Source organism: Pan troglodytes, chromosome 2 (genome assembly GCF_028858775.2).
Source record: "Pan troglodytes isolate AG18354 chromosome 2, NHGRI_mPanTro3-v2.0_pri, whole genome shotgun sequence".
Classification (NCBI taxonomy): Eukaryota; Metazoa; Chordata; class Mammalia; order Primates; family Hominidae; genus Pan; species Pan troglodytes.
In genome coordinates, this window is record NC_086015.1 from 130,545,799 (window position 1) to 130,617,887 (window position 72,089).

The window sequence follows — 72,089 nt, forward strand, 5'->3', positions numbered from 1 at the left end:
GTGGTTAATAAATTAGAGGGGTCCACGTTTATTGTATTGATCACTTGTCTGTAAAGGAAAAAAAAACATTTTTTTCTCCTACTATATTCTCACTCAACACCCTCAATATTTCACTTCTGACATCAAGCATGTGTAGGTTTTTCCCACACACCAAGCAATCCTCTAGCAGACACCAGCTGGGTGTCTCACAATTTAACTCAATTCCGACACCACCTACCTGGAGATTGTGTCAGATATCACAGGTTGAGGGCTCAGCACCACAAGTCTGCTCCCACTGTTGATACCAATCACCAGCCCCAGGTCATTTTTCCTGTGCTTCTGACCGACCTGCTGTGAATCAGGGTTCCCATGAGCGCCCTCCTCATGTTTAATAATTTGCCAGGACAAATAAAAGAACTCAAAGAAACATTTTACTTACTATTGCCAATTTATTACACAAAGAAATAAATATTTATTACAAAAAGGAAGACAAAGCGAGGATAAAAACAATGGGATGAAAAATATACCATGAAAATACTAACTGAAAACTGCAGACAAACACAGGCATCACAAAAGATAAAAGGAAATATTATTTGTGGAAAAGGGGACTTTTTTGCACAATGATAAAAGAGTCAATTCTGCAAGACGACATTAATAATCCTGAACATACATGCACCTAGCAACACAGTGTTAAAACACATGGAGCAGAAACCGATAGGACTGATAGAAGAAACAGACAAATCCATTAATACATCTAGAGACTAAATAAGTGGACCTTGGATTTATTCATCAGTTCTTCTAATTTTCTTGTTTTCAAAATTCTGATTGTAATACTATCATTTCCTTTCTCTTGCTTTCTTTAGCTCTGCTTTTTGTAAAAAAAATTGAATTCTTAGTTTATTTTCAGGTTTTCTTACGTACTATTGAAAGTACTTGGCCGGGTGAGGTGGTTCACGTCGGTAATCTCAGCACTTTGGGAGGCCAAGATGGGCAGATCATGAGGTCAAGAGATCAAGACCATCCTGTCCAACATGGTGAAATCTCATCTCCACTAAAAATACAAAAATTATCTGGGCGTGGTGGCACGCACCTGTAGTCCCAGCTACTCAGGAGGCTGAGGCAGGAGAATCACTTGAACCCAGGAGCCAGAGGTTGCAGTGAGCTGAGATTGCACCACTGCACTCCAGCCTGGTGACAGAGCGAGACTCCATCTCAAAAAAAAAAGTACTTAAGGCTTTGAATAATCCTCTGAATATAGTTTTAAGTGACCCCATTTGTTTAAATATGTAGGGTTTTCACTATTGTTGCTTTTTAAACAAATTTTAATTGAAGTCTTATTTTTCTTCAGCCAAGAACTCCCCCCGCCCCCCAGAAGACTGCAGGTATTAGTCAAAGGAAAAAAAATTAAGATAATAATAGACATTAAAGAAGTCTATTAGATCCATGTCCCTGAATGGAAAGTCTAAATAGTTCCAATATGCTATTTCTTCTTAAATAATTGTGATATCTAGTTCAAATTGGCAGGGTAGTTCTGAAGATTACGTGGAAGAATACGCTTAAGAAATGATGAGCATGATCTACATTACTAGATAATAATATTATTAAAAGGCATAATACCATGGTGTGATCCTGGCACTAGAATAGCTGAGTAGATAAATGGAAACTGACTTTGTATGTATGACAAACTTATGCGTGATAGAGGTGACACAGAATACAGGAGCAAGGAAAATAGGAAGAAAGGCTAAGACATCAGAAGAAAAGGCTGGGCTGTGCAGTAAAGGCTACTGGGATATTGACTAAATACTCTAAAAAAATACAGATCATCACCTTGCACCAAAGTTAATTACAGATGGATTAAAGATTTCAAAGTAAAAAGTGAACCAATAAAATAAGTAGAAGAAAATAAACATGATAATTTACCTTATGCCAATATGGAAAAGGACTTCTAAGATAAATTTTATTGTTTTTATCAAAGTAATACATATTCTATGTAAAAATCATAGCACGGCTATCACTAAAATAAAAATTACCTACAATTCCATAACCCAAAGAGTTCTCTACTAACATTTAATATAAAGCTTTCCAGAGATTACATATGAATATGTATGTAATGCTGTAATAGACCCTGTTTTAGTCCATTTGCATTGCTATAAAGAAATACCTGAGGCTGGCTAATTTATAAAGAAGAGAGGTTTATTTGGCTTATTTGGCTCATGGTTCTGCAGACTGTACAGGAGGCGTGGCTCCAGCACCTACTCTTGGTGAGACCTCAGGAAGCTTCCACTCATGGTGGAAGAGGAGGGGAGCTGGCAAGTCACATGGCAAGAGCAGAGCAAGAAAGAGAGAGAGGGGAGGGAGGTGCCAGGCTCTTTTGAACAATCAGTTCTCGTGGAGCTCATAGAGCAAGATGAGGGACTCCCCCCGTGACCCAAACACCTCCCACCAGGACCTCCTTTGCCTCATTCCATGCCCAGGTGTGGAATCCCGAGGAAGTCCAGGCCCCAGAGGAGCCCTGGACCACTCGTGGCCTTCCAGAGCCCTGCAGGGCAGCAGGCACTAGAGTTTCTCCTATACAGATTCCCAAACCCATCTGGGATTCTATCCATCCCACCTCAGAGGCCTCTGCCTGGGGACTTCTCCAACCCCACCCAGCCTGCAAATGCCATGCCAGCCATTGCAGGACAAGGAGATGTAACTTCATTCTGAGTTTTCTTTCTCCATTCCTTGTTCTTCCCTGCTGGGCAGGCCCCATAACTTCTCTGGTCCTGTAGATGGCGGGGGCAGTGATAGTTATAGTCATCGTGTTGCCAATACAGCATCCCAGGGCCACATTAAATCACCAGCCTCTGTTTCAATTCAGTGATCCGACGTCCTCATGCAGGAAGCAATCAGACAGGATTTAGAGCCATGTCTCCTTCCCCTGCTCTGGGGCCTGCTGCAGACCAGGAAGAACCGCGTGCTCAGCTCCTTCCACTCCTCCACCATGCCAAGCTACATTACCCCCGCTGGGGAGCAGGGGACAGGAAGAATTTTCCTTGATTGGGAACTTGGTTGTTCTCTGGTTTCTGGAATGTGTCAGGTGTTTCAAGGTGGCACTTCCTCTTACAGGGCCTTCCAGGGGCTGCTCATTCTAGAGGATGCCTCATATTGACAGCCCCCTTGCTGTGATCACTCCCAATTCCTTCTACAGCCCTGGATCTGTGTGTCCCTTCAAGCCCCGGGCAGCCAGGAGGCTCTCTCAGGCATGTGTCCACCTCCAGTCCAGGTGACACGCTCACTCACTCCTTAGCCCAGCAAATCTTGGAAGCAGTGACTTTCCAAACCAGAGTCCTTTAGCTTAGCCTCTGCAGGTCACTCAGCCAGCCCTCACCCTCTCTACTTTGTCGTTGTTGTTGTTGTTGTTGTTGTTGTTGTTGTTGTTGTTGTTGTTGTTTGAGACAGAGGCTCACTCTGTCACCCAAGCTGGAGCACAGTGGTGCAATCTCAGCTCACTGCAACCTCCGCCTCCAGGGTTCAAGTGATTCTTCTGCCTCAGCCTCCCGAGTAGCTGGGACTACAGGTGCGTGCCACCATGCCTAAGTAATTATTTTTTGTATTTTTAGTAGAGACAGGGTTTCACCATATTGGCCAGGCTGGTCTTGAACTCCTGACCTTGTGATCTGCCCTCCTTGCCCTCCCAAAGTGCTTGGATTGCAGGCATGAGCCACAGCACCAGGCCTGTACTTTCATATGTGATTCAGACAGTGTGCTATGGTATTCCCCAAACTGCAAGAGCAGACAGCAAGCTCTCAGCAGTTTCTTTGGTACGATGACAAGATCACATCCCCACCACACCCCTTGGGCAAGGTGGGAATAACAGCAGAGCTCTCTCCAAAATAATCCTATTCCATATATTTCTCAAAAGCCAATTATTGGTCCTCTTATACCATCAATACGGATGAGAAGTTAAGAGCTGTATAAATGGTTTTTACGACTTTTATTATTTTTCATATAAATTCTTCACACTTTAATGTGCATTTAAGCCACCTGGAGACCTTGCTAAGGTGCAGATTCTAAGGGGGCAGGTCTGAGGTGGGACCGAGATTCTGCATTTTAATGGAATGGTATCCATTGATTGGACCACACGTGCACAGCAAAAGGCAAGTAGCACTGGCTGTTACACACTGGAATCGTCTGGAGAGATATAAAAAGCACTGAAGCCAGGAGCCAGCCATGGAATCTGATGTCCTTCATCTGGAGCACGGCCCGGTTTCAGGAATTTGGAAAGCTCCCAGGGGATGGTGCCATGCAGCCGGAGAGAAGTACAGACCCAGGCAGGTTCCAGGGACCTGCACTCTGCTGTCTTTGGGATTCAGGCCTCCACTCCTTTTGACTTGCTGTTGCATGGCTTTATTCTACCTGGGCTGGTGGGAAAGCTGACTGTTGTTGGTGGTGTTGACTTTGTGTCTTGAGGCTTTTAGGGTTTTGCTTTTGAAAAACAGAAAAGAATGAATCTTAGATGCCAACCTAGGAGAAGAGGAAAAAGGAGACAAACAGAAATGATCTGATTTTAAATCTCAGGTGACTGACTTCACCTGGAAGTGACTAGATCAAAATTGCTGCCATCTGAAGAAAGCGTGTGAGGTGGAATTGAGTACAGACTTAGACAAATGCAACATGCTACAAATGTTTGTTATCTGAGGACAAGACTCAAAAATATCACATCTACCAGAATTACATTGCTGCAGTTATGTAAGCATATTGCACCCATAAGATAAAATGCTTTGTAGGCATAAAAAGGTGCTTTCAAAGAATATGTAATGAGATGAGAAAATGTTAAGTAAAAACATACATTAAGAACTTTGTATGTAATATAATTTCAACTTTGTTTATAATGTGTGTATGTTTATTTGGAGAAACAACGCTTGAAGGAAATACTCCAAAATACTGACAACAGTGATAAACTTATTAATAATTTAAATTTCGTTCTTTCCATTTTTCTGCATGTTTAGGGATTTTTTTGTCTTTTTAAAACAATGAACATATGTTGATGTTGTAATCAGACAATAGTATAAATGAAAAACGAAATAAGCCAAAGAGGTGAAGGAAGCACCAAGACTGCTGGGGCTTCCTCCAAAGCTGAGGTCGGAGCCTCATGACGCACAGATGAGAGGTTCTCATAAAGAAGGTGAGAAGGATACAATTAAAAAAAAAAAGAAGCTGAGAAGGAGAAAGAGATGCACAGGGGGTCAACAAGAAATGACCACCAGGACCATCGTATTGGTAGCAACACTTGCCAGGAGAGGCAGCCGTGAGCAGCTTGCTCCACCCCTGCTCAATCTCATGAGGTTGTGCCTGGAGCCATTCCTTCCCTGGAGATAAGGAGCTCAGGAAACACAACCTGCGCTGAACTCACCACCGTGCTTGAGGACACCTTTCTCTGTTGTTTCCTCGTGTGTACTTCTTTGGTCTGCTTCAGCGTATCCATCATATCGTACCTGGCCAACCTCACTGCCATATCTGTTGCCGACAAGAAGGAAATGAGGTCCTTCACCTACAGCCTGAGAGGGGCACGTGCAGACCACTTCCCTGCATTGGCTTCAGGACAAGACCCACTGGCCACGGGGAAACAACAGTCACTAGTGAAGTTTCTCCGTGTAAGTAAAGTATTGTTCCATCCAGGGCCTGTGTGAGTTGTGTCTTTCTTGGCAACCCTGACACCTGTAAACTGTGCAGTGGGTTGACATCCTGCTCCAGGTGGTAGGCAGCAGGTGTCACCTGCTTCACAGTTCTAATGGCTATGTGAACACTTCCTTGGTGCCAGATGCAGTGCTTGGTGTCTAAGCATCTCTGTGTCCTGATGAGACTACACTCTTGTTTATCCTTCCCTATTTCACAGTTGAGAAAATTGAGGCAGTAAGCATTGAGTAACCTGGCCAAGGCCACACAGCTCATACTGCAATGCTGAGACTCAACCTCAAATTTGTCTAGCTTTAGATCCTCAAACTGGAGCATCTCAGTCTTGCTGCCTCTTCCTCCCTCAAGAGCAAGTGGAAGTATCCAGGGTCAATTGAACAAACTCCTTCTTCACATTGTCCAAGTTTTGGCTGAGTTGCACACTGAGCAGCCTTCAGGGCCAGGTGAGGCTGTGATAAACAGCCTTCAGGGTCAGCCTGTGATAAACAGCCTTCAGGGCCAGGTGAGGCTGATAAAGCTTTTGCTTTAATCAGCTCCCAATAGATTGCCCCCCTCCTGCTCCTTCAGTGCTGGTGATTTGTCTCTTGAATTTAAATTGTTTGCTCTCCTAGGAAGCCTCATTCATTCATTCATTCATTCATTCATCTCTTTGTTAATCAATCCATCAAACTACAAGTAAGTCTTATTTTGTGCTGAGCATTGTGAAAGTTCACAGTCTACATTGTTACCCAACTAGTTAACCAGCCAGGAGTGAAAAATGGAACTTGTAGGTCAAATGACAGAGGAGGCACGTGTAAAATCCACCCCCAACATGCACCCCAAAAGTGTGGAGGTACCTGCTATGTCTGAAGGCTTGTGTCTCCCCGCCATAATTCATATGTTGAACCCTAATCTCTAGTGCAGTAGTGTTGAGAGGTGGGGCATCTGGGAGGCAATTAGGTCATAAGGGCAGAGCCCTTGTGAATGGGATTAGTGCCTTTATAAAAGAGGCCAGGGAGAACTTGTTTGTTCCTTCTGCCACGTGAAGACACAAAGAAGGCATCATCTATGAGGAATGGGCCGTCACCAGACACTGAACCTGCTGCTGTCTTGATCTTGGACTTCCCAGACTCCAGCACTGGGAGAAATACATTTCTATTGTTTGTAAACTGGGTGTTTTGTTACAGCAACCCAAATGGACTGAGACAGCATCCAGCTACATACTTAAGTTTTAAGAACTTAGCTGAGCTCTAAAGCAGTAAGTGAAATTTCCAGGTGGCAGACACAAACTCAGTACAAGTGAATAAAATTAAAAACACATGACACACAGTCCAGGCATGGTGGCTCATGCCTGTAATCCCAGAACTTTGAAAGGCCAAGGTGGGTGGATCACTTGAGGTCAGGAGTTCCAGACCAGCCTGGCCAACACGGTGAAACCCAGTCTCTACTAAAAATACAAAACTTAGCAGGGCATGGTGGCAGGTGTGCGCCTGTAATCCCAGCTACTCAGGGAGGCTGAAGTACGAGAATTGCTTGAACCCAGGAAGCATAGGTTGCATTGAGCCAATATCACACCACTGCACTCCAGCACTCCAGCCTGGGTGACAGAGCGAGACTGCATCTCAACAACAACTACAACAACAACAACAACACATGATGCACAGGAGCAAGGTCTCCAAGGAAGTGGGGGCTTAGTGCCCCAGCAAAGTCATAGAGAGAGACAGCAGAATGGGGCAGGTTCAGATGTGTGATTCCTTGGAGCCTGGAGCCAGATACACCTGACCCTCTGTGAACAAAGATTATGCTTTGGGTTTTAAAGTTGGTATGTTACAGTATTTTGTTGTGCTTGCAGATACATTTTACATGGAAATGTGCATCTTACTATATTTCTAATATTAAGGAACTCAACACTTATACAGCTTGGTTTGGGTTCATTATCAAGGTGAATAAGCAGCTTTGCATAAACACTTTCCTACTACAAACATTTTAACAAATGCTTTTTTTAATAAACATTTTTAATCTTCAATGTTACAAGTCAACACTTTTTGAAACTATTATGACAAAAATTTCAATATTACAGGAAAATGAATCTTCTTAGCAAACAGATGTACACAGAAACTCAACTTTCTGAAGGCAAGTCATAAAATAAGTATAGACTGAACTCAAATTTTATGGTAATTGGTATGCAAATATTCCCCAGTGTTCTCCTAATCCATCTAACAAGATGTAATGGCTAGCTTATTGCTTGTCTTCTCAAAGCATCTGTGTCAACAGACTCCCTTTTTTTTTTTCAAGGTTCTTCATTAGCTGCTAGGCAAAGCCCATGTCTTCTGCTTCAGTTATATTTCCTAGCCAAGGCTGAATGAAAGAACATGGGCTTACTTATTTCTGCTTCTACAACTGGGATCTGAATATTTATGCCCACTGGGTGTGGGAGGCACCAGAACCTACGGGAGCTCTCCGTGGTGCTGGCCATGACATCAGCTGTGGGCCAAGCTGCCCTTCCTCTAGCCTTGATCTCACCTTGAATGCCCTTCATGACTCTAAGGCCAGCAATGATAGTGACTCAGATGCTGGCTTAATTGTCATGGTCTTGACCCCAGTCCTGGCCTTTGCCCTGTCCTGAACACTTCCTGTCCTTCCTTACTCTGAAGAACACTGATTGCCACTGTGCTCCTCCTAGACCCATTTACCCAGTCCATCCTATTCTGCCCACTTTTGCAGCCCCTCCCTGAAGGTTTACCAGAAGTTTCAGGGCTCCTCTATGACAGGTCCCCTCCAAGGGCCATTCTCTTTCCTTCTTTTTCAGACCGTTCCATCTTTTCATGTCCCATCAGCAAGTCGCTCCATTATTCCATGTCCTGGACCAGAGCCAAAGTCTGAGCTAATATTGTGTTGTGTCAATTCTGAGTCCCATGTCTGAGTCTCACCTCCCCAAATAAACTGGGTTCTTGAGACAGGGAACCCCTCTTCCTTGCATCCTCTTGCTGTGGTTGGCACAGAGCTGGGCACACTGGGGGCTCTGGCTGCACAGACTGATTGGATGATTGATGAGTAATTGCTAACGGCTAATTCTAACCAGGTATGAGGAGCTGAACAGGGGCTGCCGTCTTCTCCGCCTTCCTCCACCTGCAGGAGTCTCTGTCTGTCTTGGGCATGGATCCTATGCTGCCCGAGTGTGTAAATTAAGGAATAATAGAGCTGCAGAAGCATAAGCCCTCAGTGATGGGGAATGTGTTTGTCTGCTAAGAAGCAATTTCAGTGAAAATTAACTCCATTTCAACAGAAAGAGTGAGGCTTGGCATAAGCTGGCCAATCCCAGAGGACAATAAAATTACTTTGTCAAAGCTCTGCTTGCTTAAATTAACCAAGCGAGCACTCCAGGATCCTGGCTAGATACAGCAAGTAACTAGGTTTTAATGAACAAAAATAGCTTCTTGGATAAATGAGAAAAATAAACCACAGCCTACCTCTAGCACAAGTACACATGGTGGCTGTCTCAAGGACACTTCCCTCAAGGTTATGCATGGCCATGAGTATCCTGTACAGTTTAGAACCATCTACATGTTGGCATTGGCTGTGCATCCTTGGGACTTGTTCTTGGTCATTGATGTCCTATCTGCTCTGTCTACACTGGCTTTGCCCTTGAGAACTATGTTCTTGGCCATAGTGTTGTGGACAGTGAATCCTTTTTGGTTTTAGACTCATGACTATGGACTGGCCACTCAGATCCTGGGAAACACTGGCCATTTCCCCCATGACTGTCTTCTTGGACAGCCACGTCCAGGACAATTGCCTGTCTTCATCTTGTCTTCTACATTGTGGCTTTAATCCATCCTGCCTGGTCAGCTGTGTTCTGGACAGCTGCTATACTGATTGTGCCATCCAGATCTATGACACTGGCTGGCTGTGCTTTGGCCTTAGATAGTTAAGTCCACCTGATTAGACTACTGATGACTGTGTCCTGACTGACCACATTTTGGAAAGTTGTCTATACAGATTGGTAAAACATCTGGTCAAGCCCCCTCTCCACGTTAAATTTTTTCTGGTTACTCATCTATATCAGTCAAGGTTACACCAGAGAAGTAGAACTAGTAAGACGTGTGTGTGTGTGTGTGTGTGTGTGTGTGAGAGAGAGAGAGAGAGAGAGAGAGATGGAGAGAGGGAGATTGATTTATTAATACTAGGATATATTATTTATATGTATATTATTAAAGGATCATTAACACTAGGAGATTTATTACAAGCAATTGGCTTATCTGGCTATGAGGACTGGCTGGCAAATCTGGAATCCACAGGGAAGGCCGTCAGGAAGGGCAGGCTGGAAACTGCAGCAGGAACTGAAGCTGCTGTCTACAGGTAGAATTTCCCCTTCCTCAGAGAAACTTCGGCTCTGTTCTCAAGGCTTTCCACTGATTCGATGAGGCCTATGCAGCTCATTCGGGATCATCTCCTGTACATAAAGTCAACAGATTGCAGACGTTAACCACATCTACAAAACACCTCCCAGCAGCACCTGGGCCCATGTGTGACTGAATCACTGGGCACTCCATGTGAGAAGGGCTGCCACCGCTGGTCCCCTCGTTACAAAGGTGGGTCTCCTTACTGTTCACCTGAATAAGATAGAGTCTTCTTCTGACGCTTGGTAAGGCCAATTTCATCAGCCATGGTTGGAGGCGAGACCTGGGGTTTTGGTCAGCTCTGCTTCCTCCCTGACACACTCACTAAACATTGTCCATTGTCCATCTATACATGACTTTAGGGATGTTTGGTGTCGCTGTTGGCCAGCACCCTGGTCTCCAAGTGGAATTTTGTTAGTCTGAACTTTTCCTCCAGATATATCACATGGCTGTGTCCTACCCACACTTCTGGGGACAATTTAGAAAGGACATGGGCTATGTTCTTAGCACGTCTCTGACACAGAAAGCCAAGCTTGCCTTCACGGCATAGCGACATTTGTATTTGTGGCTCTGATGCAGCGAATTCCATGGCCATAGAAGAATCTGAGTCTGTCCACTGCCTGCAGTTCCCTCCTGTCTTCCGTTCATTCATTCATTTGTTCATTCACTCATACAGTGAACACTGTCACACGGCCACCACAAGACAGGCCCTGCTCCAGGCCCGGGAGACCCAGCAGTGAACAGGGCACAGAAATGCCTGCTCTCAGGCTTCCATTCTCCCAGGGAGAGGGAGTTCACGAATGAATGAGATCTGTCTGGTGGCGAGAAATGTTGTGGAAAATCATAAAGCAGGGTTAGAAGGACAGAGGATACCTGGGGAATGGTCCCCCCATTAAGCAGGGTGGTTAGAGTACATCTCTAGAGAAGGGAACATTTCAACAAGAAGGGGAAGAAGACAAGAACCAAGTCATGCTGTTATGAGATAGGTGGGGGACATTCCAGCCAGAGTCCAAGGCCAGAAAATGCTTGGCATGGTCCAGGGACAGCGGGGCTGGGCCAGTTTAGAGTGCATGAAAGGGAAAGAGAGGGACAGCTGGGGAAGAGGAGGTCATAGAGGCAGCAGCAGACAGGGCTTGACAGCCACTGTGAGCCTGGCTCTGCTCTGAAGGAGACGGGAGCTATCAGAGCGTGCAGACACTGGGACGTGTCCCCTTCCGACAGAGCTGCTTAGTATCTGGTTGGGATTGCTGGCTGCTGAGGACCACAGCCAAGCTGTCCCCAGGCATCGCCCTCTGCTGAATGGAGCTGCCTCTATCAAGGCTCCCCCTTCCCTGGAAAGTGCAGGGCTGAAAGGCCCAGCCCCTTCCCCTCAATATGGGACATGTTCTAAGCCCACTCCAGCCCCAGAGCTCGGTGAGTTTGGCAGAGGCCCTCAGTGAGACTGCACTGCAGCCAGCTCCTCCTCTGTCCAATTCTCCGGCCTCCTGAGGAGGCTCCTGCCCACCGTCAGGGAGGCTCCCCCACTCCCTGTGCTGCTTTCCATGCCAGGGGCACAGCACCCTGTGCTCTTAGAAGAATGCATTGATGTGGTCTTTAGTGTTTCCTGCACACCACTCCACCTGTGCTCTGTTCAGCACACAGTGACAGTGTGTGGCTACCCCTTTTCTTAGCTTAAGGACCAGTGCTGATCTCCCTGCTGTAGTATATTTCTGGGTGTTCATGCTGGATTCCCCCACTCCCAGAAGCAGATCCTTACTGGGACTGCCCCAGAATCGGGGTATCTCCCCAGTGGAGATTCCATTTACAGGTGGGATTGAAAACAGGAAATGACTGTCTGCACAATAAGGACTTACCATGTCCCCCACCTTCACTATGACCATAACTTGCACAGTACCCACTTCTTGGTGGAGAAAGTGCAGCTGTCAATCAAAAAGACAAGCAGGTTCTGATTAGAGACATGCCTGCAGCCCTCCACAGCCATTCCTGTGAACTGTCCTAGCAGGCCTCCAATATGCTGCTTCCACAGAGAAGTCTGTCTTGGAGGGAGTGCCTACAATATACAAACAACAGATCACATTAATAAGAAAACATAACCAACCAAATAGGAAAATGGCCAAAGGATATGAGTTTACTGAAAAGGATATAGATAGGCATCTGCCATAAAAAAAGGTGCGCAAACTTACTAGTAATCAAGGAAATGCAAATTAAATCAACGATGAGATATTGTTTTATTCACCTACATAACTGGCAAAAATTAGTTTGATAATCTCATGAGCTGTCAAGGTGGAAGGAAATTGGCTGTTCTCATGCCCTGTGAAAATGCATGTGTCTCAGGGCCCAGTAACTTCACTTCTGGTTTTGGTTCCCCAGAGAACCCATGGTGCCTAAGGTGGCACATCCAGGGATGTTGCAAGTGGACGCTGGAAATAAGGGCATTTCCGTCAACTGGGGAAGGGCTAACTAAGATGTTTTGTAATCACACAATAGAATATTGCACAACAACAACAACAACAAAAACCCTTTATCTACCCATATCAACATGGAAGAATGTTTTTGAGGTCTGGAAGGACACCATCAACTTCATAAAAGTAATTGCTTTGGGGAGTGCACCAGGGTAAGAGGTTGTTCAAAGGGAATTTGGGGCTTATCTGGAATCTTTCGATTGTCTTAAAAGACAGCATCTTGATGTATTTCTTGTGTGATTAGAAGATAATGTTTGGAGTCTGTCTTGGGCATACATTTTCCTCCCCCACTGTCTTGTCTCCTGTCCTCAAGCAGGGAGCTCCTCTGCATTCAGCACCAGCTAATGGACAGCCTCCTCATACCCTCCATCCCCTATTTTTATGAGACACTCAGGGCTCTTCAGTTCACACCCATTTTTGCCCGGCCAACCACCCCACAGACCAACATGGAGAATATCTAAAAATACTTCAGACCATGCCACTAGCTATTGCTGAGGAAAAAACTGCCCCAAAACTTCATGCCTTAAAGCAATCACTGATTGTTTTTGCCTTACGCATTTGTGAGTTGGTTGGGAAATGCTTGTGGTTTGGGCTAGGTCTGTCTGAACTTGGCTGGCTCACTCTATGTCTGCAGTCAGTGGGTGGGTGGCCAGCTGGCTGGCTGGTCTGAAGTGGCCTCACTCCCATCAGCTGGAGCAGCAGGAATAGCAGGCCCTGGATAGCTCACTCTCTGGTGGGCAGGCCCAGGGTTGTCTGAGCAAAAGGCACAGGCATCCAAGAGCAAGCGGAGTAAGTACAGCCTCTTGAAACCTAGCTCAGAGATGGCACACTATGGTTCCCATCACATTCTGTTGGCCAAGTCTTGACTCACGGGGCAGGAAAATAGACTCACCTCTTAATGGGAGGTGTGCAAAGTCACAGGCGAAAGGCAAGGCTTTAGGCAGGAGTGAAGAGTCATACTCATTTGTTTCAACCAAAACCAAGAGGGCCATGCTCCCTGACCATGTTGTTGGTCTACATCCTTCACTTCCCCCAGTGAGCACAAACTCAATGCATTAATTAGTCTAGAACACACCCTGTGACAGCTGCTGTGGCTTCCACCCCTGCAGTGTCCTTGTGCCATTGCCATTCTGACAGTCTGGCAGGCCTAAAGGTGCTACAAACCACTAAAAAAGACCCACCAGGGCACTCTCTAGGGGAGCAAGAAAAAATGCAAGAATTTTGCAGACCTCACACCATTCCTTGCAGCAGATGTCAGCAGCCTCCATCCTGCTCACCTATCTCCCCATAAACAAACCCTCTCAGGTGGAAGCCAGAGAGCTCTCCAGAGGGATGGAGGGACTCTTTAATGCCATGGCATATGACTCTGCACCCCCTCTACCATCCGTGTGCACCAAGGCTCCTACTCTTGTTGTACCTGGCTGCCCTCCATCCAGGAGCCAAGTAGGGAAGCTGTATGTGCTGTCCTAGCAGGCCTGTCACATCACCTTTGCCAGCTGCTGCTCCAGAAGCACCTGGACTGAATGGCAGCTAGGGGAACTCCCAACCAGCCCTGAAGTTAGTTCATCCCTAGTTCTCAGGGCCAGTCAGCAGAGAAGCACACACTGCAGATCCAGGGAGGGTAGCCTTCAAAGGAGTCTATGTCCAGTTCCAGTCCTATTGCCCTGGGCAGCCCCTCCTGCTATACATCTCAACTGACTGTTCTCTGCTATCCACAGATCAATCACTTCCCCCTTGGCCCACCCAGCACTGCCATGGAATTGGCTGGGGTGGCTGAAGGTCTAGCCCAGTGAGAAACACCAAATGCTACATCCCAGCCTTTCTAGGACAAGTTCCTTCAGTCACTCCATGGTTAAGATCTGACCTTTTAAGTCAGATCTGAAAGAAACTGGAAGGGTCCCTCTGGACTGGTCAGGGAGGATGCCTGGATCTAGAAGCCTAGCCTGCCCTTATCTCTGCTACCCATTCCTCACATGTCCTGAGTTGACTCTTTCACATGGGAGGCACTTGGGCCTTGCATGGACCTTCCTCCCATGGCCTAGGAAGCAGTCCTGGGTGTAAGAGGCTGGAGCCCTGTGCCAAGAACCAGGAGTTGGGTCCAAATCCCAGCTCTATCATTTATTAGCTGTGTGACCTTAGCAACTGTCTTTACCTCTCTGAGCCTGAAAAAATTGGTGTGAGTAGAAAGTGCCCAATAAATGTTTGTGAGCTCTAGATATAACAATTTGCCATGAATTTTCTTTAAACCAAGATTCCATGGCTTTCAAAAGTTTGGGAATCCCTGGTGTAATGCCACAGTTTCTTTTTATAAGTTTTTGGCCTCCTTGCTGTTCAAAACATGATTCGCAGAAAGGAAATGTGAAAAGAGAAATAGCCCAGAGGAAAAAAAAATCTGCAGCATTAGGGCAAACTGCTGGGTGACAGCTTTGAAATGAAGCCACAGGGCTGTTAATTGCATTCACTTTGCCCCAGGGCCTGTGCTCCCCTCTCTTCTCTGGTTTGGGATCAATGTGAGGGATGGCGAATGGGATTAAGGAAGGCAGACTTTGATTAGGCCATCAGACAGGTAAAAAGGTATTGAGCTGACTCCGTTACTTGTCACTAGATACAATTAACTGGTGCAATTCTGTATGTGTGTGTGCATGTGTGTGTATGTGTGTGTTCTTTGCCTCTATCTCTGTCTCTCTCCTCTCTCCCTCTTTCCTTTGCCCCCAACTTTATCCCATTTGATAAAGCATGTGCACTCACACAAAAGACTTACTAGGGACTTCCTCTCAGAATCCAATGTTCAATGTATAACCAAATTTCCATAGTGGTGAACTCTGGGGGCTCTGTTCATTTCACACACGTTTACTAAAAATCTACTCTATGCTGAGCAAATCTTACAGATGATAGAGATAGAGCAGGGAACAAAACAGATGGTGCTGCTGTCCTTATGGTGCTTCTGTACCCTAAGACCCAAACAGGCAATTGACAAAGGGTAAACATCTCACATGAAGTAGTCATGAACACTCTGAAGAAAGTAATTAGGGCAAGAAGATGGAGAGTGAATGGGAAACTATTCCAGATAAGGTGGTCATGGAAGCCCACAGTGTACTCAGTCAGTGAGCATTTCCCAAGCACCTACAGCATGTCCAGCTCTGGATGGGAGCTCTGGGGAACTCCAGAGAAGAGACACGAGCCCTACTCTACAGCTTTGTTGGAGAAGCAAAGCTTGTGTACCCAAGAGTGAGAGAAGTCTGAGACAGGACACCTGGTCAGATTGTGTGGATTAAATGTAAGACTAGATACAGGAGAGGAAAGCATTTGTAGGCTGGAAAATTGGAGGAAAGAGGGTAACACTGATGGAACAGAACAGCTGGAAAAAGGGAGCCCTTTTTCTCCTGCACAGAGGGTAAAGGAGAACTCAGATTTAAATGTGTTGAGCCAGAAGTGAAGGAGGTTAGCAATTGCTGACATAGCCCTAGCTATGGATGAACAGCTGCTATTCTGGCACAGACTGGGGGATTTACAAGCGTCTTATTATGTTAGGTTTGCTCAAGCCTGTGAGAAAACCAGGACTAAATTAAGCAATAGTTATTGGCAAACAATCTAAATTAATGAATGATGCATGTAAGTGTGCCTGAGGGTTGCATTTCTTTAAATCTTGTTCTAAATGGTGACTTTGATGCAGGCCAAGCCTTGCATCAGGCACTTCACATACATGATCTCTTTTAATCCCTGTAGCAACAGCTGAAGGAGTACTATTATTATCCTTATTTTGTAGATAAAGAATTTGAGGCTTGGAGAGACAACATAACTTGCCCATGTTTCTTTTCTTAATTAAATAAGAACCCACTGAATACTTACAAACACAGTTAGTAAAACACAGGACCAGGATTCAGACCTAGGTCTGTCTGATTCTAAAAACCTTGTTCTGATCCATTGCACTAAACCTGTTTTCACAAATAAGCTTCATTTTAAAAAATACAGTTAACACTTATGCTGAGCTAAATTCACAGAATTCTACTTTGTTTTGTAATAAGCAAGAATTACAGAAGAATGTCTTATAACTCAGGGTCAATGTGGCAGGGTCGTCTATTGCCCCCATTAGCAGGCCTGGTGCTGGAAAAGAAACTGCAGCTTCTGGACTGTTTACTTTTAAGATGCAAAGCTGTGGAGTGATGGCAGATATACCTCTGCTTTGCTTGAGATAGGTACCATGCCTCATGGGGTTTGTGACAAAGTGGCTTGCTCAGGAAAGAGGGCTACAGAGGCTGGCCAAGCTGAAATTTGGGTAAAGACAATGAAATGAAGCCAGATCACAGAATCTCCTACCGTAATACCTAATGAAACAAATTAAATAGTAAAAACAAAAGGGAAAAATCTATTTAAAAGGTAAAAATTGATGAGCAGAAACCTACAAAGAAATAGAAAAACCACACGTCATGAAATCACTTTTACCTGCCAATGCCTCTGTAGGTAGACCCACCAAGCCCAGTGCCACTGTAGATCTTAAAACAGTCTTGTAACTTGGCTCCAGTTCCTCTCCACTGATGTCTTAAAGCACTGTCTTGCCAGCCCAAGGACCCAGAAGGAGACCTGCTTGTCTGTACCACCAGAGACAAGGCTGCAGAACTTAATCTCAGCTGTGGACTCTTAAGCTTCTTTATGACTCGGTTCCAGCCCCTCTCAGCCATGGCCTGAGGCCAGTGTTGCCTGCCCAGGGACCTAACCACTGACCCAGTGGAAGGCTTCCAAGGAACTTGGAGGAAGCCACACCTATCCACATACTTAGTACCAGACCCACTGTCTGTGGACCCTGAATCAGACTCCCATCCCAGCACCAGCCCCTACTTACCAAGGTCCTAAAGGCAATCCAGGCCACCCAGGGACCAGACAGGATTTACAATCCTTCAAACCCCTGGTAACAGGCTGCTGACTTTTTGCCAGCACCAAAGCCCACTAGCCACAGACCCCACTGCAGATGCAACAGTATCCACATAATCCAGGTGAAATCCCACTTGGCTACAACCCCAGAAGCAGTCTCATGAGGTCAGGGACCCAGGGGGAGGTCTTCATCTGCCAAAACCTGTCTATAAAGACTAAAGAGGTGTTTCCTCTTTCAAATTCACAAGGCTACGCAGATGACAAAGAATCAAGCAAGTGTGACACCACCAAAGAAACTTAAAGCTTTAGTAATTGGCCCCAAAGAAATGGAGATCTATAAATTTCCTGAAAAATAATTCAAAATAAACATCTTATAGAAGCTCAGTGAGAGGCAAGACAATACAGACAACTAAATGAAATAAGAAAAAAATGCATAAACAAAATGAGTTTAATAAAGAAACAGGAACCATTAAAACGAACCAAACAGAAATACTGGAGCTAAAGAATAAATGAACTAAAAAATACAAGAGAGTTTCAACAGCAGTTTCAATCATGCAGAAGAAATAATCAGTGAAGTCAAAGACAGGTCATTTGAAAATAGCCAACCAGAGGAACAGAAAGAAAAATGAATGAAAAAAAAGTGAAGTATAAGACACCTATGGGACACCATCAAGAGGATAAATATACAAATTATGGGAGTCTCAGAAGGAGAAAAGAGAGGAAAGAGACAGAAAACTTATTTAAAGAAATACTGGCTTTAAAAGAAAAAAAATCCCAAATCTTGGGACAGACATCCAGATGCATGAAGCTCAAAGGATCCCACGAAAAATTAACCCAAAGAAGAATATTCCAAGGCACATTCTAATCAAATTGTCAAAAGACAAAGACAAAGAGAACCCTGAAAGCAGCATAAAAAAAGAGACTTATCAATTACAAGGGAACCCACATAAGGCTATCAGTGGACTTCTCAGCAGAAAACTTGGAAGCTAGTTTGGGAATTAGATGATATTTTTAAAGTACTGAAAGAAAAAACCTGCCAACCAAGAACACTGTATTCAGCAAAGCTTTTATTTCTGAAGAATAGAGTCCTTCTATCCTTTCAATTTTCATATCTGAAGGATAAAAGCCCTCAGCTTTTATTTGTCTAAGACAATTTGGTTTGTCCCAGACAAATAAAAGCTGAAGGATTTTATCTCCATGAGATCTGCCTTAAAGAAATACTATAGAAAATTCTTTTGGTTGAAAAAAGTGATGCTAAGTAACAACATAAAAACATATGAAAGTGTAATACTTACTGGCAAAAATAAATATATAGTCAAATTCAGAATACTCTAATATTATAATGATGACATATAAATCACTTTTAACCCTATTATAAAAGTTAAAAAGAGTATTTTAAAAACCATAGATTTAGTAATTTGCTAATGGATACACAATATGAAAAAAAGTAAAGTATGGCATTCATATCACAAAACAAGGGGGAGCAGTGAAGAGGTAAAATGTAGTGTTTATATGCAATTAAAATTAAGTTGTTATCAGATTAAAATAGATATTATAACTCTATGATGTTTTCGGTAAGCTTCATGGAAACCACAATGAGAAGACCTGTAGTAGATACACAAAAAATAAAGAGAAAAGAATCAAAGCATATGGATACAAAAAGTCAACAAATCACAAAGGAAGACAGCAAGGGAGAAAGGAGCAAAAGAACTACAGAACAGTCCAAACACAATAAACAGAATGGCAATAGTAAGTCTTTCCACATCAATAATTACTTTAAATATAAATGAATTAAATTCTCTAATCAAAAGACATAGTATAGCTGAATGAATTTTAAAAACAACAATTAATATCCAACAACATGCTGGCTACAAGAGGCTCATTTTAGCTTTGAGGTCACATAGAGCCTGAAAGTGAAGGGATGGAAAAGATATTCCATGCAAATGATAACCAAAAGAAAGCAGAAGTGCCTCTACTAATATAAGGCAAAATAGACTTTCAGTCAAAACTTGTCACAAGTGACAAAGGTCACTATATAATGATAAAGCCGTCGATTCATCAAGAGGATACAGTAATTGTAAATATTTGTGCACTCCACATTGGAGCATCTAAATATATAAAGCAAATATTAATAGAATTGAAGGGAGAGATGAACAATATAGAAATACTAAGGGACTTCAATACCTCACTTTCAACAATAAATAGATCTTCCAGACAGAAAATCAATAAGAAAACAGTGGCCTTGAATAACACTGTAGACTGAATGGACCTAACAGACATTTATAGAGCATTCCACTCAACAACAGTGGGATATATTTTCTTCTCAAGCACACATGGAACATTCTCCAGGATAGATCATATGCTGGGCCACAAAATTAAACACACTCCTGAACAACCAATAAATCAAAGAAGAAATACAAAAGGAACTCAAAAAGTATCTTGAGACAAATAAAAATGGAAACACGACATACCAAAACTTATGGGATGCAGCAAATACATTTTTTATGAAGGAAGTTTAGAGTAGTAAATGCCAATTTTTAAAAAAAATCTGAAGTAAACACCCTAACTTTACACCTCAAGGAACCAGAAAAAGAAGAAAAACTAAAACCCAAAGTCAACAGCAGGAAGGAAATAAAGATTAGAGATGAAACAGAGACTATAAAGACAATAGGAAAGATCAATAAAACTAAGAGATGTTTTCTGGGAAAAAATAAAGTTGAAAACATACAGCTAGACTAACCTAGAAAAAGGAGAGAGGAGTCAAATAAAGTTTTAAATGAAAAAGGAGATATTACAACAGATGCCACAAAAATGCAAAGATGCTAAGAGACTACTATGAACAATTATGTGCCAACAAATTTGATAACCTAAAAGAAATTGATAAATTTCTAGAAACATGCAACCTACCAAGACGGAATCATGAAGAAATAGAAAAGCTGAACAAATTAACAACATGTAAGGAGATTGAATCAGTAATACAAAACTTCCCAACAAAGAAAATTCCAGGACCATATGGCTTTACAGGCAAATTCTATCAAGCATTTAAAAAAGAATTAATGCCAACCTTTCTCAAACTCTTCCAAAAAATTGAAAATAAAGGAACACTTCCAAATCTGTTTTATGAGGCCATCATTACCGTCATACCAAAGCCAGCTAAGAACACAACAAGAAAAGAAAATTATAGGCCAATATCCCTGATGAATATAGATATAAAAATCCTTAACAAAATACTAACAAACAGAATTCGACAACACATTAAAAAGAGCATTCACCATGATTAAGTGGGATTTATCTGTGGGATACAAGTACGGTTCAATATACACAAATCAATAAATGTGACACACCACATTGACAAAAATAATATGAACATCTCAATGAATGCATAAAAAGTGTTCAACAAGGCCAGGAGTGGTGGCTCACACCTGTAACCCCAGCACTTTGGGAGACTGAGGCAGGTGGGTCACCTGAGGTCAGGAGTTCAAGACCAGCCTGGCCAACATGATGAAACCCCATCTCTACTAACAATACGAAAATTTTCTGGGTGTCATGGCACACGCCTGTAATCCCAGCTACTCAGAAGGCTGAGATGGGAGAATCTCTTGAACCCAGGAAGTGGAGGTTGTAGTGAGCCGAGATCATGCCATTGAACTCCAGCCTGGGTGACAAGAGAGAAACTCTGCCAAAAAAAAAAAAAGTGTTCAACAACATTTAACATTCTTTCATGATAAAAAAAAAACTCTCAATAAATTAGATTTAGAAAGAATGTACCTCAACATAATAAAGGCCATATATGACAAGCCAACCTAATATCACATTCAAGGGTGAAAAGCTGAAAGCTTTTCCTCTAAGAACAAGGACAATACAAGGATGCCCACTCTTGCCACTTCTATTCTACATAGTACTGAAAGTCCTAGCCAGAGAAATTACTCAATAAAAAAGTAATAAAAGGCATCCAAATTGGAATGGAAAAAGTTAAATTGTCTGTTCCAGATGGCATGATTCCAGATGGCATGATCTTATATATAGAAACCCTAAAGGCTCCACCCCAAAACTATTAGAATAAATGAATTTAGAAAACTTATAGAATACAAAATCAAAATACAAAAATCAGTTGTATTTCTATATATCAACAATAAACTGTCTAATAAAGAAATTAAGAAAGCAATCTGATTTACAATGACATCACAAAGAATAAAATACTTAGAAATGAATTTAACCAAAGAATTAAAAGATCTCTACACAGAAAACTGTAATACATTGAAGAAAGAAATTGAAGACGACATGAATACATGGAAAGATAGCCAGGTCCATGCATTTGAAAAATTAATATTGTGAAAATGTCCAAACTACCCAAGCAATCTACAGATTCAAAGAAATCCCTGCAAGAATCCCAATGTCATTTTTCACAGGAAGGGAAAAAAACAATCCTAAAATTTGTTTGGAACCACAAAAGACCCCAAAGAGTCAAAGCAATCTTCAGGGGTAAAAAACAAAGCTGAAAGCATCACAGCCCCTGATTTCAAAATATACTACAAAGCTATAGTAATCAAAACAGCATGGTAGTGGCATAAAAACAGACACAGATGCCAATGGAACAGATTAGAGATCCCAGACATAACTTCATGCATTTTTGGTCAATTGATCTTTGACAAAGTTTTCAAGAATGTAAAATAGAGAATAGACAGTTTCTTCAATAAATGGTGCTGTGAAATCCATATGCAAAAATATAAACTTAGATCCTCATCTCATACCACATATGAAAATCAACTTAAAATTCATTAAAGACTGAAATGTAAGACCTGAAACTGTAAAACTACTAGAAGAAAACAGGGGAAAACTCCATGACGCTGGTCTGGGAAATGATTTTTTTTGGATATGGCCCCAAAAGCACAGGCAGCAAAAGTAAAATAGATCAAAGAAACTGCATTGAACTTAAAAGCTTCTGCACAGCAAAGGAAACAATCAACAGAGTGAAGAGACAAGCTATGGAATAGGAGAAAATATTTGCAAACCATCTGATAAGGGGTTAATATCAAAAATATATAAGGAATTCAAACAACTCAATAGCAAGAAAACTAATAACTTGATTTAAAAATGGTTGGAGGACCTGAATAGACATTTCTCAAAAAGGGACATAAAAATGGTCAAGAGGTGTATGAAAAATACTCAATGTCACTAATCATCAGGAAAATGCAAATGACAACTGTGATGAGATATCATCTCACACCTGTTAGAACAGCTATTATCAAAAAGACAAACGATAACAGGTGCTAGTGACGATGTGGAGAAAAGGGAACCCTTGTACACTGTTGATGGGAATGTAAATTAGTACAGCCATTATTGAAAATAGTTTAGAGGTTTCTCAAAAAACTTAAAATAGAACTACCATTTGATCCAACAATCCCATTTCTAGATATACACTCAAAGGAAATGAAATCAGTATGTTGAAGACATATCTATACTCATTCATTGTAGCACTGTTCACAATAGCCAAGATATGAAATCAACCTAAGTATCCATCAACAGATGAATGGATAAAGAAAATATGGAATATAGACACATGGGATACAATGCAGCCCTAAAAAAGAAGAAAATCCTGCCATTTGTGACAACATAGATGAACCTGGAGGACACTGTGCTAAGTGAAATAAGTCATTAACAAAAAAACAAATACTATATGACCTCATTTATGTGTGGAATCTAAGAAGTTGACCTTATAGAAGCAGAGAGAAAAATGGTGGTTGCTAGGGACTAGGGGCCGAGGAGGATAGGGAGATATTGGTCAAAGGGACAGGATAAATAAGTTCTGGAGATCTATTGTACAGTATGCTATACAAGGTGCATTTTTAGTTAATAATAATGTATGTACACTTGAAAATTACTGAAAGTAGATCCTGAATGTACTCACACCCCCCAAAAAATTGATAAGTATGTGAAGTGATCAATATGTTAATTGGCTCAATTTAATCATTTCAAAATGTATACTTATATCAAAACATCATATTGTACACCATATAGTCTCATGAAAAGAAACATTCAGGTCTCAAGCCATCCTGAGCTTGTCCCCTGCCATTCAAGTCTATGCGGTCCTGAGCCTCCTTGGCAGCCTCTGATCTAGATGTGGTTGGATGGAGGGACCTCGGGAGGTGTCTGGAGCAGGCCCTGCATAGCTGCACTGGATGAAGGTGAGTACAGTGTGGCGGGGCTGAGGGGCTTCCAAGCTTTGCTGCATGCAGGAGAAGCTGGAGCCCAGCAGTTGCTGGGTGGCACACCCAGCTGAGGAGTGGCCCCCATTTCACATTTCATGGAGTTCCAGGAGAGGGAATAGGCCAAAGAAGCTTCCCACAGCCGCTTTCATGCCCTCAGCCTGCAGAAAGTAAGATAGAAGAAAACACCAAGCTTCTCAGAGGAGAATTGAAAAGAGGTGGGAAAGACAAGGAGAGTTGCAGACAGACAGGCTGGGTATTGGCTCGTTGCCCTCCGTCTGCATGTCAGTTGGGCTATATTTTTGACTGCAAGCAGCAGAAAACCCAATTTAATGTGGCTTAGCTAACAGACTTTATCATCCTGCTCAGTGAAAAGCCATAGGTCCCAGAGCCTTCCCCCTTTCTTTGTCTTTCTCAGCACGTTTCCTACAGGCTGACGTTCCTCATGATCCCAAGATGGTTGCCAAAATTCCAGGCATTACAGAGGCAACCTCAGGTCTCCATGGCTGGAATCAGGTCACCTGCTTCTTCCTAAGCCCAATGACTAGAGAAATGAAATTACTATCATTGGCTTAGGCTAGTTAAGACCTACCCCTCCCCAGCGTTCCATGGAGGACAGTGGACACCCAGACAGGACTGGGGCTGTAGCGACACAGAAAATAATGGCAGTAACAAGCAGTGGTGGATATGGGTGAGTAACCAACAAGGTTCGCTCTACCCTGGTTAGATCAGCTGTCGCAGTACCTTTATCTAAGCACCCAAAAGAGTCCTGCTGAACCTGGGCATGAGGAAAGGCAGGCACAGCGGGGGGTAGTCGGGACAGATACTCTGTTTAGGAGTGTGACAGGCAGTTCTCCATAATTATCAAGATTCAGACTGAGGGGTGTGCTGAGAAAGAGCTGGCCAGTGCGCTGGGACCACAGCAAGCACCCTGGGGCTCAGAGAAGATGGACAAGTTCCCCCGAGTTGGGCCTGGGCTCACCCAACCCCAGCCCCTGGCAGGTGGATATCCTGTCAGTCAACTTTCTTATGGGTGCAGCTCAGCAATTCCAGAAACCACAGTCGTGTCTTGACCCTCCAGTAGAGGTGTGTCCACACCTAGGGATATGGTGGTAAAGGAAGGGGGCTGAGTTGAGAAGCCTTGACAAGAGGCCTCGGCGGGCCGTTGGTACCTCAGGTGTGGTCCCAGATGCCCACTTCCCTCCTGCCTGTGTGAGGTGTCAGCATGCTGACCCACCATCGCCCACACCCTCTTGATCCCACACAGCTGCCAAACACCTCAGCTACCCACTTCCCTCCCTTCCCTTATTTCAGACTTTCTCAAATTATGCTTTCTCAAATATTCATTATGTCTTAATTTATACTTAAATTTTCTTTGGTTTTTTGCATTTCTTTAATTTACATTTAGTGTATACCTAACAGGACACTTTATACCTCTTCACAAATGGAAGAGAGTCTCATTTTCCATAATGCGACTACAAGAAAGCACAATGAAGTCACAATAAAGTTGTTAAGCCCTAATTTGATACCGCAGCCTGGCAGGACTCTAAGCCCCAGGCCTACTTTCTCTTTGTTAGAGCAGAGAGATTAGCAAGTATTATAAAGGTGTTAAACATGCTAGCACCAAATCCAGACGTTCCCCTGGAAGTCATTAGGAGACGGGAAGGATAATTTGTAAGGAAGCAACTTCTTCCGCCGCGGAGTCTGATGGCGGTGGGCTGGGCTCGGGCCCTTCAGTGCACCTGCTGAGCCTCCTCCCGTGGCGGGTGTCAAGGAGGGCATGTGTCCGCCAGGCGGGCGGCAGCTGCGGGGAGGCGCGTGGGGAAGGGGAGGTGACCGCCGGAGAGGAGCAGCCTGCAGCCCGCTGGAGGGGCCCCGGAGCCGCGCTTGGGACGCCTGTCCCCGACCTCTCAGTGCCCGCGGATACGACGCTCTTGGGTGGAGTTCGCGAGGCTGCGGCACAGCTGGCGCGCATGGCTCTCACCTGAGACTCCGGCGGGGCACGGGAGGCACGGACACGCACGTTCCGGAGGAGGCACAGAGGCGGAGCTCCGATTTGGGAGCGACTCCCCGGTCTGGGGCAGGCAGAGGTGTCCAGCTCGGTCCTGGGCGGCAGACGCTCCATGGGCCCCAGTCGCGCCCCGCCCTGAGGCCGAGGGCGGGAGGTGGGACCGCAGGTGAGGGGCCAGGGAAGGCAGGGGACGCCATGAGCGGGCGCGGAGCAGCCAGCGCCTTCCCTCGGCCTCAGGACTGTGCCCCACAGCAGCCACAGAGCAGGCAGGCAGGGAGAGGGCAGGGCCTCAGGCTTGGAGCACCCGCTCCCCGGGCAGGGCGCATGAGAGGCCCAGGCACAAAGGAGGCTCCGCGTTCTCCATCCTCTGTCCACAGGCTGCCAGGCATGCGGGGGACCCTCTTCCCAGCTATCTTCTTCTGTGAACCAGTGTACATTCTGATGTTATTTTTCACAAATAGTAGACAAACACAAGCTACACACACATACACACATATGCAGATAGACACACACTACACACATGTATGCACACATATGTGCACACACACATAGGCACACATACACATACTACCCACACATGCCCACACACTACATGCACATAGGCGTGCACACACACGTATGAACACATATGCACATTACACAAACACTTATGCACACATACACATGCAACACACATATACACACATACACTACACATGTATATACACATGCACACACTACACACATAGGCACACACTACACACATAGGCACATGCTACAAACATACACTACACATGTATACAGCATATATATACTACACACATATGCACACATGCACACACATGCTACGCACACAGACACATACACATGCTACATACACATCTATACACACACATACACTACACTTATACACACTATACGTACATAGACACACACCACACACTATACACACATGCACACATGCACACACTACATGCACATGCACACAGGCACACATACACATGCTACACACACATAGACAGACATACACGTGCTACACACATCTATACACACAGATGCACTACACACTACACATACATAGACACACTACACACACTATACACACATACACTCATATGCACACGTACACTACACATACATAGGCAGACATACACGACACACTACACACACACATAGGCAAACATACACACACTACACCCATATGCACACATATATACACACTACACACATGCACACACATGCTACACATATACATATATGCACACATACACATATATGCACACATACACAAATACACACATAGGCACACATACACACACATCCTCAGTCTCAATGTAAAGTTCTTATTTCTATGGGTCACAAAGTGGTAGAAAAACATTGCTCTAAGCAATGCTCACATGTTCACATGTGAAATGCTAAAAAGAGCATGGATTTTGGAGTCAAACAGACTTGAATTCTAGGCTGGCCCTGACACCTACCAGCTCTAGCATCTAGAAGGGCAGGGGATCTCTCCTCTCTCACCTCATCTGTGATATGGGGTAGAAATCCACCCTCCCTCAACTCCAGTTAACGTAAAGTGACAATGAAATGGCAGATCAGCCAAAGTGATTTCTAAACAGTTAAGTCCTGTGCAAACGCATATTAAGATTGTTAATATTAGGCCCCAGCCAAGAACCCGTCTTAAGCCATGGTCCAGAAAATCAAATCTTGTTCTTCAATTGCATCTACTTAGCCAGCTGTTCAGTTCCCATATGCTCCTTTCTCTTCCAAAGCCTTAGCCGCCAATTGGAATGCAAGATAAAAAACACCATCTGTGCCCCCAGTCCTTCAGTTCCCTGCCCAGGACGTCTCGAGGCCGGGAGATGATTTCCCAGTTTCTTCTGGCACTGCCGTTCCTCCCTGGCTGGCTGCACTGGAGCAGGGCTGAGAGCCCGGGCAGCCTCTCCACCTCGATGTGGACGGCTCTCCACTGCCCACCAGAGGCCCCCATGACTCCCAGACCCGGCCCCGGTGTGGCTGGCCACAGGGCTGCTGCATATTGACCCTTCGGCTCTGGGGCTCTTTTGCAGTGTCCACCACATCAGTCCAACCCCAGCCTGGATTGACATGTGCCTCTCACACCAGAGACTACATTGAGGGAGCAACCCACAGGAGGGAGAGCAGCAATGGCCTCTGCTGGAGGTCTTCCCAGGAGCCTCTAGTCACAGGGTGCAAGATGTGATAGATTGATGCAAACATGGTCCCAATTCTGCATCCCTCCCTGTGTCTGTGCCCTTGCAATATGGCTGCATACTTCTTCCCATCGAGATGTGAAGTCCATTCTCCTGCCCCTTCAGTCTGGGCTGGCCTGTGACTTGCCTTATCAGTAGAACGGGGTGGAAGTGAAAGTGACACTGTGCCAGTTCATCTGCAATGTAAACAAGCTCGGGTGAACCTGCTGGGGAACCCAGAAGAAAGCTTGTAGGCCATCCTAGACCAGCCTCCACCCAGCAAACCCTCAAACGAGTGACAGACTCCAGCCTATATCAACAGAGCTGCCTTGCCGACCCTCACTGGCCCCGGATGCATGAGCGAGCCCACCTGAGATTATCAGAATTGCCCAGCCAAACTGTAGACTTATAAGAAATAATGTTTATGTTTTCAAGCCACTAGGTTATAGGGTAATTGTTACACAGCAACAGCTAAGTGATACATAAGAGCATGCCCCCCTCCGTTAGGGGCACCAGGTGGGAAGGTATGGACTCTGTTAGGTTATTCTAATGATATCCTCCCACCCCAATCGGCCTTTGTTCAGAGCCTAAGAACCCTGGGGGTGAGGTGAGAATCTGGCCCCCTATCCTGAAGCCATGTGGCAGGAAATGAAGGGGAAAGTGTACATAGCATCACAGCAAGTAGGTTGACACTAATCACTAGACATCCCTGTCCCTGCTCAAAACCCCCCAGCCCCTCTCACCCACCCCAGCTTCTCCTATCCTAGGTCCCCTACCACTCACTGTTCCCCAGTCTGCTAGAGAAGTCTCAGCAAGCTTCTTGCTGAATTATGTTGAGCGATTTCTCTCTCCCTCTCCAAGCCAACCAGGTCAAGCTCTGGGTGTGCTTTTGCACAGTCTTGCCTTGGTGTCCCGCTAGCCGAGTGGTTCCCAAAGGATGGTGCAGTTACCACTGGGGATGCATGCAATGATTGTAGGTGGTACAAGGTCAAACATTTTAAATGCTAATTGTTCCATTTCGATTGCAACATTATTCCAGCATAGTCATCCCTTGGTACATGTGGGGATTGGCCCCTGAGGAGACCAAAATCCGTGGATGCTCAAGTCTCTGATATGAAATAGTGTTGTATTTATATACATACATACATCCTCTTCACATACCTACATACATCCTCTCTTATACTTTAAATCATCTCTGGATTACTTATAATGCCTAATATAAGGTAATGTGATTTAAATAGTCATCATGCTGTATTGTTTTATTTGTATTACTTTTTATTGTTATATGTTATTTTTATTGGATTTTTTAAAAAAAATCTTTGATCTGCAGTTGGTTGAATCCATGATGCAGAACCCTTGGACATGGTGTGCCAACTGCATGCTTATCCCTTACCCTTCAAGCTGCCATAACAAAATACCATAGACTGGGGAGCTTATAAACAACAGAAATTTATCTCACACCTGGCAAGTTCAAGGTCAAGGTGCTGGCAGATTCAGTGTCTGCTGAGGGCCCACTATCTGATTCTTAGGTGGCGCCTTCTTACCGTGTCCCTGCACCATGGGAAGGGGGAAACCGGATGTCTCTGGAGCCTCTTGTTTATGGGCACTAATCCAACCACGAGGGCTCCACCCTCACGACCTTGTCACCTCCCAAAGGCACCACCTCCTAACACTATCACATGGGGGATTCCATTTCAGCAGGTATTTTGAGGGGACACCAACATTCAGTCTATAGAAATTTATTATCAAGTATATTTAACTAAAATATAGCTAGCCCTAGCAATCTTTGATGTAGTGTTCCCATTTAAAATAAATGTGTTTAAATGCAACTGGATGCTCAATTGGGAATTTCAATGGAAATGTCCAAATCCGATAGATGCCACACCTCAAGGTGTTGAGAGGCCGGATGCAGAATTCACAAAGAAGATGGCTTGCAACAAGAGTAAGAGTCGAGTGGAGAGAGACGGTTTCTGAAGAAGGATGTTGAGCAGAGAGTGGTTTGTGTGCTGGGAGGGCTGAGGGGAGTGGATGAAGGGGAGTGTGCCCCTCACCTCTTACTCAGTGGGAGGGGCTCTGGGGAGGACCTTCAGCAGGATGTGGGGTGTACCTCTGAGTTTGGGGGACACAAGGGCTGGCAGTTGATACATAGCTGAGGACTAGGGCAGCAGGTGGTTGTGGCTCTTGAGCTTCAGGGCTGAGAGAAAAAAGACCCACATTGGGAGAAAGGGCGGATCCAGGTTCTGTGGAGCCTGCAGCGTACACAATCTGGGATCCCCTTGCTATGGACGTGAATATCAAATTACCATGGAAGCACCTGGTGGGGCCCTCAGGATGTGGGAAGGGGCCCGGGCAAGTCATAGCTCTGAAGCTGAAGCTGCACCGGCTGCACAGCACATGACCTCTGTGTGGACAGCAGCTACACCAGAAACCAGGACAATGTGAAGGGGGAAGAGTAGGTTGTGCGCTTGATGTGGCCACATGGGAGAGAGAAACAGCCAGGACTGTTCTTCATCCTGCCCAACGGGGGCGGTAGGACTCCAACAGAGAAGGTCCATGCTGAGAGAAGGGCAAACCAGAGGAACGGGGCTGCCAGGATCCCAGAAAAGCCCGCACCAGAAGGAGCCCAGATGACTGGGAGATAGCCTCTAAGCAGAGCACCAGTCACAGGTGAACACTCCTGTTGTCTTAGGTCTCCTCTGCTCCAGAGTGGGGCAAGAAGAGAGAAATGTACCTAAAGAAGGACTATCTCACCTCCCGCCATAAACCACCAACCCTCGGTGGCACTCAGGAGGGGAGAGGACACATTTTTCAATGACTTGGACTTGGACACTCTCAATTACTGAAACGTGACTTAAAGTGACCACAGGACTCTTTTTAATCACCTAAGGCCAATCAGAGAAGGCTCAGCACAGGCCCTAGCTTTCACAATCACTCCCTTTGAATCATGTTTGCTCAATGTTCCAAAGAGTCCATTTCTTTATATCTGGAGTTTTCCATTTTTAATATTTGGTTAAACAAAATAGATCATTTATAAACAAACAGCACAAGGCCAACAACAAAAAGGAATAAAAGCAAGAAAATAAAAAAGCCTAGGATTGCCTGTTATTGGGCATCAGAGTGAGGCCTGCTCACCTTCCTTAAAGGAAGTGAGGCTTTTTGCCCTTGGGCATCAGCATGGGTCCCTGTTCCTAAGCACCAGAGTTGGATATGAACAGAGAAACCAGCCCTGAAATGGTTAAGCATCTTTCCATATCCCATTGGCTCATGGACTCCAAGTGCATGGGGACTCCCAAAGAGTCAGTTTTTAAAAATGTATTGTTTCACTTTGCTAGCGGAGCCACAACAAAGCACCAAGACTGGGTGCCATAAACAACAGACACTCATTGACTCAGCTCTGGAGGCTGAAAGTTTGAGATGAAGGTGTCAGAGCGGCTGCTTCCTTCTGAGGCCACTCTCCTTGGCTTGTGCATGGCCACTTTCTCACTGTTTTCTCATGTCCTTCCCTCTTGGTGGTCTGTGTGTCTGATATTCTTATATGGATACCAGTCACGTAGAATTAAGGCCCACCCTGACAGCCTCATTGTAACTCAATTACCTTTTTAAGACCCTATCTCCAAATATAACCACATTCCAAGGTACTAGGGGTTAAGATTTCAACATACAAATTGTGGGAATACACAAGCCAGCCCATAACATATATAAAATAAATAAAAGCTATTTAGACTCCAGGATAGGGAGCTAGACTAAAAACTTCAATACTGTAACCACACCCAAGAAATTTAACATTTAAACACTAACATTATCTACTATCTAGCACATAGTAAAATTGCCCAATTGCCCCCAAATTTCCTTCATATATTGTTTTATGACCCAAGATCTAATTAAGGATTTTGCACTGCATTAGACCGATTTTTTTAGTCTCCTTTAATCTAGAACACTTCTCCTGATTTTCTGTTGTCTTTCATGACATCAAGGTTTTGAAGAATCCAGATTTTGTGGACAGCACCTAGATTTGGCCAACTGTGTGCTCATGATTAGACCCAGGTTAGACACTTGGGCAGGAGCTTTCCATAGGTGGCAGGGGTTCTTCCTACCATCTTGCCTCAGGAGTTGCATGACATATGTCCGCCCCACTGCTGGGGATGCTAAGTGTTATCCCTTGGTGAAGGTGGTGTCCCTCAGACTCCATCATAAAAAGATGCCTTTTCCAAGTTTTTAAATTAACAACTAGTTTTCAGGGTGATGCTTTAAGACCCTGTGACTCTCCAGTTCCCCAACAGACTTTGACCTGAAGGTTGTTGCATTCACGGATGACCTTCACCTGAGTCAGTTACTATAGGTGGGTGGTTGCAAAATGAACTATGTCATGTATACATAATCAATACTACAAAAGCATCCTTGGAAAGCGTTACTAAGTAAGATAAACAAATAAGGATGTGGAAGGGTGGAACCAAAGGCAAGGCCTATAACTAAAGATAATACAGGCAGGCGCAGTAACTCATGCCTGTAATCCCAGCACTCTGGAAGGCCAAAGCAGGAGGATCGCTTGAGACCAGGAGTTCAAGACCAGCCTGGGCAACATAACGAGACCCTGTCTCCAAACAATCTTGATATTACGATAGTCTCATATTAAACCTAATGTGGCTGGGCACGGAGGCTCATGCCTGTAACCCCAACACTTTGGGAGGCTGAGGTGGGCGGATCACCTGAGGTTAGGAGTTCGAGACCAGCCTGGCCAACATGGCAAAACCCCATAATACAAAATTAACCGGGCATGGTGGCGGGCATGCACCTGTAATCCCAGCTACTCGGGAGGCTGAGGCAGGAGAATTGCTTGAACCCAGGAGGCAGTGAGTTGAGATCGTGCCATTGCATTCCAGCCTGGACAACAGAGTGAGACTCTGTCAAAACAAAACAAAAAACAAAACAAAACAAAACAAAAACCTAATGTGTTTTTTGAAGTCAGTAACCGCTCCATGTTACGGCTGGTCTATCCCAGCAATGGACTTTTCATTCCTTTAATGACTCATTCTGTGAAGATAAGTGCAGAGAATCTATTAAGATGTTAAAACTGGCAGCCTGGGCAACATAGCAAGACCTCATCTCTACAAAAATTAGCCAGGTATGGTGGCTCATGCCTGTAGTCCCAGCTACTCAGGAGGCTTGAGCCCAGGAGTTCAAGACTGCAGTGAGCTGTGATGATGCCACTGCACTCCAGCCTGGGCAATAGAGCAAGACCCTGTGTCTAAAAAAAAGTCTTTAAGATAATCTATAGATCTGCTACAGCAAATATTTAGGGCATAAATATGTCTTAAAACTTTCTAGAAGCTAGTGTGAAAGAGAAATTTATCAGTTACACAATCCGGCTACTGGGACTGTGAGATTGGCTGCCAACAATGAATGTGAGGTGGGTGTCACTATGAAAGAACAGGTCTCCTCCTCTTACCCATGGGGGGACTCAGAACTCAATGCTGAGTTCTGCTTAAATGTAACTGACCAAAAATGGATATTAACCTCTGCTCCATCCTGACTTCCCACTAACACGGCAATAAGAAGATGTTAAAAGGAGGGGGGATGCCTACACTTATAAGGACAAAGAGAACAGAAGAGGAGAAAATAGCAACAAATGTTAGAGTCAGGAAAGGAGATGGATGAGGGATAAATGAATTCGCTGATTTTAGAAAGCTGACTCCCGAGCCAGCTGTGAGAAGCCTAATAAACCGCAGCTCCAAAAGTCCTGAGAACGGAAGCACGAGGTGCCTCTGCAGCAGGGGTGAAGGCAGTAATAGAAACAGAGAGTGGACTGAAAGTATTTTCATAAGCAGGCAGATGCCCAGAGCCTCTCCATCAGACTGGACAACCTCATTCCAGCAGAATGCTAACTTCTAGAAACCAGAATAGGGGTCTCTGAACTGGGCACAGTTAAAGTCAGAAGAACCAGGGGAAATGAATGAACTTGACACACTCAGTGCTGAACACACCAGCCCTGTTCCCCACCGGCATCCAGAACACTGGTACCCAGGCTTCTCCTTCCAGGCCTCAGATACTCAGGGGAATTCAACCTGATCAGGAAGAAAGATCTGAGGACCTCCCAATGAAACAGCCCAAGCAGATCATCCTACAATGAAGTCCACAGTTGACAAGCCACAATTTCCCATGACACACACACACACATATGCACACACATGAACATGCACACACATGCACATGCACAAAACTTTCCACCAGTGTTTTAGTGCCATGCTTTTAAATATGAGCAATCAAAAGGATTGTCAGACATCTGAGGAAGCCTCTGATATGAGAGACAGAGGTCAGAACAAACACAAATGGAAAACAAGAAAAGCAACTTAAAGGAAACAAAGGTTACTTGGGAGGAAGAAAACTTCAAAATCATTATCATTAATACAAGCAGAGAGCTAAGAAATGATATTCTGACCATGAAATAAGAATAGAGTATTATTAAACAAAAGGAACATAGAAAGAGCGCTTGGAAACTTAAAATGTGATAGTAGAAACGGAAAATGTAAGAGAAGAGTTTGGATGATACAGTCGAGGAAAGCCGTAAGATGGAGCAGAGAGACAGGAAAAGGAGAACAAGGATCAGAAAGTTAGAAGGCCAGTTCAGGAAGCCCAACATTTGGGTAATAGGAGTTCCAAAAAAGAGAGAACAGAGAAAAAGTAGAAGAAATTACCAAGGGGAAAAAGTTCATGAAAGTGTCCCAGAACAGTTCTGGAGATTCTAGGTCAGAAGGGCCAGAAAAATGGAGAGGTGTGGACCTACATCAAGATACATGTATGAAACTTCAGGGCACTGAGGATAAACAGACAGCCCAAAAGACTTCCAGAGAGAGAGAATAAAATACAACAAAACAAATTTTACAACTGTGCAAAGTCAAAGATGGCACTGGCACTAGCTTTGCAATAGCAGCCTGGAAGCTGGAAGACAACAAAGCAACATCTTACGTTCCCAGGAAACTCATTTCTAACTAGAATTCTACATCCAGCCAAGTAAGAGTGAGAGGAGAATAAAAATACATTCAAATACTCAATGCCTCAAAAAATGAGGAATGACTAAGGAAGACAGAGATGTGGAACTCAGGAAATGGGTGCTTTAGCCTGAGAAATGGGAAGGGTGTTCAGGATGGGGTGAAGGAAGTGCTGTCCATGAGGAGCGAAGGGCAGGGTTCCCATAGACACTAGAAGGTTCTGGGAAAAGCCCCTTAGAAGAAAGCATAGGTAGGCCAGGCACAGTGGCTCACGCTTGTAATCCTAGCACTTTGGGAGGCCAAGGTGGGCAGACCACTTCAGGCCAGGAATTCGAGACCAGCCTGACCAACATGGCGAGACCCCGTATCTGCAAAAAAAAAAAAAAAAAAAAAATACAAAAATTAGCCAGGCATGGTGGTATGCACCTGTAATCCTAGCTACTCAGGAGGCTGAGACATGAGAATCCCTTGAGCACAGCAGTAGGAGGTTGCAGTGAGCCAAGATCTCACCATTGCACTCCAGCCTGGGCAACAGAGGGAGACTTATCTCAAAAAAAAAAAAAAAAAAAAAAGGAGGAAGAAGAAGAAGGAGGAGGAGGAGAAGGAGAAGAAGGAGGAGGAGGAGGAGGCATAAGTAGAATCACTGATGCTTTGAAGATACTAGAGCAGACTGGTTCAATTAGAGGCTGTTTGAACATGAATTCATAACAGAAGAATAGAAAATTAATAGAACAGATTATTAACAGGGTAAGTTATAGAAAATTAAGCAAACAGTAACTCCAGGAAATATATAAGTTGTCCAATAAAGGAAAATAACTGTAGATTGCTGTATGGTTTTGCACCAAAAAACTGTATAAACTCTAAATATGGATCTAAACCAAATTGCAAATTTACCATACCACAAGAACTGTGATAGGATGCACGTCTACATCACGGGGGGAGGGGACAAGTTTTGCAAGAGCGCTAAACCCTCATTTCCTGAGTAAGAAGTCAACACACATTGCTTGAAATGAAATATAAAGTCAACAAATAACAATATAAGCTTGTTCTGTAGAGGTGAGGAGATAAATCCAAAAGGGATCTGCTAAAAAAATTGAAAGCGGTCTCCTTCAGGACCTGGGAAATGAGGAAAGATGAAAGGAAGAATACTATTTTTCATGGCAAGCCTTGCCAAAATTATCTGTGACTCTTTATGTACACTTATAACTTTGATTTACACAATTAGATGTAAATTTTAAAAAATTAGTCAATGTCCACCCAAATTGTTGTTCGTGTGTGAGACCAACAGAAAGATCATCTCAGATATCCATGAGTTCATACATTACAACCTTCTGGAAAAATCGGTAGAAAAAATATTCCACCTAATTAAGATTCAGGAATGGGAAAGTTAAGTTAAGAAAGAGATTCTCAGTATTGACAATTATTTTCTGAACTAGAAGATGCATAATAATAAAATAAACGAACAAATTAAAAATGAAAATTGCATCTAAAATCCTAGATATTACCTAGAAAACGCAGTGGAGAGGGGGAGATGGTTTTTACAGAGAGAGGTATCAATAGTTATCACTTTATTTTTGATATTCATTTTTACGACATAGGTCCACTTAAAAATAAAATAAAGGTAAACAAGCAAAATTAAATATAAGTCTACTTCCCAGTCACTAGTGGGAAAATCAAAGACAGTGAAATTAAAAGAGCAAAAAGATAGCAAAGAAATGAAGTGAGAAAGCAGAAAAGAACACCAGAAATGAGACCAAATAGTTATGGCATTTAAGTAAATAGGTTAAACTTTCTTGTTAAAAAACATAGGAGTTTTTTTAAAAATCCGAAACCACTGCTATTTTTAAGCAAAAACTCCTAAAACAAAATGACAAGTAACATTTCAGAATGAATGGATGATAGTGCAGTTTAGTTAGACCAAAGAGACATCATGGAATAAAAAATAAAAGTCAAGTCGTCAGGGAGAGAGTGGATGAAATGTCAGCGCCGGAGCGAAGCCTGCTCTGAGCAGGGAGCAGGAGCCAAGAGCCTTGAGCTCCTGTTATATTTTTTGCTGGTGAGGGACGAAACGATCTGTGAGGCGGGGACCATCACTGTGCCCATTTTAGAGATGAAGAAATAGAGGCACAGAGAGATGCTAAGTCTGCCACCAGGCAGTGGCAGGACTGGAAAAGGAGACTGGGTCTGGCCAACCCCGAAGCTGTGCTTCTTCCCGTCCTGCCAGGAGTGTGGCGCTCATTGTAGAGGAAGTTCCTAATAAAAGCAGCCTCATTTGTCAGGGGTCAGGGGTTCTCTGCCTGGCCCTCTCGCAAATGGCATCCCTCTGGAGAGGTGGGTAACCCTAGACATCAGGGTTCCCCTGCGGGCCATGTGTGCAGAGTCCAAGTCTGTCCTATCCACCCCTCGGCACAGGTCTTGGCAGTGGCCTCCCTCCCGGACACAGGGCTCCCCTCCCCCGACAGCGGGTGTCCTCTCTCCTGGCCCACACCTCTGGGCCCCGCTCAGCCTCCTCACGCCCTGGCCAGGGTTGTCAGCCTTTCTACTGGTGCAGCCCCCGCATCCCCCGAGGCTGCTGCGCAGGCTGGGGCAGGTCCCCTGGAAGGTGGCCTCAGACGCCCTACAGGTCAGGAGGATGTCGTCTGCTCCTATTGCCTGCCCCGCCCAGGCGGAGAGGTGCTGGGGCCTCCCACCTCTGAGCCACAGAAAGACCCACGGGGGAGCCCCCAGGGAAGGATGTGGAGAAGCCCAGCCACCCCGCCTGTTCCTTTGGAGAAAGCAGGTGGCTCTAAGGAGAGGCAGCGCCAGGCCTGGGTGCAGGGTGAGGAGTCCTGACCCTTGCTCTCTGTCTCTCCCCGGGGCTTTCCTGTACAATACCAGGGGCTTGTGCTGGCCGCGCATCTGTGCAGACGTGTACGTGCGGGGCTGCAGTGGCTCGGTGCCCTCGCTGAGCCCCGGTCGTCTTGTCCCTGGAAGTACCTCCTGTTAGGATTCCCACGACAATGCCCACGTGGCACTTTTTCCGCCTGGGTTTTCGGCACAAAAGAGAAGGAGTTCACAGGGTCCTGCAGGCCCCAGCCTCTGCGGGCTCATCTGCCCGGGGCGTGATCAACGGTGAGCTCCCCATAGGGAAGCTCTGCAAACCCACACTCCCAGAGCTCCTCCAGCAAACACTGGATGCCTGCTCAGAAGTGCAGGGAACACAGGGGCCACCAGATCAGAACCCCATTCCCCTTCTGGCTGCTGCTCCCCATCTCCCCTCTATGAAAGCCCAGTCTGGTCCCCCTGACCCCTCTGGCCTCACCACCTAGGTCTCACCTTGCTGTTTCCTGAAGGAGCCGGCAATGCCCTGCTTCCACACCTACTGTTCCCATCTCAAATGGGTGTTGTCACCCAAACACCCACAGCCCCCCACGCCAACCTCCTTTGCATCAGCCACTGCTGCCTTCCCGGTAAGGCCGCCCTGACCACCTTATTTAAAGTTGCACTCCCACTTCCTATGTGCTGTTTCCCATGTGCGGATGGCTGGATGGATGTGTTGTCCCCGTGCAGGCTGAGTGGCCGGCTCCGTGCCCCCTGAGGCCTTTACCCACTCCCTCCCCAGCACACACGTGATCTCCACCCGGTCTACTCCCAATCTCAGCTTCTCTGTGGTTTCCTGGACTTTTCCTCCTCACCGCCACCCCCATCACGGCCAGAGTCCCAGTCAGGGGGCTCTGCCACTCAGCACTGTGCTGAGTGGCAGAAAGAGAGGGCCTCACCCAGGAAGCCAGCTGCCTCCTCTCCACCCTCCCTGGAGAGCCCCCAGGGGTGGCTGAGTCGGAGAGACTGAGACGCAAACTCTGAAGGAAGCTGCAGAGAAGGAGTATTAGCCCCAACAAAACTTAGAGTCTTGGCAGCTAAATTCAAATCAAATGTGATTTTGATACCAATTCAAACAGCCCAGGCAGAAGAGCTAAGGGATTTTCTACTTGAAAGCATAAAAGGAACGGAGAAGACGTCTGAATTCTAACAGCTGAGAATTACTGAGATGAGGAGAGATTTGGGGAATCAGAAAAAGTCTACTTGGAGCAGCTTCCCTTCCCGGATGGCAAAGGGAGTGCCAATCACGGCTGCCATGGCAACAGGTAGGCGCCAAATGCCAGCACAGAGAGAAGCCAAGCGCGCCTTCCCACAAAAACGCCATGGTTATTGTTCTAACAGGAGCAGGATGGAAGTCATGTCCATGCATCACCCCACATCCCCAGCATCACTCCACATCCCCAGCGCCACCATACAATGCCTGAAAGTTCTCTCCATGGCCAGAAACATTGGAAGGAACTGACACACAGCTCCCCCAACACACACACACACACACACACACCCCACACACACACACTCATTTCCCTTCTGCTCCAATTCCTAAAATTTAGTAGCTTAAAACAACAACAAAAAATCAATTTATTATCCTCATTCTTTTGTGGGTCAGGAATGCAGAAAGGGCTTGGCTAGGTGGTTGGGCGTGGGGCCTCTGCTGCTGTTGTGGCTGGTGGCTGGAGTGGCGGTGGCTGCCGGGCATCTCTCTTCACACAAGCTCAGGGCCTCCTGAGGTGTGTGCTGACACAGACACATGTGCCTGCCTGAGGCAGAAGCTGCACGTGGCCTCTTCACACCTGGTCCTGCACCATGTAGCATCACTCTGCCACCTGCTACAGGTTACTTGTGGGAGTGGCAAGAGGAGGGAAATTAGACCCCGCACTTGACCTTGCAGTGGCAAAGTTCTGAAGGGACAGTGAAACAGGAGACGCTATGTGGCCACCCTGCCCTCATCCTCAGAGAGAAGCGTGGAACTGGGAAGGCGGTAAGGGAACACAGTGCCGGAAGGGAAAGCAACCTGTCAGCACTTCCTGGTTTGACAGAGAGGGTGAGGGCATTCTGGAGGGAAACAACAAGAAGAGCCACATAGAATGGAGTTTTAAGAGCTCTAAGAATTCTCCCCACAACCTAGAAAATGAATCTGGAAAGCCTAGAGGCGGTATGAGTGCTCACCAGCTGTGTGGGGGGTGGAGATGCCTGACTACAGCAGTACTACCCAGGAGAAGATTCTGCCGTAACAGAAATGTCCCATGTCTGCCTTGTCAGGTACAGGAGCCACAAGCCACATGTGGCTCTGAGCCCTTGAAATGTGACTAATGAAATTGAGACACTGAATTTTAACTTTTATTTCATTGTAATTAACTTAAATTTAAACTTAGAAAGCCATGTTTCGCTAATAGCTATCATATCAAACAGTGTGGGTCTGGAATTAAGTATCTCAGCCAACAAACCAAACCGTGTCTTAAAGGAGAGAAGAGAAAAGTGCAGAGAGCGGCCCACCTGAAGCCTGCCTCTCACTGCCAAGACAGCTCTCGGGTTTGCCTCTCCACCCACCTCTCGGGAGAAAGAAGAGAAAAGTTCAACACTAAGGGCTGATTCAAGGTAACAGTCTCATAGGGCAAACAATAACTTATTACAACATTCTCCTGGAAGAGTTAGTCAATGCAATTAAATACATGGCCAGGCTCAGTGACTCCCACCTGTAATCCCAGCACTTTGGGAAGCCCAGGAAGGAGTATTACTTGAGCCCAGGAGTTTAAGACCAATTTAGGCAACAAATTGAGACCCTATGTCTACAAAAGATGTTTTAAAATCATCTCAGCATGGTGGTGCACGCCTGTGGTCCCAGCAACTCGGGAGGTTGAGGTGGGAGGATTGCTTGAACTTAGTAGTTCAAGGCTTCAATGAGCCATGATCACACCACTGCACTCCAGCCTGGGCAACAGAGCAAGACCCTGTCTTTAAAAATAAATAAATAAATAAGATGCATACAAATTGGAAAGAGGAGACAAATTTATCATTGAAAATAATAGTATGGTATCACTGGGTAAAGATTTTTAAAATATTGGAAACAACAAGCCAATTTATTAATGTAGTCAGTTATAAAATTAGCATATCAAAATCAATAACTTTCTTTTATCTAAAACATAAGCAGCTAAAAATATAATGAAGGAAAAGAGCTCATTCTCAATAGCAACTGAAAGTATAAAATGCCTAAGAAAAAAAATTTAAGAAATGTGAAGGCCTTACATGAAAAAAACTATAAAGCTCAACTAAGACATAAAATAAGATAGAATAATTGGAGAGTCATATCTTCTTATTGAAGAGAAAAACTTAAAGTTGTAAAGATGTCAATCCTCTCTAAATCAAAATTCCAATTGAATTTTTTGACAAAAAAACTCAATTGAACTTGACAAAGTATTCAAAATATGAACAGATACATCAATGGGGGAGAATAGAGCATCCAGAAATAAGCCCATGAATATGTGAGGGTTTAAACGCTGATAAAAATGGCATGAAAATTGAAGAAATGATGGAATGTTTAATAAATGGTATTGGGATAAATGTGGAAGCACTTGGAAAACAATAAAGCTGAATCTCTACTTTCTTAGACTAAAAAGAAAAAAATCCAAAAGTATCAAAATTCAAATGTCAAAAATGAATCTAAAAATGTAATAGAAGAAAACGTGGGTGAATTTTTTATCCTGGTGTGAGAAAAAGTCTTTCTAAGCATGACAAAAAAGCCCAGAAGCCAGAATGGAAAAGGCAGACTGATTTGACTATGTAAAAGTGGAAGACTTCACTTCAGCAAAATACGCATTTAAAAACATAATAGACACACTGGGAAAAATTAGCTGCCATCCAGAAGCTAGACAAAGGTCAAATTTCCCTAAATTACAAATTACTCTCACAAGTCGTGAGGGAAAATTACAATACAATAGAAAAGTGGGCAAAGTAAATGGGCAGGCAATTTTCAAACGCTCCCCTCCAAAAACAGACACATGAAAAGAAGCCCAGTTTCACTGCTAGTAAGAGAAACACAAATTAAATTAGAATATATTATATTCATCATCTCTATTGGAAACAACAAAAAAGACTACATACCCATTGCTGTTAAGGAGCTCAGGAAAGGTGGTGTATAAACAAAGACAGCTTTTCCGGAGGACCGTTGGTGATAACAAATATAATTGTAATTTCAAAAACTTTTTACCCGGTGATTCATATTCTAGGAACTTATCTTAACATCCATACTTACTCAAAGATACATGGGCAAGACTGCACCTTTGTTGTTATCGTAGAATTTGCAAAACAAAATGAAACAAAAAACAAACATCAAATGTCTAGAGGGAATTGGATTCTCCACTACAGTAAACCCATCCCTGGTATGAAATAACATGTGGCCAATATGCACTGGCTTGGGGAAATGCACAACACACACTGATAAGAGAGAAAAGGTTGGAAGCAACATAGCCCCAGTGTTGGAGTTGTCCAGTCCAGCACCTTGCTGCCCACAGGGATCACTCCAGCCTCCCCTTGCTCTGCTCTTTTCCTTTCTCTATTTTGTGCAGGTCCAATTACCTCCTGATGACCTTTAGAGCATCCAGCTCTGAGCACCTCAGGGGGCCAGCTGCCCTGCCTGTGTGTGGCCTGCTCTACCTCTGGCCCTGCACGTGGCCAACTTTTCTTTAGTAGCACCTCCTCCAGGCTACCTTCCCTGACCACAGCTCCTCACCCATCCCTCCCTCTCTCCCCCTACACCCTGAATATTTTGACAGCATTGGTACAAGGCAAGCAAGGCCCAAAATTGGGGCTTAGTTGGGGAGGGTTCTTGGCTTCACCCAGGAAAGAATTCAAGGGCAAGCCAGTGATGTTAGACAGCAACTTTTATTGAAGCAGCAGTGCACAGTGGCAGCAGAGGTACTGCTTCTTGTGGAGCAGGGCAGAGCCACCCCATAAGCAGTGTGCCCAGAGCAGCAGCTCAGAGGCAGCCCTGAAGTCATATTTATAACCCACTTTTAATTACATGCAAATTAAGGGGTGGATTATGCAGAAATTTCCAGAAAAAGGGTAGTAACTTCTAGGTTACTGGGTAGCTGCTGTGGAAAGTGGCAGTAACTTCCAGATGTTGCCATGGAAACAGTAAACTGACATGGCACACTGGTGGGCATGACTTATGGATGGCTGTTTCCACCCTGTCCCTGTTTCAGTTAGTCCTCAATTTGTCCCAGCACCTGGGTCCCACATCCAGAGTCGAGTCCCACCTCCTACCTTAGCATATGTCACTATTCAAACTTTTGTTTATTTACCTGTTTGGTTGTGCACAGTCACTTTCTCCCTAATGCAGTCTCCATGAGGGCTAGAACCATACCTGGCTCATCACTTCCAAAGATCACCCTTGTGCTTAGAATTAGAAGAATAGCCCAAGCCCCTGGGGCTGGCTCCCTGTCTGCCCTCACCCCCTACACACATACACCACCCTCCCCATCCCTGGCTTTGCTCCAACCATGCTGGCTGTATTACTCTGTTCTCCTGCTGCTATGAAGAAACACCTGAGACTGGGTAATTTATGAAGAAAAGAGGTTTAATTGACTCACAGTTCCAAGGCCTCAGGAAACTTACAATCATGGTGGAAGGCACCTCTTCTCAGGGTGGCAGGAGAGAGAATTAGAGCTGAGCAAAGGAGGAAACCCCTTATAAAACCAGCAGATCTCGTGAGAACTTACTATCATGAGACCAGCATGGGGGAAACCACTCCCATAATTCAATTATCTCCACCTGATCCTGCCCTTGACAAGTGGGGATTATTACAATTCAAGGTGAGATTTGGGTGGGACACAGAGCCAAACCATGTCATTCTGCCCCTGGCCCCTCCCAAATCTTATGTCCTCACATTTCAAAACACAACCATGGCCTTCCAACAGTCCCCCCAAAGTCTTAACTCATTCCAGCATTAACTCAGAAGTCTAAGTCCAAAGTCTTACCTGAGACAAGGCAAGTCCATTCCTCCTATGAGCCTGTAAAATGAAAAGCAAGTTAGTTACTTCCTATGTACAATGGTGGTAGAGGCATTGGGTAAATACACCCATTCCAAATGGGAGAAATTGGCCAGAACAATGGGGCTACAGATCCCATGCAAGTGTGAAATCCAGTAGGGCAGTCACTAAACCTTAAAGTTCCAAAATGATCTTCTTTGACTCCTTGTCTCACATCTAGGTCACACTGATGCAAGAGGTGGGCTTCCATCGCCTGAGGCAGCTCTGCCTCTGTGGCTTTGCAGTTTACAGCCCCAGCCTGGCTGCTTTCACAAGCAGGTGTTGAATGTCCATGGCTTTTCCAATTTCATGGTGCAAGCTGTTGGTGGATCTACCATTCTGGGGGCTGGAAGACAGTGTCCCTCTTCTCACAGCTCCACTAGGCAATGCTCCAGTGGGGACTCTGTGTTGGGGCTCCAACCCCATATTTCCCTTCTGCACTGACCTAGCAGAGGTTTTTCATGAGGGCTACATCCCTGCAGCAAACTTCTGCCCGGACATCCAGGCATTTCCATACATCCTTTGAAATCTAGAGGGAAGTTCCCCAACCTCAATTCTTCACTTTTGTGCACCTGCAGGCCCAACATCATGTGTAAGCTGCCAAGGCTTGGGGCTTACACCCTCTGAACAATGGCCCAAGCTGTATCTTAGCCCCTTTTAGCCACAGCTAGAGCTGAAGCAGCTGGGATACAGGGCACCCATCATGCCCCAAGGCTGCATAGAGCAGGGTGTCCCTGTGCTCAGTCAATGAAACCATTTTTCCCTCCTAGGCCTCCAGGCCTGTCATGGCAGGGGCTGCTGTGAAGCTCTCTGACATGCCCTGGAAACATTTTCCCCATTGTCTTGGTGATTAACATTTGGCTCCTCATTACTTATGCAAATTTCTGCAGCCAGCTTGAACTTCTGCCCAGAAAATTGGTTTTTCTTTTCTATGGCATCATCAGGCTGCAAATTTTCCTAACTTTTATGCTCTGCTTCCTCTAGAATCTTTGCTGCTTAGAAATTTCTTCCACCAGATACCCTAAATCATTTCTCTCAAGTTCACTGTTCCACAAATCTCTAGGACAGGGGCAAAATGTCACCAGTCTCTTCGCTTAAGCAAAGCAACAAGTCACCTTTATTCCAGTTCCCAGCAAATTCCTCATCTCCATCTGAGACCACCTCAGCCTGGACTTCATCATCCATATCACTATCAGCATTTTGGTCAAAGCCATTCAACAAGTCTAGGAAGTTCCAAACTTTCCCACGTCTTCCAGTCTTCTGAGCCCTCCAATCTCAAGGAAGTTCCAAACTTCCCCACATTTTCCTGTCTTCTTCTGAGCCCTCCAAACTGTTCCAAACCCTGCCTGTTACCCAGTTCCAAAGTCACTTCCCTGTTTTGGGGTATCCTAATAGCAGCACCCTACTCTTTGTGGTACCACCTTACTGTATTAGTCTGTTCTCATGCTGTTACGAAGAACTACCTGAGACTGGGTAATGTATAAAGAAAAGAACTTTAACTAACTCAGTTCCACATGGCTGGGGAGGCCTTAGGAAACTTAGAATCATGGTGGAAGTCAGCTTTTCTCTAGGTGGCAGGAGAGAGAATGAGAGCCAAGCCAAGGGGGACACCCCTTATAACACCATCAGATCTCATGAGAACTCATGAGAACAGCATGGGGGAAACCGCCCCCATGATCTGATTACCTCCACCTGGTCCTGCCCTTGACATGTGGTAATTATTCAAGGTGAGATTTGGGTGGAGACAAAGAGCCAAACGATATCACCTGTCTTCTTTTTCCTCAAGCACACAGAGACCCTTTTTCTGTTCCGTCCACCTGAAACATTTACATGCCTCATTTCTCACTCTGCCTGAGGCATATCTAAAATAGCAGCTGTTGCCTCCAGGCCCTGGTTTGCCTGTCTCCCCACACTCCCCTTGCCTCCTCTTTCCCCTGTAGGTTCGACCTGTTCCTCTGCTGGCACTGAGCACAGTGAGGGGAGACTTTGTTCTGTCACTCTTATGTCCCCTGCCTTGAACAGTGCTAGGCACAAACCCACTCATTTAGGGCTCACAATAGGTCTAAATTCAGCTTCATTTTCTTTCCCAAACAATGACCTAATTGTCCTGATAACTTTTTTAAAAATCCATCTTTCCCCTTTGGTTGGAAATGCCACTTCCATCCATATTGAATCCGTATGGACCTGGGCCTATGTGTAGCTTTCTGTTCTGTCCCACCAACATGCCTTTCTCTGCTGAGCTGTCTCCATTCTTCCTCTCTACTGTCCCTATTGACAACTAGTACTCACTGAGCCCTACCCCATGCCAGGCACTTGCTTAGATGACACAGCAAAGAATGAAACAGATGTGTGCCAGCCCTCCAGGAACTTGCATGGGTCCCTAAAATACAGTGGGTACCCTGGACACCCTGGGACGAGGGTGGAGGTGATGGATAAAGACAGAGACGCACATGGAGAACAACATGGAGTCACAGGCAGCCTCTGAGAGGGAAGTGGTTACTCCGCGTTGTCAAAGGCCTCCCAGCAAGAGTGTGGAGCACAGATGGGAGTAGAAGCACTGCAGGCAGATACGGTGAGTGGGTGCAGGGGGAAAGGGCCTCAGTGAGAATTGGGTGGTGACACTGGCTAGAAGGCGGGGGTGGGAGGATTGAGAGACATCTGGAAGTGGAATTGCTGAGACCTCGTGATTATGTCTGATAAAGAAGTAAGCTAGGCACAGTGGTTCACACCTGTAATCCCAACACTTTGGGAGGCCAAGAAGGGCAGATCACCTGAGGTCAGGAGTTTGAGACCAGCCTGGCCCACATGGTGAAACCCTGTCTCTACTAAAAATACAAAATTAGTGGGGTGTGGTCATGCGTGCCTGTAGTCCTAGCTACTTGGGAGGCTGAGACGGAAAAATCACTTGAACCCAGTAGCAGAGGATACGGTGAGCTGAGATCGCCCCACTGCACTCCAGCCTGAGCAACAGAGACTCTGCCTAAAAAAAAAAAAAAAAAAAACTCGGGGAGCAGGGGAGGATGGAATTCACACCCTGAGGCCCAGGACCCTGCCTGAGGAACTGGATGGGCAGAAGCTGTTCCCTGGGATGGCCAGAGGGGCACATGCGTGGGAAGGCTGCAAGGCCTGTACGATGTTAGGCAGGGCTGTCCAGCAGGCACTTAGAATGGGTGTCTGGTGCTCAGGGGTGAAAGCCTGGCTTGAGTCGGGAGCTTAGGAGCTCGTGGTCCCTGCATGGATGGGAAGCAACCAGCTAAGGGCTGGTGTGCAGAATGAGAAGAGAACAATAGGGCGATCTGAGGCAGAGCCCTGCGGACACCCCAGCACGCCAGGGGCTGGCAGAAGTGTCACCCCATCAAAGGGGCAAATGAGGACCAGGTGGGCTGATGTCATTGAAGCCAAAAGTACAGGAGTGGCCAGCTATCACCTGGTAACCATCCCCTGTCCTTAGCAGGGGACATAGGTGCTGAGCACAAAGACATTTCCCAGACTTCCTTGCAGCTGGGTGAGGCCATGTGACAAAGTTCTGACCAGTGGATATAAGCAGAAGTGGAGTGTGCAGCTTGCTGGAAGGGCCCCCACAGGCAGGGGCAAAACTCTTTCCTCATTCTCCCTCCCACTGACTGGAATGTAGGCATGATGGCTGGAGCTGCAGCAGTCTTTTAGACCATAAGGGAAAAAGCTGCATGTCTGAGATGCAGGAGCAGCACTGTGGAAGGAGTGTGAGTTTGTGCAGACATTGGAGCTGTTGCGTCAGGCCTGGACTGTGTGCATATGCAGTAGAGAGAACTCAACTGTCATGTTAGCCCCATATTATTTTGGGTTTCACTGAAGCTTCTGAGAGGTCAGCTAACACAAGAACTTAACAGCTACTCATGTTAGCAGCATACAGGTTGCTGGTGGCCCTAAGATGGGACAATTTTAGGGAGTGAGGTGAGACAGCCCCCAATGCAGGTGGAAATGGGTTGAAGAATGAGAAATGGAGACAGTGAGTGTAGAAGCTCTTTCTAGAAGTTTGTCATGGTGGCACCAAGGTCTGAGAGTGCTTTAGCTCCCTCTCCCATAGTCCCCAACATCCCCACAACAGTCTCCCCAAGTAAACATGCAAGCTGAATAAAGCAAGTCTCATATGTCCCCACTGCCTCCTGCCACCACTAAGCTCCTCCAAGGAGATTTTTCAGACATACCACAGCTGTGAAGGGCACAGAGGAGGAAACACAACGTGGTGGGAGGCGGAGGGCAAGTGTTCAGTGTGGGAGTGGCCGTTCCAGAGCCCCATCTGGGCTTGGGCTGGGGCAACAGGGTGCAGAGTTGAGGTGGCTGAACCCCAGAGCCATCTGTGGCACTCTAGGGGGTGTCCCCTACCTTTTACCCCACTGCTGCATTCAGTGCATGGGGTCACAGCTATGTGGCAGTCCCCAGTGACACTGCTGAGGCTGTGCTTGGCCTGGCCTGTTCCCAACCCTGGGATTCTCCCCATGAACCCAAGCTCCATGCCTGCTCCATGGTCCCCACCTCATCAGCCTGACAAGCCAGTTCAAGTAGCAAGAAGACACCCGTCAGCTCTTTCTCTAGGCCAGGTCGTGCTGCAGACTGGAGACCAAGAGAGCAGCCAGGCACCATGAGGGCCCTCAGGGCTATGGTCTTGACCACCATCGTCACAGCACAGCAGACAGGCCGGCAAGGAGTCCTGCCAGCATGGAATGGCCTGGAGCTTTAGCCTGTGGCTGGAGGGCTTCCGGGATGCGGTGGCCTTCAGGTTGTCCCTTGGCTAACAGGAGTTCAATAAATTCAGATGTGGGTGTGGCAACATCTGTTTCTGAGAGGACTTGAGGGTCTTCTGCCAAGTCCATTCATCCTTCCCTTGGTTAGGAAAACAACAAACTTGATTTTCTTCTGGGGCCCACCCTGATCATCCACTCTCAGGCTACATGGCCCCATGAGAGCCAGGGCCATCTGGACTTCTGGGAAGGATGCAGGGGTATGAGGGTGTGGGCACCAGAGCTGCGGGGGAGCAGGGGAGCCAAGGAGGTCCCGGGCTCTTGGGATTGTTGCTTGATGGGCAGATCCAGTCTCAATGGAGGCGGCCCACTAGACTCCTGAGTGCCTGGGCCACCCTTCCTCCGCCACTGATGGTGGTTTGCATGGAGTTGTCTGTCATTTGTGTTATAAAGAGGCCTGGCAGTACGAGCCACTCAAGATGGTGGTGTGTGCTGGCTGCACACAGTGCCCGGACCACAGGGACATTTGGGGCTGCTTTGTGGAGGGGGAGACATTTGAGTCAAGGCTCGAAGCTGGTTCAAACACAGGAAAGAGCCTCACAGAGTTTCTGCAAATATCTTTTCAACTATCAGTTTCTACTATGACAAAAATCCTTTCATTCATTGACTTTATTAAGAAAAGTTCATGTATTTAAAAAAAAGGACACTTGGGGTGCAGTGGCTCATGCCTGTAATCCCAGCACTTTGGGAGGCCGAGGCTAGCACATTACTTGGGCTCAGGAGTTTGAGACCAGCCTGGGAAACACAGTGAAACCCCATCTCTTTCAAAAATAAAAAATTCGCTGGGCATGGTGGTGCCTGCTTGCGATCCAGCTACTCCAGAGGCTGAGGTGGGAGGATCACTTGAGCCTAGGAGTCTGAGGTTGCAGTGAACCATGTCTGTGCCACCACACTCCAACCTGGGCAACAGAGTGAGACCCTGTCTCTAAAAATAAAAAAAAATTTAAGAAGGACAATAAAAGACCTAAATGTTGGATCTGGCACATCCTATTGTCATAGGGCATCTGGTAAAAGGGGAATTAATGCTAAGAAAATGATAGGACAATGGTGGAAGCCACAGTTGAACTGAGAAGTGAAGGCACTAACAGATTACCAGTGCCCGCTCCACACCAGGAAAGCCTGGCCCTGGGGACCCAAGACAGGGACAAATCAGACCTGGGATCTTTTTCTGATTGGTAAAATATCTCAGAGGCAGCCCGCCAAGATCACACCATCCTTGTAAGGACTGATAATGTGGCCGAAAGCCCTGGACAGGGTGAGCTCCCTGCTGCCTCTCTGTGCTCATCACTGTATCTCACCCAGAGCAAGAGGCTTCCGAGTTCCACACCTTAGAGACTGGTGTGCTGGAGGCCACATCACACCACCCAGGTCCCTCTAGGGCTTATTCCCCAGCTCCCAGCAGTGCTGGGGGCAGAAAGGCCTTGGCAGAGGTCGCCCCAGAGGCATACGTCATTGCCCCAAGGAGAGCCCATGTCCCATGACTGCCCCACGTAAGCAATGCCCAGCCACATCCCAGACTCAGAACAGCTCTAGGATTCCTACAAGGGTAATGGAGGCTGTCACTGCACCTGCACTGCAGCTCAGCGTGCCCCTCTGCCCCTTCCTGCTTCCTCCTTCCCTGCCACAGGACTGGCCCCCAAACACCCTGCCTACTGAGCTTTGTCTCAAGATCCCCTTCCTGGAGACTCAGGTGGGCAAGTGCCCTGCCCAAGTCACTCTTGAGCGTGTGGGAAATGCAGGGCTCCCCAACTCTGAGCTGGTGGAGGAGTTGTAGGAAGAACTCCTGCCAGTCTGCCTGCCTTATACCCCCACAACTGATGGACCAGCATCATCCTTCTTATAGCTCTAGCCAGTCGTGTCCCAGGCCAGGACATGAGGAAACCCTGGGCCACAGTAGGCAGTGCCTGCCAGGCTGGCAGGCATGTCAGGGTGGCTCCCCCACCCAGCCCCAGAAGGTGCAAGCAGATTTCTCACCGTCTGCCACTGCTCATTGTTGAAGGAAAATTCTACATCCCAAACACTTGTTTGGAGGAAATTAGATCATCACCTCCCCGCTAATGAAGCCAGGCTGTGCACACAGAGGGAAGGGAGACGGCAGGTTGTTTGTCTCTTGGGGCTGCAGCCCAGAAGCTGGCACCCCAGGTGTCTCCAAGGCTCCACGCATGTGTGGCGAGAGCAGCCTACGCCAGGCTGGCTTGAAACCTGCAGGTGATGTTTGCCTGGGTATACGAGGATCCGGGCCCTCAGCCAAGACTGCCACCACCTTCCAGGACCACAGACGGCCCCTGCTGCCTTCAGAAGGCAGCACGCACCTGTCCTACCCAGGTTGAGGAGCAGCCCCTGCCTCTCCTCACGTGGGTCCCCCTCCACCATGGGTGCCTCTGATGGGGAAGAAGGCACATGTTCTCAAGTGGAACAGCCTCCCTCCTCAGCTTTCAGCCTGGAGCCTCTCCAGGCACAAGGTCCTTTTAACAATTTTTTAATTGAGATATAAGTCACATAACATAAACTACATAAACTTCACCATTTAAAATGGGTACTTCTGTGGTTCTTAGTATATTTACTATGTTGCACTAGTACCACCACTATCTAATTCCAGAACATTTTAATCACGCTCCAAGAAACCTATACCCTTAACACCACGGCCCATTTCCGCCCTCCCTCAGCCCCTGGGAGTCATTCATCTGCTTTCTGTCTCCACGGATTTGCCTCTTCGGGATATTTCATATAAACGGAATCTCAGGCTACACAATCTTTTGTGACTGGCTTCTTCCACTTAGGACAATGTTTCCAAGGTTCAGTACTTGGAATAGCAAGTTCTTCATGCCTTTTTATGGCTGAATAATATTTCATTGTATGGATGTGCCACATTTGGATGGGTTCCACTTTTTGACTATTATGAATAATGCTGCTATGAATATTCATGTACAAGTTTTTGTGTGAACATACGTTTTATACCCAGGAGTGGAATTGCTGGGTCATATGGTAGTTCTATGTTTAACTTTTTGAGGGACTGCCAAGCTATTTTCCACAGTGGCTGCATCATTTTACATTCCCATCAGCAATACACCAGCATTCTAATTTCTTTACATCCTCAGAAACACTTGTTATTTTCCCTTTTTTAAAAATTGTAGCCATCCTAGCGGGTGTGAAATCATTATCTTGTTGCGGGTTTGATTTCCATTTCCCTAATGGACTAGTGCTATTCATTTCACTAATGACTAGTGCTATTCAGAGGATATTTTCATGTCTTACTGACCATTTGTACATCTTCTTTGGAGAAATGTCTACTCAGATCCTTTGTCTGTTTTTTAATTGGGTTCTTCATCCTTTTATTTTTGAGTTGTAGGAGTTTTTTAAGTTTTCTGAATACTAGACCCCTATTGGATATATGACTTGAACGTATTTTCTCCCATTCTATGAGTTGTCTTTTCACTTTCTTGATAGTGTCCTTTGATGTACTAGTTTTTACTAGTTTTGCAATCTACTTTATTTTTTATTTTATTGTTTGTGCTTTGGGAACAATATCTAAGAAACTGTTGCCTAATTCAGGGTCACACATCTTTTCCCCTATCGTTCCTTCTAAGAATTTTGTAGTTTTAACTCTTATAGTTTTAGGTATTTCATCCATTTTGAGTTAAATTTTTGTATATGGTGTGAGGTAGGAGCCCAAATTTATTTGTGTGTGTGTAGATATTCAATTTCCCCAGCACTGTTGTTCAAAAGACCACTCTTTCTGCATTGAATAGTTTTTTGGCACCCTTGCCATAAAGCAGTTGAACATAAATGACCATAAATTATTGCTAGACTCTCAATTCTATCCATTGGTCTATATGTCTGTTCTGAAGTAGTACCACACTGTAGCTTTGTAATAAGCTTTGAAATTGGGATGTGTAGTCCTCCAAACTTGTTCTTTTCCAAGATTGTTCCAGTCATTCTGTGTTCTTTGTAATTCCATAATGTATATGGATTTTAACAAGGGCCACAAACTCAAATGCATCCAGAACTAAACAGATTTTGTAAGTTAGCAAAGCTGGCAGTTTCAAAACATATCTTTGGTTATGTTCTTTTGACACACATGATTTGCTTGCATCTTAAACACAGCAAAGTTCTTCCCCTTTACATAGAAGCATGCCTTCTCCACTTTTTCTTTCAACATGCCAAGATATCTTCTCCCCTGGCCACCCTTGCATTCAGGAAAGGCTATGAGTACAGTCCTAGTTCTAACCATGACACATAGAGCAGTCTGCTGGGAGAGCTTCTGGGAGAGAGATCACATGATAAGAGAAAGGCAGGGAAACTCCCAGCTGTGTGCTAGTGCTGGGACTAAGGTGAGGCAAGAGAGGTGCCCAGGGTACCATATTTAAGGAGATGCTCACCGTCAGGGCCATACACCAAGACCAATGCCTCCTTCAATGTGCCACCTTGGGTCCCTGGCTGGCCCCACCCTGACCCAGCCCTGCTCTGTCTGCCTTTGCTCTTCTTCCTGCTCTGAACCATGGGTGTGATGCCCAGAGCTGGGCAACCATCCAGTAACTCGGGGCAATGAGACTGAGGGCAAACATCATCAGGCTGTGGAATCTGAAGGCGGTGTGGAGAGGTGGGAAGGCCTAGCCCTCGACGACATTACCTTTTCAAGGTTCCCTGTTCCGTGGGATAATCACATGTCTATTAGGATAACTCCCAAAGGCCTTGAAAGTTGAGTTTTCTGTAACTTTCTACCAAAATCATTTATAACATATCAATTTATGGCAAGTACGATGAGTTTGCCATGTAAAGCTGTAAAGCAATATGTTTAAGCTTTAAAAGTAAGTTGAAGACTTCATCAAACTTAAATAACCTTGCTCTTTGAAAAACACATTAAGAAGCTGGGTGTGGTGGCTCACACCTGTAATCTCAACACTTTGGGAGGCTGAGGCAGGTGGATCACTTAAGCCCAGTTGTTCAAGACCATCCTAGGCAACATGGCAAAACCTCATCTCTACAAAAATACAAAAATTAGCCAGGTGTGGTGGTGCCCACCCATGGTCCCAGCTACTCAGGAGGCTGAGGTGGGAAGGTCTCTTGAGCCCAGGAGGTTGAGGCTGCAGTGAGCTAAGATTGCACCACTGCACTCCAGCCTGGGTGACAGAGCAAGACCCTGTCTCAAAAAAAAAATTAAACGGAAAGAAAAAGGACACTGTTAAGAGAATGAAAAAGCATCCAAGGACTGGGAAAAATATGTGCCAAACATATATCTGACCAAAAACTGATGTCTAGAGTATAAAGTGAACTCTTACAACTCCATAAGAAAAAGGCAAACTTTTACCCAATAAAAATGGACAAAAGAGATAAAGAGATACATCACCCAAGAAGAGATACAGGTGGAAATGAGCCTCGAAAAGGATGCTCAACATCATTAGTTGTCCTCAGTCATTAGGGAGATGCAAATTAAAACCACAGTGAGCTACCACTTCACACCTACTCGATCTGCTAAAATGCAAAACCTCACAGCTGAGTGCTGACGGATACAGAGCAGCTGGAACTCTCGCACCCTGCTGGCGGGAAGGGAGAGTGCAGCCTGGTTGGAATACAGTTGGGCCATCTCTTATAAAGCTATACATACATTTCCCATACAACCCTGCAAGTCTGTGTGAGGTGAGAGAAATGAACACATATGGCCAAAGACCTGTGTACAAATGTTTATAGCAGCTTTATTTGTAACAGGCCCACACCAGAAACAACCCAAGTGTCCATTGGCTGGTGAATGGATTAAGGGACAGTGGCACATCTGTACAATAAAATAGTACTCAGTAATGAAAAGGAAACAAATATTAATACATGCAGGACTATGGAAGAATCTCAAACATGCTCAGTGACAGACACCAGACTTGAAATGCCACATCTATTCCACTCACACAAAACTCTGGCAAAAGTAAACCTATGGGAGGGATGTCAGCTCAGTGCCTACAGGGGGAGGGTTTGGGGAGGGGGAAGTGATTGATGGCAAAGAGAGGCCCAGGAGGTTTTGGGGTGATGGCACTGTCTGTACCTTGCTTGCGGTGGGGGATACGTGACTGTATGCATTTGTCACAACTAAGAAGGGAGAATTCTACTGCCTGGAAACATTTCAAAACTAGAGCCAGGCTATGGGTTTGATGAATTATTACATGCAAACACAGCATATAGAAACAAGAATGCTGGACAATAAAATGAGTACATTATGGTTTTGGTTTTAGCTTGATTAAAAAAAAAAAAAGTGGGCTGGGCAAGGTGGCTCACGCCTGTAATCCCAGCACTTTGGGAGGCCAAGGCAAGCAGATCACCTGAGGTCAGGAGTTCAAGACCAGCCTGACCAAAATAGCGAAACCTTGTCTTTACTAAAAATACAAAATTACAGGTGTGGTGGCATATGCCTATAATCCCAGCTACTCGGGAGGCTGAGGCAGGTGAATTGCTTGAACCTGGGAGGCAGAGGTTGCAGTGAACCGAGATCATGCCATTGCACTCTAGTCTGGGTGACAAAGCGAGACTTCACCTCAAAAAAAAAATAAAAACGAAAAAGGTTGGGGTGGCAGCATCACGCTAAGTGAAAGGAGTGAGACACAAAAACCACACACTGTATGACCCCATTCACATGAAGTTCTGGAAAAGGCAGAACAGTGGGAAACCCTGGGAACAGGAATCAGATCGGGGTGGCCCGGGGCCTCGGGCGGCAGACAGGTCTGACCACTGAGGGACACCAGGGCAGCGTGGGGGTGGTGCGCTGGTCTAGGTCTTGGTGGTGGTGGTCACGTGGCTGTGTGCATTTGTCAAAACTCACTGAACGACACGCTTCAAAGGGGTAAATTCTACTGTATGTAAATTATATCTCCAATTATGTAAATTATATACACCTGACTGTTCCAAAAAGTAAGCTGAGTGAAAGGAAATTATTAGATAAATAATCATACAGGTGGTGTGCAGATATGGCAAAAATTGCGGAGGTGGTAGAAGAATGAACACATTTTGGGAAACACTTAGTCCCAATTATCTCTCTAAAAAAAGGAAAAAAGTAACTTAAGAAGGTGAATGGGTGTGCCTATTTTCTCCCTTCTGATCCGTATAATTTAGCATTTTGGTGGTTTGTCCTGGAATAGTTTAATTGAAGTGTCAATCAGAAAACTCTCTAAAGATGAAAGGCAGCTTCTCAGGTTAATGGTTGGGGATCACCCCCACCCCTTGCCCAGCCTGGCCCTGCCATTGTCATCCCTGTTATCAAGGCTGGCAGGAGACCAAAACTCACACCGGTGGAACAATGAGGGAGCATTTCACTCAGGACCCTTTACAAAGAGCGGTCAGGGCTCAGGGAAATGGTGATGGTGAAGCACTTGGGGCCAGCGACAGCAGGAAGCCCTTGCCGTGACAAGACCTGCAGGGTGAGAAGAGAAAGCACATCCCAGAATGCAGAGAAAGAACCCCTATGGGAGCAGGGCACCCAAGAAGAGCCGTGGCCTCTGCAGAGGAGCTCAGAGAGCCCTTGCCCTGCAGGGAGGGGCACGGGGATAATCCTCCCAACCTCACTCTCCCCCTGCCCTTAGGCTTCTGGCTGGTGTCTCCAAAGCTACCTGGAAGCCGGAAGCCCAGAGCCTGCACGTGTCATCCTTGCCAAGGACAGGCTTCCAGGGCCCCGAGAAGAGGAAGAAGGCAGTGGGCCTGCAGGGGCACGTGGAGGGGCCTGGCACACACCCTGGGAGGCTGCATTAAATGCTCAGCGTGGTGAGGCCAGCAGAGAAGGAGCAGACTGCCATTTGAAAGAGGGCTGGTTACTCACAGATCCTGAGGAACAGTGTGGGGTGCACCACGCAGGGCCGGCAGGAGGCAGAGGGAGAGGGGGTTGTGGGCAGAAGCCTCCATTACAGAATACACAAGAAGAAACAGCAAGCTAGGTAAGCAGATATAGGGTTAATTCATTTGAATAATTTTGGGACTCTGGGACACAAGACTGTCCCTGGCTGTCTGATCCTGGCCCTGGGGGTATAGGGTAGGAGGACAGTGGTCCAGAGTGTGAGAGGCGCTGGCTGGGTGTGGGCTCTGGACTGGGTGGTTTGCATATAAAAGGTATGCTGGCAGGGAGACATCTCCTATCTCTAGGAACTGAAAGGGGTGGTCCCTCCAAGTTCAGCAAAGCCCCAAGATACCAAAACATCAGAATATAAAAACTAAAGAGCACCTCTATAAAACTCAGGCTCCTACCCAGTACTGGGAGGTCCATGGGGAGAGAAGGCCAGTTGCCAAAAGAAGTCTTTAAAGGCATCAGTCAGTCCTAATTCGATTATCAGGCACTGGGGCACAGGTCCAGGCTGCTAGAGAGCCACAGGAGGTGCTCAGCCCCTTTCTCTCCACCTTTCCAAGGCCTCCCCACCAGCCGAGGCCCACTGCACCTCTTCACTGCAGCCCTCCTGACACTGGGGCCCATACTGTCCTCCCACCACCTCCCTCGGCAGGTGCACCCTCCACAGAGAGCTTAACCCCTACCTGTGTCCTTCTCCCAGTCTCGTCTCCAATACTGGTTCCCTCTCACCCAATGGTGGAGGCTGCAGGACCACATTTCCTGCAGATTGTAAGAAACACAGCTCAGATGCCCTGGGCAACATTAGCTGGCACTTGGAGCTGCTGGGACCAGGGCTTGACAAGAGGGGAGAAGCTTCCACCTTGAGGAGAGACTACACAGAGCCACATGCATGCTCCAGGACAGAGCAATGGCACTGTACCCACCACCCAGCCCCACCCTCACTGGGCATCTCTTAGAAAGAGGTAGGATAACTAACGGGGACAGATGGGGTCAAAGCAACTGGAGACGGAGGGACAGAGGATAGGCTTCCGGCTGCCGGTGGGGGATGAGGGGTGGGTGGCTGAAGGGAGAAACCCTTCCCTCCTGGGGGTTCTTGTTGGGAGGAGCTGGCTCCCTGCAGTCTGGTCCCGCAGAAGCAATGGCTGGGTGGGGCTGGAAGTCCCCAGGGTGGTGACAGCCTTATTCTTCAACACAGTTCTACATGGGTAGCTGGGAGTGGGGAAGAGGATATAGGTGCTCAGCCCTCTCCGGAGCCCCCTGGCCCCCCTGCAAGGAGCCTTCACCCCACTCCAGGTCCTTCCTAATCTGCCCAGGTGGGTCTCACACCCAGCTCTACACCTGTCTACAGTCCGTGCACGCCACCCTCCAAACCCACCTTCGCACAATGCACCCAGTAGACACCCACACACCCCACCAGACCCTGCTCAGACCTTGTCTGGTGGTACCCTCCGGCTCTGCCTTCCATTAACAGGGTGGTGGGAGCAGAGGGGGGTCTGCTTCTTTGATCCCCTGACTTCCTGTATTTCCCCCAATCATTGCACTTTCATTTCCATATTATGGTTACTGAATTCCTCAATTTCCTCATCTGTAAAATGGGAACAATAATAGTCCCTATCTCAAAGATTTACTATGCAGGTTAAATGGATAAGGGCTCATAGACAGTTTAGAAAAGGACACAAGAAAACAAGTCCATTAATAATTCCTACTCGTACATAGTTACTAAGTAATCATTATTAATGCACAAACTCACATCCTACTCACAGATGACTCTGGTGTACAAGTGAGTAAATGCTGGTGAAACAACCATGGCCACTCCAGAAGCAGATGGTTCAAGTCCAGTCCAAGCTCACAGCGTTCTCTAACTTGGACAGCAGAGGCTGGTGTGTGGCCAGCCAGGCCAGGGTGGCACCGTGCTGGGTGCTGTGCAGGGATCGTCTCTGTTAATCCCCATGATGACCAAATTGGGGCTGGGCAGAGGAGAGCAAGGATGCTTTTGCAAAGCTGCCTGGGAAAACTGGAATGTGTACCTGGTCTGAGAATGGCGAGAGCCTGGCCTCTTCTGCCCACCTCTTGTCCCCAGCCCCTGGTCCCCAGCCCCTGGCCCCCACCTCCAGCTAAAAGGCCAGCAGGAGGTACAATGCACCTCCCACTTCCACGTGTGGCCACAAAACCTCATCTCACGTCCAGCCATGACGCTCCAGGCTTAGCAGGGGTCTGAAATTGTGCTCAGAGCTGAGCAGGGGGAGCCGGCTGCAGGCGATGCCAGCCCCGGGTGCCAGGCTAAGTGGCTTCCAGGCCCTCTAATCACCCCACTCCCAGAATCTGGCCATTAACTCCCTCCAGGCACAGGAGGGGGACCTGCCACTCTCCCTGCCTGGCTTTTAGTCCAATACAATTAGGAGCCATTATTTCTGTCGTGTTGATTCTTGAAAAATCATTTTAAATTGTCGCCCTTTTTTGCGCTTTGGAAAAGGAAAGCGCCAAAGAAGATGAAAACAGAAAAGCATACCCACACCCCCCGCCTGGCTCCCAGTACCCCCCTCAGTCCCCCCATTTCTCCTGACCTGTTCCCTTGGCAACCGTCAACTCGCTGCTGCAATATTCAAAGGGAATCTCACAACTGCACATCAAATGGGACGCAGGGGGTATTTTCAGTTGCCTGAGACCCAGTGGACAGACAGACAGACACACACCCCCTCAGGGAAGACAGAGACACAGAGAAGCAGAGACGGACAGAGAGAGACACAGAGAGAGAAGAGCAAAAAGACCCGGCACAAAGAGACAAAGACTCCCAGGGAGATAGCGACGTGGGGACCCAGAGATGCCGGAATGGATGCGCAGAATGAGACAGAGACAGAGCAAGAAAGAGATGTATGTGCAGAGTGACAGACAGACAGACACTGATGAGGAAAGAGACCAACCCAGAGAGACAGAAAAAACAGACACATGGCGCAATGCAGAGGAGACAGATGGGGCTGGGCAGGGGGATTGGACGGAGGGAGAAGAGGGGCACAGGCAGGAGGGGACGGACTGAGGGTGGCAGAGAGGAGACAGGAGGAAGCAGTGGGAGCCACAGTGCCTGGCCTGGGCACCACAGCCTCTGAGGGCCCCTCCAAGCCAGGCTGCCTCTCCTCCTCCCCTTTCCCTGCCCCAGGCAGGCTTCTCCCCTGACCAGACACCTCACCCTCGCTGAAGCACCCTGCTGTTTCCCGCACACACTTTGCCTCGCTTGCCTTTGTCACGCTCCTCCACAGCCAGCCTGGGATGAGGTTGTTGTGAGGATGTCCCTCTGGATGGCCACCCCACTCATTCCCAGACCCCTTACTCCTTCCTAAAAGTGAGAATGACATTGCTAAAGATGCCAATGGTGGAATTCCAGCCACCCTAGCAGACATTAGGGAAGACAGGCTCCCCTCAAAGCACATGGAGGAGGATCAGGAGGGTCCTGTGGTTCCAGCTTAGGGCTAAGGATCGGGGTCAGGGCATGGGAACCTGTAGCTGCCCCATACTCAGTGGCAGCCACACGGAGGGTAGAGGGAGGGGCTTGGCAGGCATTTCGGCCCTGTGGCCTCCTCTCGGGCCCTTACTTCTGCGCCTGAGCCCCTACTCCACCCAGGCCCAATACTCCTTGGCTCTCAGCATCTGGCATGATTCTGACCTGAGGAGGCTGTTAGGCCAGAGGCTGGGAGAAGGGACCAGAGGAGTAAAAACGCTCAGGTTAGAAGTCAGAGGTCAGAGGGCATGGGCAAAGCTCAGGTCCCCCTCAGAGGGAGCATGGCAGGCAAACCTAGATTGCAGCACCCGTTCTGCCACTGACCACCGTGGAGTCACGGGGCCACTCTGAACCTCAGCTTTCCCACATATAAAATGGGTAAATAGGCCTTGCCCAGAGCAATTGCTGGAGCGAGGCTCTGAGAGTGCATGTGTGCAGTGAGCGAGGCTCTGAGAGTGTGTGTGTGCAGTGAGCCAGGAGCGAGGCTCTGAGAGTGTGTGTGTGCAGTGAGCCAGGAGCAAGGCTCTGAGAGTGCATGTGTGCAGTGAGCGAGGCTCTGAGAGTGTGTGTGTGCAGTGAGCCAGGAGCGAGGCTCTGAGAGTGCATGTGTGCAGTGAGCGAGGCTCTGAGAGTTTGTGTGTGCAGTGAGCCAGGAGCGAGGCTCTGAGAGTGCATGTGTGCAGTGAGCGAGGCTCTGAGAGTTTGTGTGTGCAGTGAGCCAGGAGCGAGGCTCTGAGAGTGCATGTGTGCAGTGAGCAATGCTCTGAGAGTGCATGTGTGCAGTGAGCCAGGAGCGAGGCTCTGAGAGTGTGTGTGTGCAGTGAGCCAGGAGCGAGGCTCTGAGAGTGTATGAGTGCAGCGAGCCAGGAGCGAGGCTCTGAGAGTGCATGTGTGCAGTGAGCGAAGCTCTGAGAGTTTGTGTGTGCAGTGAGCCAGGAGCGAGGCTCTGAGAGTGCATGTGTGCAGTGAGCCAGGAGCGAGGCTCTGAGAGTGTGTGTGTGCAGTGAGCCAGGAGCGAGGCTCTGAGAGTGTATGAGTGCAGCGAGCCAGGAGCGAGGCTCTGAGAGTGTGTGTGTGCAGTGAGCCAGGAATGAGGCTCTGAGAGTGCATGTGTGCAGTGAGCAACGCTCTGAGAGTGCATGTGTGCAGTGAGCCAGGAGCGAGGCTCTGAGAGTGTATGAGTGCAGTGAGCCAGGAGCGAGGCTCTGAGAGTGTATGAGTGCAGCGAGCCAGGAGCGAGGCTCTGAGAGTGTATGAGTGCAGCGAGACAGGAATGAGGCTCTGAGAGTGTATGTGTGTAGTGAGCCAGGAGTGAGGCTCTGAGAGTGCATGTGTGCAGTGAGCCAGGAGCGAGGCTCTGAGAGTGTGTGTGTGTAGTGAGCCAGGAGTGAGGCTCTGACAGTGCGTGTATGAGTGCAGGGAGTGATAGCTCTAAGGACAAACAGTGACCATGATGACAATGAGAACAATAATCATAATTTTTTGGCAGAATGAGAGCTGGATGCCTGGCCGGGGTCAGAACCTCAAAGCCTTGGGGCCAGCAGCAGGAAGAAGCCATGTAAGACTCCATGGAGGTGGGGCTGCAGAGCCCAGACCCACCCCCGAGCCTGGGCTCAGGTACACTGGGGACCCAAGGGGACAAACTCTGCCAAGTTTTCAAAAGGAGCTGGAAATAAGAATTTTTAATGCTGAATTTGAGTTTTAAATATTGGTAACCAATTCATTTTTCAAAGCACGTTGCAGGCCAAATAAAACATCCAGGGCTAGATGGGCCGTGTTGGCCAGTTTGTACCCTTACCTCTTCTCAGTGAACCATCGCCTCAGGGCTCGATCCACCGACAGGGGGCACCCTTTCCAGGGCTGCTGGGGCCCAGCAGCTCAAAGAGGCTGTGCAGGAGCAGCTTAGTCCAAAACTGTCTGTCCCTGGGGGGCAGATGCTGCACACTGGGATCCATTCCCCAGGCACCGTGGCTCCTGGAGGATCCTGGACCTCAGCCGGGCTGTGGGAGAGCCTCAGTTCTGCTGCAGCTCCTTCCCCACCACACCTGCCCCTGGTGCTGCCCCTGCTGCCCGGCACCTTGGACACACACAGGCGCAGAGAGAGGGCCAGCGCTCAGGGCTCAGGACCAGGCACTGTGAAGGCGGGGAGGGTAGTCAAAGACCATGGTTCACAAATGGTCCTGGGCAGGTGGTGGGGATTGTGACTGCCACCCTGAGGAGCTCAATTAAAAAGCAGTTTCCTGGGGCCCAGCCCTGCAGAGTCTGATTCCTTAGGGCCAGTGAGTGTGCATTTTAAGAAGCATCCCGAGGGACTCCGATAGGTGTGCTGCAGACCCACTGAGAAGACAGGGAGGAGTGGGATCTGGTGTCCTGCCCCTCTGGCCCAGCCCCCAGGGCCCCCAGGACCTGCTGTGTCCCCAGCTAGTGCCCAGGCTCCTGCCATGGCTGCCCCTATGCCGGTGAATCTGAGGAGAGCACAGACTCCCCCTCATTGCATGGTGACTCCAGGAGGAAGCCATGGAGCATCTCCACCCACAGGTTCTTCTGGCTAGTGCATGCCCCTCTTGGCTCTTTAAGAACCAGGCCTGCAGCAAGCAGTGGGGGCTTCTCCTACCCAACCCTTGAGACCAGTTTGGAGGTGTTTGTCTCAGGCTCTGGTCTTCAGCTGTGGCTCTGTCTTCTTGGTCTGCAAGGGTGACTCCCCAGTCTGGCTGTGCATTCCAGGTCCCTAGAGGCTTTGGAAAACTAGGGTTCCCTGGTTTCTACATGAGAGAGAACCAGCTGGCTCCAGTGCCCAGCTCCAGGAACGCACCCTCCAGAACCGTCCTGGTGCATGAGGCAGCAGAGTCCTCAGGGGGCCCTGCACATGCCCTGCGCCCCTACCCTGGCCCCAGCCTCAACATGGCCAGTCACAGAACCTAGCCCCCTAGCAGCATTTCTGGAGCATACCCAGGCCGGGACAATAAAAGCCCTCCCCAGGGATTTTTCCTGCAGGAACCCTGTGGGGAGAGAGGTCACTCCCTCTGGGGTGGGAGCTGCTCCTCAGTGCACCCCAGAGCTGGAGGAGCAAAGAAGAGGGCAGCCCCAAAGGCAATGGGATTCTTGGCCAGCTGCCAGGGCACCCCAGCCTCATTGCAGTTCCAAGAGAAGCCCCTGTGCCCTCACAGTCAATTCCCTTCTTGCCCAAGCTAGTTGGCGTTATGTCATTTGCAACCAAATATATCACCCTAAACCTACTGACTCAGAAGTTTTGTATTTTTAACAAGTTCCCCAGGTGATTCTCGGCCGAACTGCGCTTGAGAAGCACTGATGTACAGCACTGCCAATTAGGCTGCTGGTGTTCTTGGGACTCAGGCCATCTTCACGCTGGAATCTGTCAGTTCCGATTCATACCAGCCCTCCCCTACCCCCAGCATCTGCACATCAAACCCCGTGATACAATCCCTGCACAGCCGTTGGGAGGGAGAGGGGTCTGAACATCCAGGCCCAATCACTGAGCAGCTGGAAACATGAAGCCCCTGGAGGGAAAGCCCCAGAGGTCTTCTCCAGAGAGAATAAAAGGTAGGGAATGTGAAAGAAGGGGCTCTATCCTAAAGGCTTGATCAGAGAAGAGCAAAGGGAGGAGTCCAGGACTAGTTTTATCTACCCGTTTAGCAAATATTTCCTGAGCTTCTACTGACTGTATCCCAGATACTGTTCACGGTACAGGGGACCCCTGTAAGCAGGTGGGGGCTCCCTGCTCTCCAGGCCCTGACTTTGTCAGGGAGAGATATGAAATACCCAGGCCAGTGCTACATGAACATATGACTACAGACCCTGCAGGAAAGAAGCAGGGTCTCGGCACACACCCTCGCCTCCCAATATCTATTCTCGCCTCCTTTTCAGCTGGGTACAGCCATGGTGCACACTTCCCAGCCTCTTCTGCAACTGGATGTGGCCACAAGAGAGTTCCTGCCAATGGAATTTGGGCAGAAGTAAATGTGTAACTTCTGTCTTAGTCTGACCAGGCTGCTATAACAAAATGACTTAGACTGGGTAATTTACAAACACAAGAAATGTATTGCTCACAGTTGTAGAGGCTGGAAAGTTCAAGATCAAGGCACCAATTTGATGTCTGGTGAGGGCCTGTTCCTTGTGGATGGAGCCTACTAAATGTCCCCACATGGTGGAAAGGGTGGACAGGCTCCTTCAGGCCTCTTTTATAAGGGCACTAATTCCATTTGTGAGGGTCCCACCCTCATAACTTAATCACTCCCTAAACACACCACCTATTTACACTATTACACTGGGTATTAGGCTCCAATATATAAATTTTGGAGGGACACAAACAGACTATACTTCCTTAGAAGTATCTTATGGTTGGAGAGGTGAGCGTCCTCCTTCCCCGTCCTCCCTCCTTCCCATTGGAAGGGAGACGCAATGGCCAGAGCTGGAGCAGCCTTCTGGGTCTATGAGGGGTATGCCACATGTTGAGAGGCATGGAACAAGAGAGGACCCTGGGTTCCTGAGGCTAACAGAAGTGCCGTGGGAGTCTGGCACTGTTGACCTCCAGACCTCACTTACAAAAGAGGGAGAAAGAAATCTTTCTCTAGCTCTGTCATGGCTGTTCCGACACAATGGCCCTCTGAGAAATTGTAACAGGGGGATTCATTTCAACTGGGAAAAGATCTCTTTGAGGAAATCTCTTTGACTTGGGTACTGAAAGACAGACAAAAGTTGGCCAAGGAGAGAGAAGGAGAAGCTCTTAAATGAGGAGATAAATTCCAAAAGGAGGCTGCTGGGGCTGGAGCAGAGAGTTACCAGAATTGGGGGATCTGGAATGGGTCCCAGTTTGAGAGGTAGGGATGTTTTTTAAATAAAAATCAGTGGTTTTTTTTTTTTTTTTTTTTTTTTTTGAGACAGAGTCTCACTCTGTCGCCCAGGCTGGAGCTGGGGCTGCAAGGGGCGGGGGGACACAAGCAGCCTGTGGGCCAAGTCAGGGAGCTAGGGGCACTGAGAAACCCCAAGAGAGTCTTAAAGCAGGCAAGCAACAGAAACAGATTTTTATGGGTGAGTGCAATGGTTCACGCTTGTAACCCCAGCACTTTGGGAGGCCAAGGCATGCAGATCACCTGAGGTCAGGAGTTTAAGACCAGCCTGGCCAACATGGTGAAACCCCATCTCTACTAGAAATACGAAAAATTAGTTGGGCATTATGACACACGCCTGTAATCCAAGCTACTCGGGAGGCTGAGAGAATCACTTGAACCTGGAAGCTGGAGGTTGCAGTAAGCCAAGATAGCACCACTGCACTCCAGCCTGGGCGACAGAGCGAGACTCCGTCTCAAAAAAAAAAAAAAAAAAACAATGATTTTTATTTGAAAAACATCCCTACCTCTCAAACTGGGACCCATTCCAGATCCTCCTATTCTGGTAAGCACCTGCCATCCTCATTAGAGGGCACCGTTAGTTGCCTTTTACAGATGCAGAATCAGAGAGGTTAAGTGGCATGCTCAGGGTAACTCAGCTCACATGAGTCCCAGCAGGCGCCTGAGCCCAGACCCACCTGACTCTCAGACCCTGAGATCTCTCTGCACTGTTTGCCACACCGCTCCCATCCCAAGCCCTTACCCCCAGGTGACCAGGCTCCTGGTGTCCAGCCGGACCCACCTGGAGGAGATGCATGCTCACCCTGGCTGCAAGCACTGGAGGTTTCCAGGCTGCTCAGGGGCCTTAGAGAGCACTGGTCTCCCGAACACGCACCGCACAGATTGGGGACTGAGGCCCTGCAGAAGCAGGGTCTCCCAAGGCCACAGGATGCAGACCAAAAATGAGGTCCAGGGCTCGAAGCTTCTCAGGACAGGCTCGCAGGGGCCAGGGAGCTAGTCTGAAAAACTGCCCCTCATTCAAACGCAGCAGGCTAGCCCTGGCTTCCCACAGACAAGCCTCCACATCTGCTGTCCCTTCTTCCCTGCCCCTTGTCATCCCAGAATCCAGTGATGTGGGCCAAAGAATCCGGGCCCAACTCACAAGTACAAAAGGTGCCATTGCAGGCCGGAGAGCAAGGGGGGCTGAACTCCCTCCCTCTTACATGGCTAACAGGGCTCATCAGCATTAATCATCGAGTGCTTGGGAGCCAGAGCCTCTAAGAGAAGGCACAGAGTGCAGCTGCTTAGGCTCTCCTTGCCCAAGCTCCAGACAGCGTGGAAAGGACATGGGCAGAAGAGGCAGAAAGTGGCTCAAGCCTCACTCCCACCCCTTCCAGAAGACTGTGAACTCCCCTGAGACTCCTTTCCTCAGACCCACTTGGTTGAGATGAAAGGACTTTGCAAACTAGAAAATGTTATGCTAATATGGAGACTGGTTATAATCAGGTATAGCAAAAGAGTTGCTGCCTTCATGGTATTTTAAATGTGGATAGTTTTCTCAGTTCCCCAAGTACCTTATCCGGCCAGAATTTACACAATTATGGAGTCATCCCTCCAGTGACAGGACTGTCTATTTCAAATCCCTTCTGGGAAAAGCAAAACCCTACTAGGAACAACACAACATTGTCTAATTAGTCATTTATACTTTAGTATAAATGAGTCCATACCCATCCTTTCTGAGAGGAGAGCCTCAAGCAGGAAAGGGAATTTTATTAGGGAAAGGTTGATGGGAAGGGATGATTATGGAGCCAGGGACAGAGACTTGCTGGGGGGTCCCTTCCAGAAGTTGGGGTCAGACTGGACACAACTGAAACCACAGGCCTTGTAAGGCCTGGAGGTAAAGGAGGACTCAGGGGGCACCAGGAGAAGGAGTTGGCTGCCTCCTGAGGCCCCAGCCTTTCTTTACCTTTAATCCTTCTCTCCTGTGGGCCCTGCCGCACAGCCTGCAAACATGCTCAAGATTCTCCCACCCGGAAAAGTCCCTCTTTCAGTCCCCTGCACATCTCAGCAGACAGAATGTGGGCTTTGCAGTCAGATGATCTTGAGTTCCATGCTTCACTCTGCCACTTGTCCACAAAATGGCTTCAAGAACCACTGTTTTACTAATCTTTGTACCTCCAGACCCAAACCCAGAGCCTGGTACAAAAAATAAAAATAAAAAACAGGCTCCAAAAACATTGTTGAGATGGATGATGGATTTTCTGAGCTTCAGTGTCCTCACCTGCAAAATGTTACCAAGGAAAAGCAGAGTAAAAATATTTGTTTATACTAAAGTATGAATGGCTGATAGGATTTTGCAGAGATTTTAAAGAGGAGTATCCCCAGACTCAAAGGGACAACAAAATAAGCCCTTCCTCACAGGGCAGTGGTGAGGACTAAATGCAGTTATTTATGTATTCATTTAATAAATCTATAGCAAGCTACTATGTGTGCCACACACTGTTCTAGGCACTGGGGTTAAAACAGTGAACAACAATGAAAAATTCCTGCCGTTATGGAGCTGACATTTAGTGTAGAGGACTGGCAATACACTAACAAATAAATAATAACTCAATATATAATATAAAGTCAAGTAATGATCAGTTCATTGAAGAAGATTAAAATGGAATGAGGGGTGGCATGTGATGGTGGAACACTGGTTTAGATGGGATGGTCTGGGAAGATCTCTGTGAGGAGGTAACATTTGAACAGAGACCTAAATGAATGCATCATGCAAATATCTTGGGAAAAAGAAGCTTAGGAGTATAACCATATTACCTTGGGGTGAGCAAAGATGGCTTGAAAGATATACAGAAAACCTTCAGCCATAAAAAATATAATTGTCAAGTTGGACTACATTGAAGTGAAGACTTTCCATCCATCAGAAGGCACCATCAGGAGACTGAAAATGCAAGCCATGGAGTGGGAGAGGATATTCAGAACATGTACATCTATCAAAGGACTCATAACCAGAATAGAAACATTTCCTACAAAGCAATAAACAAAGATATCACTCAATAGAAAAGTGAGCAGGATTTGGACCTTCATGAAACAGGATAGCCCAATAGCCAGTAAATGCAGGAGAGGGTGCCTGACTTCAATGATCATCAGAGGAATGCAAATTAAAACACCAATGAGCTACTGCTGCACACCTTCAGAATGATTATAATGAAAATGACAGAAAAAGGCCATGTGCTGGAAATCCTGGAACACTCTTAGGCTGCTGGTGGGGGAGTACATTGGTACAATCTCTATGGAAGAGAGATTTGCAGCATCTATTAAAGCTAACATATGCCAACCCTATGACCAAGCACTTCCACTCCTAGGCCCACACTCAATTGAATGGCATACATACATTCATAAAAAGAAGAGTATGAGAAGATTCATAGCAGCATTATTTGTGAAAACCAAAAACGAGAAGCTACCCAAATGCTCAGTAATGAAGAGGTGGATGTGAAGTGTGGGGCACTGGGACAAGCTAGAAACCAAAAAACAGACTGGCCCCATGTTGGTCTCTGTCATGCCAGCCCCAGCCTCTGACTTTATTGATGGAGCAAGCTGGCCCAGGAGTCAGAGAAACCGAAAAACACTGGCTGATGACACGTCTGATGGAGAGGGGGAAGGATTTAAAATCAAAAGTGACGATAGCCACCTCTGCTTTCTGAGTTTTATGAAACAATCCCAAACAGCAGAGAAATTGGGATTTTTGTGTACTGTCCCTTTGATAGAGAAAATTGTAAAAGGAGGAGGTGGCCCTGGTTTGGCACAACATGGATGTGATGGGTCTCTGGCCATGCAAAAGTGGAGCTGTGCTGAGAACAGAGGGTAGTGAAATCAGTCTGCCTGAGTGGCGGAATGAAGTTGGGGGAGCCAAAAGCTGAGGGTCCCAGAAAACAGAGACCTGGCCATTCCTTGGAGGAAAGAGAGTGTGTGAGTGTCTGGGGCCCTTCCTGGGGAGGCCAAAGGAGCCTTGAGGACAGGGGATGTCTTCTGTTTACCTTGGGGCTGTCTGCTGGGAGATACTGTGACATAGCCCTCCTCAATCTTAAATCTTCAGTCAGTTTTGCAAGACACCCACCTGCCTGGTGTAAGGAAAAGAGAATGTGTCATACGTTAGGAGCAATTGAAGGCAGAACAGAAACAGCCCATATGGCTCAGAAAGACAATCCAAAAATGGAACCACCTCAGTTACAACAGAAGCTCAGAGCTAAGAGGGAAGTGGGAAAATGTACACCTCCTCCAAAGTACCCAGAGAACCTGGGAGAGAACCGGACCTCTCCAAGGACAAGACATCTCAGCTGACATCCAGATTACACCTATGTAACCTAAACTAGTTCAGAGTATAGAGATGGAGGAAACTTTTCTAAGTTCATTTCATAGAACTTAACAAAACATACATACTAAACTAATTTTTACTTATAAAAAGGTGCAAAACTCCTGAATAAAATATTAGCAGAATGAATCCAGTAGTAGTAACAGAATAATATGCTAATATAACGCAGAAATATAGGAATGCAAGGCTGGTTCAATATTAGCAGAGCTGTTGGTGTCGTTCACATTAACAGGCTAAAAAGGAGGGCTTGAACTATGTTCATGGCTGTAAAAAGGAATTTGATAAAATCAAACATCCATTGCTGATTTTTTAAAAAAGCTTTCAGTAAACAGAATATTAAAAGAAACTTTCTTACCTTTGATAGAGTATTTATCAGAAACCAAATAGGAAAGATCAGATTTCACTATAAAAGACACAGGGTATCATTGGAATGATTTCTTCCAGGAAAACCTCATATTCTCCAGGGTACAGCTGCATCCAGTTTCCCCACTATACACTTTCACTCTCCCCATCCTTGTTTCTCCTCAAAGCTTCCTGATAGACTTTGTCCATTTTGTTCACATCTGCATTTCCAGGACCTAGAGCAACCTCTGCCACACAGCTAATGTTAAATCAATGGTGAATGAGTGAAAAAATAGAAACAAATCAAATATGCTCACTATTACCATTCTATTCAACATTATCCTAGGGATTATAGATGAGGCAAAAAAAGAGGAAAATGAGACGAAGGGTAAATATTGGAAAGAAAAGGATAAAACTATAAGTCTTTGCAGCTAATGTAAACATCTATCTGGAAAATTCAAGAAGAGACTTCAGAAAGATATTCAGATATGATATTCATATACAAATACAACACTATTTTCAAAAATCCTATATAAGTCAAGATGATACTGGTCACAAAGGCACCCAACTGAAAATGGTTAAAAGCAAGAAAGTTTGGGGTTTTGTGTTTGGGTTTGGCGAGAGGTGGGTTAGCTCCTTAACAAGATAGGCTGTGGACATTTCCATCTTAAGCACAGCTAGCTTGAGGGCCTCCAGTGATGCCAAAACAGCTTTTTAATTTTCATTTTTGTTTTTATCTCTGCCTGTCTATGTCTGGCTCCATTTTTCAGACAGAAATTTTATAAGCATCAGAGGAAACAGCCACTGGCAACCCCAGACATACAATCCCAGCAGAAACAGTGTTTCTCCCTCACCACATTTAAAGAATATTTTCGGAGAGGATTGGTGGTCTGCCTTGGGTCACATTCCAACTGCCCCAGCCAAATAGGATGTCATTAGTAGTCCAGCCAGGACCGTGTGGCTATCCTGGTGACTCCGTGTGTGTGTGTGTGTGTGGTGTGGCCAGTGGAAGGAGGGCAGACCTTAATTGGTAGGTTCAACAGGACCATATGGAATGGGGCAAGAGTTCCCCTAAGGCAAGGGGTGCTATTATCACTGGAAAAGGGAGGTGGCAGGCATTCTGAGAGCACACAACATAGCAGCAACAGCCGACTACAATCCACCCCTTGGCTACTCAGAAGAGAAACACACGCTCTCACCATGCATAAAATCTCAAAACTCTTCCTTGCTTAAATTATGCTTTCATCCCACGTACATCCAAAATACATTCCCCTCCCCGAAGGGAGACAACCCAAATCACATTGAGATAACGTCAGCAGCTCCTAGTCCCGGATCTCTGAGCAATGCACCTTCCAATGTGTTCTCACTGTGACCCTTTGTCTGACAAGCTGTGCCTTAGTTATGGATCTGAACCCCTCCACACACCCTGTATAGAATGCCCAACTGTGCACTTAGAAAATGTGAGCTTGTACAGCACCTTTCTCTCATCCTCTCCACCTCTTCAGTACTGCACCAGGAGAGTTCCTCATTCCATGGTCACATTCACCAAGCTACCTTCAGAGGTGGCGACTCGCTGCTCAGCCTGCCACTAAACCCTGACTTCAATGGCTTTATTCCTGAGACCTGTAACTGGCTCTTTTCCACACTGTTACTGTCTTAAACCTGCCCCTCTGAAGATGTTAATTCTACTTTTCTCTTTGTGCTGCTAGCTGCATCTCCCTGGGTGTTAGTTCCTAGTTATTGAATGCTGTATTTCGGTTTGCTGATTTGGGATGGATGCTCATGTTTGTAGATGAGATTATGGTTTCCCCGGTTGCCTCTGTTTACTGTGGCGGTGGGGGTGGGGCCGGGGTCCCCCCTGGAACCCCCGTTTCTCTCAGATCCCCCATCACCAGAGGATTATTCAACGGCCACTCCGCTGCTCCAGCCTGGAGGCAGACACCCTCCCACCTCCCTGTTGACAGGTGTCAGGGAAGAGGAGGGAGGCTGACAATTACTCAGACGCCAGCTCTGCACCCAGACACCTGAGCAACTGTCCCCAAGCCTTCTGCTCCTTGTCTGTGAGCCTTGCCTTTAGAACACCGTGGGCAGCTCCCACCTGGGATTCTTCATCCAGCCAGTCCCTCTGTGTTCAAACTCTCAGGAACTCCTCAGCATCTCTGCCTTGTTTATGGCACTTATTTGGTCATTGTTTTCTAGAGCTATTCTGGATTCATGGCAGCGGGAGAGAATGAGAGAGGCAAAGAGACAGAAAGATACTTTCTGTCATTTCCAGGGATCTGGAGCAGGAGGAGGAGGTGGGGGAGGGGTGTATGCTTAATCTGCCATCTGTATCTTTTCCTTTTTTATCCCCATATAAAAGTATATTACAACAGCTGATAATAAAGGATATGCATAGAATAAAATTAAAATAGAAGAACAGAACTGACGAAAGGAAGAGGGGCAAATATTTCAATTATAAGGATTACAGATTGCAGCCATAAACTACCCAGTGGCCAGAGTAAAGAGTGGAACTAGACTGTGAGCTCCCAGAGATCAAAGACGGTGTCCCAGCCACCTCAGTGTGCTTAGCCCTGGGCCGATCCCAACCCAAGCAGTTTTTCAATAAACTTTTGGTGAATGAACACATGTAACCACTTGATTCTTCATCAAGCAACCCTGCCCTTGTTAACTGGTAAGAAGACAGCATAAGATTTCATCGGTAGTGATATTGTTTTTCCTGCCAGTAAATCAAAAGCCATTTATTATATATAACATCATGGATAGGGCGTTTGACTGCTGCTGAGAAGAAGCAGGAAA

At 46.7% G+C, this 72,089-nt stretch overlaps 1 long non-coding RNA gene across 1 annotated transcript; it reads right to left on the reverse strand.

Annotated features, from left to right (window-relative positions):
* Window positions 1-9,680: 9,680 nt before the first annotated feature.
* On the reverse strand, window positions 9,681-43,617 carry LOC107970754 (uncharacterized). The gene is made up of 3 exons (XR_001713600.3): window positions 43,592-43,617; window positions 11,888-12,084; window positions 9,681-10,087 (listed from the first exon to the last, which is right to left on the reverse strand). It is a non-coding gene; the product is annotated as an uncharacterized LOC107970754 (long non-coding RNA).
* Between the last annotated feature and the right edge of the window lie 28,472 nt (window positions 43,618-72,089).